Source organism: Cryptomeria japonica, chromosome 7 (genome assembly GCF_030272615.1).
Source record: "Cryptomeria japonica chromosome 7, Sugi_1.0, whole genome shotgun sequence".
In the NCBI taxonomy this organism is placed as follows: Eukaryota; Viridiplantae; Streptophyta; class Pinopsida; order Cupressales; family Cupressaceae; genus Cryptomeria; species Cryptomeria japonica.
The window spans coordinates 457,635,438-457,707,526 of record NC_081411.1 but is presented as its reverse complement, the minus strand read 5'-3'; positions in this window follow the sequence as shown (position 1 = coordinate 457,707,526).

The window sequence follows — 72,089 nt, the reverse complement described above, 5'->3', positions numbered from 1 at the left end:
AGTTTCGAATTACAAAATGCAAAAAGTGCATAAAAGTTGCTCATGACAACTTTTGACAACTTTTGCAAAAGTTGTCAAAATGTCATCTTTTGCCTCCTAATGCCTTGGGTCAAGTTCAACCGCTCCTAAAACATCTTAAAACACTTAAAACCAACACATTTGATCCCCTATTGTCCAAAAGTCCTATTGGCTCATAGAAATGCCAAAATAGGAGTTTGGCTCACAAGATGGGGTTCATTATTACAAACATATAATGCATGATTGAAAACCTATATAAAACATCCTAAATACATTGTTAATGCCTTATCCTCCCTTATTAGAGTCTGACTTGTCATCTTGAAGGATTCAATGAGGTTCTCCTGCACCAGATTCTCACTTTCTCTACACCCCCATTCCCCAGCTCCATCAAATAGATGTTGCAGAACATATGGGGAGAATTAAGGATTTCATTGCAAAAATGAAGCAAGGGATGTTCTTGTTAGGAGACAACATGAGATTATAGGATTTTCTACTTTTGCAATGGTGTAGGATACATCATCAGGAACACTCAGAGATATCATGCATCCCTTGTAAAAATGAAGTTATAAAGTTGATGAGTTCAATTCCTTATGAAGATATTGATTATGATACCATACCTGAAGAAAGTGAAAAGTTGAATTATGAGAGAGCAATTCTTCAAAAGGAAGAAATCAGAATGGAAGCTCCCCACCCAACGTAGTATAGAAAAGAGGTCTTTCTAGTCAAGGCAGGAAAGCAAGAGAATGAGGAGACCCAACTTCCTATGGAGTTTCAAATGGAGCAATCCACCTCCACCACGATTGAAGTACTCCCAAAACATACAAATGAACAACCCAATATACTAGAAGATGTCAAACTAAAGGGGCGGCAACCATTTTCAGAAAACAATCCTTCCCCGTTGATTGTTGAACCCAAGCTAAACAACATAAAGAAATAAAAGGATGAAATTTGGCTTCTAAAGTTTGATGGATCCAGATCCAAACAAGGTAGTGGAGCCAGAGTTGAATTAACTAGCCAAAGGAAAAACCTTTTTAGCCTCCTATCGATTCCATTTTTCTTGCACCAACAATATGATTGAATACGAAGCCCTAGTTAAAGGACTCCTCTTTGATTATAAAAAGGGAGTCAAATTCTTAAAAGTACAAGGAGATTTTTAGTCGGTGGTTAAGAAAATAAGAAGTCAGTATGCATTTCATGATAAAAGGCTAGCAGCATATAGAAACTGAGTATGGGGGCTAATTGAGGATTTTGATGCTTTTGACATCCAACTAGTACCCAGAAAAAGAAATGGAATATCAAACGCATTGGATGTAGCAACAAGTAAATTGGAACTGGTAAGTCAGTCTCCTCTAAAAATATTTTCTAAAGATTTGGTCTCCACACCCATCGTAGCCGACAATATCAAGCATTTCCAAGTCTTTGAGGATGATAGCACATCCTAGCTTTCCTTTCTAATTTTGGTGCTTCCGAGGAGAAGATTATTGATGAAGATGATAGATTAGACACTGTTGATGAAGACTACAATGAAGAAATTGTCAATCTCCCCACAAACGTAATTCCTAAAGGTATGGTCACTTTAGAGTGGTTTTTTTACTCTGATCCTAGGATAAAAGAAAGACTAGCCACAGATTCATATGCTAGAAAATATGAACCACGTAATAGTGGTCAAGAAGGTCAAGAGAAGGTTTATATTGGGAAGATTTTCACTCCCATTAAGAGGGAGAAAATCATAGAAATCCTAAAGAAATACATTGATGTTATAGAATGGGGATGTGAAAACCTGAAAACATTTGACACATCTATTATTATACATTTTATACCTTTGAAACCCAATACAAAACCATTCAGATAGAAATAACGACCTATCAATTTATTGATAGAACCCCTGATTTTGGTTTTACATACACAATAAATTATCCCTTTATTATCCCAATTACTTCTGCCTCCAACAACATGTCGTGGCACATGTGAAGCAATATTTGGGTCAAAAATGACAGAGTCCTTAAAGGGCTTGGTCTTCTCTGATAATGACAATCTTTTTTTTCTTTTGGTACTAGTCATGCTCTACTAGTGATGCCTCTCCCTGAGGTCACCTTGTCAGACCACTTTCCTATCAATTTCAACATTAATTAACAATGGGGCCTGATATGTCTGTGCAAAACCCAATTCTTTCTGAACACATCATTGTTGAGTCATAAGCCTACACTGACCCATATTGAGGGTTTGGAATTTGGAGTGCCATCCTAGTCAGCAATTTGGATAGATTACTTGGTGGAATCATGTTGTCCATCACACTGCTTGATTTTTTTGCATTTATGGGTGTCAACTTGCCATGTTCCATCAATGGCCCCATGAGAATACCACCTCAAATCTTTGTTGTTCCACAAAGGATCTTACCACCAACCCCTTCTCCCACAGTTTGCAAGTGTGGGTGGCACAACTCTTCCATTAGAAATAGATTCTTCATAGTCATACTAGTAGAGGAACTTAAATCAAAGTCAAGCTTCAGTGGATGAATATGGGGGAGTGAGCTTTAAAAGAGTTCTTTTTGGCTCTATGAACTTGACATGCTTCACGAGACATCAAAAGGATTAAAGAAGGCCAGAAAGTTCTCTTAAAGCTACGTATATTCTTCAGTCATTTGTCTACCATTATGATAAAGTTTTCATAGCTCAAGAGGCATCCCCTCAATGAGAAAAGGATCCTTCAATATTTCTTATGGGTACTCCCAATTAAGATTTCTAAGGCTCAACATGCCTTTTGTGAGCAACTTATCACCCTTGATGACCTTCAAGAAGATGTAAATTCCATAAAAGAAGAAAAATCTCCAAGCTTCCATTATGAATTTTATAAAGCCCTTTGACTCTTGGCATATACACACTCCAATGAGACATTGTAGGTGATTAAAGGTTTTGTCATTGATGGCAACCTTACAATCCTATCACACTGGCAAGGCATTCCACCAGCACTAACAAGATCAGACTCTACACCGGCACTCACATCACCGGCACCGGTAGTGAAAGGAAGCATACCAGCACAAAAGCCAACATGATTTTTTTTGTTTATATATTTTGTTTATTATTTGTTAAATCATTGTAAGACGACTTGGCAAGTTGTAAAATGACTCTTATATAAGAGAGATCATTGTAGAACATTTGTAATAAAGTAAGAGGAATGTAATTAGGCGAAATAAGGCAGACCTATTATGTGAATTATAGGTTAAGGGTTTATGTAAGAAGCAGAGCAGAAACCGGTATTGGATCTAGCATTACAGATGCTATCTTGAAGCAGTACAAGACACTGGATTTATATAATCCATTTTGTAAGTCAGCGAGACTTCCTATTTTGTATTTGAGCAGTGAGCTCTAGGTAGTTGGCCTTCCTACATGTGCAGGCCCCTCTTGTAGCAGTAATATTCTCTTATTGGCCAGTAAGTGAATATTGTGGGTCACAAATCCCACCGAGGTTTTTCCCACACCGGGTTTCCTCATTAAATCCTTGTGTTATGGTGTGTTTTTCATGTGGTTGTTTTTATCTCTGTTCATTGCATTACTTTCTGTTTATCGGTACACAGTATTAATATGCTCTACATGTTTTAAGTTAAGAAAATCTATTAACCGGTTAGATATTGATTCACCCCCCACTCTCAGTATCTGTGGGAATCCTAACAATTGGTATCAAAGCTTGGTCCTCTATTTATAGAAGCCTAACAACTTGAGGAAGATCTTGACACCGATAGAGATGGAAAACTTGATGAAGCAACTTAAAGGAGCTCTCTCAAACTATGATGTAGAAAAATTGAAAAATATCAAACTTGAAGATGATCTAAAGGCTACTCAAGATATTATTCAAGCACTTCAAGAAAATCATACTATTTCAAGAAACAAAAGAAGAGAACTTTGTGAAAAGATGCAAAATGAGAATGATGAAAAAGAAACTCTTAATAACATGATAAACAAGCTGAAACAAGAGAACATGACAACAAAGAATGAGATGCAGGATATGACTATGAGATTTTGTAAAGAAATTGAAGATAGAAAGAAGAATCAAGAAGATTTAACCAAAAGACTAAGTGATGCTACAAATGAGAACACAAGACTTAGCTATGAAAATGATTTGTTGAAGACAGATCTGATGCACACTCAGAATGACTCAAATGAACTGATGAGGCAAAAAGAAGTCTTAGAAAGAGAACTAGATACTGTAAATCAACATAAAGAGAAATTCAAGAAAAGCTCATAGGAACTTGGTAACTTGCTGAAGAATCAAAAACCTAAAGGTGACACTTCTGGAATTGGCTTTGAAGTTGGTGAAAGCTCTGGTACTGCAAACACACATGATCATAGCAAACCAGTAAGACAACCTACTACTTATAAATTCAATGGAAAATGCTTTAACTGTAATAAGTATGGTCATAGAGCAAATGAATGTAGATCTAGAAACTATCAGAATACCAATGCACCCACCGGTCAATGTTCAAAATGCAACAAAGTTGGTCATAACTCTGAGAATTGCATAATGAATGTGAGATGTTATGTTTGTGGAAGATTTGGACACTTATCTAATCAATGCAGAACACAAACCAGCATAGGTTATGGAAAGGCTATTCAGAAAAATAATGTGACTTGTTATGCATGTAAAAAAATTGGGCATATTGCTAAATTTTCTAGAAGCAAGTCCTCACCAGCAGACAACAAAGGTCCTAGTTTGAAAGGTAAAGAAAAAGTTGAAGAGGTTAAGAAAGAATTTTCAAAACAAAGGATCAGGAAATCAGAACTGAATGTGGATAGGAATACTCCTCCACTGGTAGAACAGAGTAGCACTCCACCGGCAGGAGTCTCTTCATCAAATTGAAGAAATTTCTTTGAGGGTTTGGCAATCAATGAGACATATGCTATTATTCCATTGGTTGATGGTAAGAAGTTGAAATTACTTCTATACCAGCAGTTATGTTAAGTGATTACTTAACCGGCATGCATTAAATGTGGTAGTTGGCAGATTGACATTATAAATTAATGTTTTTGGCTCCATTTCACTTCACTGAACATTCAAAAAATTGAAGAGCACGAAATTTCCAGAGCTAAAACATTTCAAGCAAAGAGGCAAAGCATTTCAGCGATCAATCCTTCCAAAGCTAGAAAAAGGTATTTATAATCATGGAAACCTCTTCTGTACCTAAATTCATAGCAAACCCTACTGTGGTCGAGGTAATCAAATTCCCTAGGCCCATATTTCAGTTAGTTCCCGAGATAGCTAAAAAGGATGACAATGTAGGTGCTTTTTCCCAAATTCCCAAAGGAGGTGTTTATGCAGAAGACCCTAGAATTTATATCCATTGCCATATAGAAGAATTAGGAGATGAAGAAATCAAGAACATGTACAAATTTGTTATCTGTGATGACTCCGGAAATGTAAAACCTGAACACAAAATTGTTGAAACCCTAGGATTCACTGAGATCCTCTGCATTCTAGAATTCCCCAAGGAAGTGATAAGGATAGTATTGAGCAAGGTACATGGAGAATTCTTTTGGCTAGATTCAATTCATAAAATTACCAAGGAAGCTGTGAAAGTTGTAACAGGGTTACCTTCCAGCGGTAACAGACCAAACAAGACAAAGAAGGTCTCAAATGACCTGGTAATAAACCTAACCAGTGCAACATCCAACAGAAGGTCTCTAAGGGTTAATGATGTGACTGACATAAATGTGAGATTTGTTAGCATGATTTTATGTTACAAAGCAACACATGCAAACCAACTTAACTCAGTTTCTAGTTTATGCATAAAAAGTGCAAATGATATGGTTAAGGATAATGTAAAAAATGATGTATGTGAATGGTTAAAGGATGAATTGATTGACAATTTAGGGAAGATCAAGAAGGATAAGAAAGGAACATTTAGATTTGGTAACTTACTTGTATGCTTAATGCTACACATAACCAAATAGGTGCTCGGTATAGGTATCAAGAACCTTGGATTTGACGTACCGGTAGGGAAACAGTTATCAGACTTGTTCAACAACATGGGTGAAAGCAAACAAAAGAATATTGATGAGTATTTTCAAGAACTAAAGGCCAGAATGAACAAAAGAGTCAGACTATCACAGAAAATTGTAAACAATTAAAAAGATGATATATGTTTTGTGATTAAAAAGGATGAGATCTAGATGGAAGCAGTTATCCCAAGAACAATTTGGGTTACTGAGATGGGCTATGAAACTGATGAGCACATCATTGAAACTTATGCTAAAGCACTTCTGGAAGCACCAAATGAACCTAAGGAAGAAATATTTGGTAGTGCTGAGACCATTGAAAGCCAAATTCAATCTAAGAAGAGACTAAAGAAAGTAGAAGAAACAGTAAGGAGAGGTTCAAAGCAGGCTAAGGCTATAAAAGAAGATGTACTGAAACAAACCAGTATCACTGAAGATGAGTTACAGGCACAACAACCTAAAACTCACCTTTCACCGGTAGCAACTTCTTCAGAGAGTGACATGCCAACTAAATTCAAAAGAGTCGTAAGGAAAAGACAACCTTCACTGGTATCCACACCCTCGCCTAGAAGAACTAGACAAAAACAATAGGCAGTGAGGTCTCCGGTAAAGAAGACAACCCCAAAGAAAAAGCTAACACCTAAGAAGAAATGGACTCAACAGAATATTTCTCCGATTGACAGACTATTGGATGAAATCACAGAAGAAGGAAAACTCAAGAACATAGAAAAATTATATGATACACTATCAGCAGATGAGAAAGAGCAAGTTGAAAATAGTGTTATTTTACACCTGGATATCCATAAGAAGTTTTTGATACAAGTTGTAGATGAAATTCCAGATGAATTATTCAAGAGACTAGAAGCAAGAAGACAATCTGTTGTAGAACTTGACAAGAAAATCAAAATTGAAAAATTACTTGTTGTCTACCGAGTCAACTCTCCAAAAGAAATAGATAATCTAATTGCAAAAGCCAACTGGTCAGTATTCTCTACTGCACACTGGCATATTGCACTAATGGTAGGAAGAGTAAAAGAGGTAACATAAGAAACATAAAATGGAAGGGATATATTCCTTGTGGAGAAAGAAAAGCAGGAAGACTATAGGAACCCCAAGCCTATCAAAGTCTATCAAAAGGACAAAGATAAGGGTAAAGGAAAGGTTAGTGGACCTCCTAGTATCAAAATAAAAGATAACTTATCCCCACCACCTCTTATTACTACACCGGTAACAACAACAGAAGGCCAACCGGTAGATGACAGTATGGATGTATCACAAGAGGATACTAATCCTAATTTAGAGATACTATACACAGTTGATGTTGATACTCAAAAGGTCAACATTGTGGTAGATAAAGACACAACCGATAAGACTGACATGGCTAGTGAGCAACCGGCATCTGACAACATTTATAACACTAAAGAAAAAGTTGAAGATGATAGCACAGGTCAATAGATAGAGAGACAAGCAAAGAAACAGGCTCCAGAACAGGTTCATGTGGAAACAGTGCCACCGGCAACAGGAGAGAAACAAAACCCTTGCTTAAGGAAATGGAAACATAGACTGACCTACCAGAGGTCACTACAAGCATGGTTACTTCCTCCACCAGCAGAATTTGGAATGTTGGTTCATCCTCAGCAGATTATAAATCAACCAATGTAACTGAAGTTCTTTTATATTCTTTGAAGAAAATAACTGATTGTAGTTCACAAGCTTATAAAGCTATAGATGACACAATCCCAATTTTGAGGATGATAGCTCCTAAATGCAACATAGATAATAAGGATTCTTTGAGTCAACTTGACACTTTTTTGAAGTATATTACTGACAACATAGTGACAGTTGAGCAAATAAAGGAACGGGCATTCAAAGACAGGTTGGAAATTGAAAAACAAAAATTCTTTGAGGATCAAATAAAGAAGTGTGCAAGATAATTTGACACACTTCTACTGGAACTCTATAACATATTGAAGGAATTTAAAACTCTGTACAAAGATACGTGCAAGACAAACTTTTTTACAGTGGACATAGATAAGAAAATGAGAAAGGTACAAGAAGAAATAAATAAACTTGCTGACAATTTTGTTAATTCACCTGATACACTATCAGTTTTTGAGCAAAAGACAACAGGTTTTGAGGAAGAGTTACTGAAGCTAGAGAGAGAAAAGGAGAGAATAATAAACAAGGCTAAGAATATGAGACTAAGACTAAGTCCAAGACTAGACTATCTAGCATTCTTGAGGAAGGAAAAATTTGAGGCATTAGTACAAGGACAGAAAACATCGGTAGAGCATATGTAGCAACTCACTAGTACAGTTCAAAGAATAGAGGCAACAATAAAAGATAGTAAGAAGTTTATGGAAAGCATAAATTTGGTTTTGGCGGATCTTTTACAAATTGTAACCACCCAGTTACAAGGTTGAGGAAGAAAACTACAACTCTATTGACACCTTGACAACCTTTTGTCATTGATGCCAAAGGGGGAGTAGTAGTATGAGAAAATAATCAGCAAAAGACTTATCTGCTCAGGGGGAGCTCACATATTTTTGGTAATATTTTTGGTACACAATTTTTGGATTACAAGTTTTGAAAATTTCTCATGAGTATTGCCATCAATACCAAAGGGGGAAATTGTTGGCATATGCACACTCCAATGAGACATTATAGGTGATTAAAGGTTTTGTCATTGATAGCAACCTTACAATCCTATGACACCATCAAGGCATTCCACCAACACTAGCAAGATCAGACTCTACACCAGCACTCACATCACCTGCACCGGCAGTGAAAGGAAGCATACCAGCACAAAAGCCGACAGGATTTTTGTTGTTTATATATTTTGTTTATTATTTGTAAAATCATTGTAAGCCGACTTGGCAAGTTGTAAAATGACTCTTATATAAGAGAGATCATTGTAGAACATTTGTAATAAAGTAAGAGGAATGTAATTAGGTGAAATAAGGTAGACCTATTATGCGAATTATAGGTTAAGGGTTTATGTAAGAAGCAGAGCAGAAACCGGTACTGGATCTAGCATTACAGATGCTATCTTGAAGCAGTACAAGACACTGGATTTATATAATCCATTTTGTAAGTCAATGAGACTTCCTATTTTGTATTTGAGTAGTGAGCTCTAGGTAGTTAGCCTTCCTACATGTGCAGGCCCCTCTTGTAGCAGTAATATTCTCTTATTGGCCAATAAGTGAATATTGTGGGTCACAAATCCCACCGAGGTTTTTCCCACACCGGGTTTCCTCGTTAAATCCTTGTGTTATAGTGTGTTTTTCATGTGGTTGTTTTTATCTTTGTTCATTGCATTACTTTCTGTTTACCGATACATAGTATTAATATGCTCTACATGTTTTAAGTTAAGAAAATCTATTAACCGATTAGATACTGATTCACCCCCCCTCTTAGTATCTGTGGGAATCCTAACATTGATACTATGTGGGTTCTAATTTACATCAAGTTTATCTTGAGGCATTTTACAATCAATCTCGAGGACATCTAATTAACAAGGGCAACATTAAGTTCACACCTAAGTCAGGAGAACAAAAGGATCTTTACAACTAGAGGCCTATCACTTTATTGAATGTCTCCTACAAGATCATTGTGAAGGCTTTAGCTTTGAACATCTGACACATGCTCCCTCAAATTGTTCATTCTAAGCAAACTAGCTTTATCAAATCTCACTACAATGTAGACAACACTATTGATGTCTAGGAAGGCATGGAATGGGCCTATCATTCTCATCAGTAAGCCTTGTTCCTCAATATTTGTTTTTGTTAAAGCTTATGAAAGGATCAAATGGTCCTTTATTTTAGCCATGCTAGGTACCCTTGTCTTTGGTTCTCATTTCATTTAGTCTATTAAAAAAAAATTTGGTGATACGTTTGCTTTAATTACCATAAATGACAAACAATATCAAGCCTTTTGGGCTCCATCATTCCATTCACCAAGGTTACCCTTTGGCTCCCTCTTTGAATGTGTTTGTGGTGAAAGTCTTTGGCTATTTATTGGCCCATTCCATCCCCATTAGTCATGTTCGAGGGATTTCCCTACCTGAGTCATCTCACCAGCTTGTTAATGTTGGCAATTTACACTCAATTAGTTGGTTTCACTATGTTGTCATTGATGACAACATGGTATCTTATTCTGGCTTCATGTTTTGGTTCAGTTGTGTACGAGCAGGCACTTCACAGACACTACACCAGCATCGACACCGACACCAATAGGATAGAAGGATTTCTTTAGTTACCTGGCAATGCAGGCCAACATGGTTTAGAATATGGTTATCAGTATTGGAGGCCAACATCTCTTGGATCCGGCATTGACAATTGTTCTTAATATTTATGCATTCATGTTATCTAGTGCACATGTAATTTGATATTATAATTATCTTTGTAAGCCGACATAAGGCATGATAAGTTGTAAAGGGTATATAGGCCAGTTGGATTAGATTATTTTGTAATAGATATATAAGGATAATAGAGATGGTGATGGATATGTGAATGTGATATATTGTGAAATACAACAGAGAGATTATGTATGTGAGGATATTTATATAACGGTTATTCTGGTAAAGGGTATAGGGTTTCAGACCGGAACAAACAGAGCTTAAACCAGAACTGTATTCTAGCATAGAAGATGCTATCTTAGTAGTTCAACACTTCTCCGGATTGTAGTCTGGATTTATATGTAGTCAGTGAGGCTCCTTTTGTGATTGAGAAGTGTGCTCTAGGCTGTAAGCCTTCCTGTAAGTGCGGGCACCTTATATTTTGTAATATCTCTTCATATGGCCAGTGGATTGATATTGTGGGTCAAAAATCCCACCGTGGTTTTTCCTCTTTGAGGTTTTCCACATATAATTATATGTGTTATGGTTCTCATTTATGTGATTGGATTATTGGTTGCTTTACTTCTTTCAATTATATATGTACCAGTATACCGGTTGGTGTATGCATGTTTTAATAAGGCTAAAATTGATCTTTTCGGTATAACACTAATTCACCACCCCCCCCCCCCCTCTCAGTGTTATTGATCTCCAACAATTGGTATCAGAACCTTGTGCCTCAGAGGAAGTTTAACAACTTGAGGAATATCCTGAATCCGAAATCCATGGATATGACTTTGGAGAAACAACTTGAGATGGTACTTGAAGATTATGATGTTGAAAGGTTGAAGAACTTAAAGCTACAAGATAAATTGAATTCTGCTATGGAATTCATTATTGTCCTATAAGAGAGGTTATCATCTGTTTAGGCTAGGAGGAAGGAACTTTTGCAAAATCAGGATGATGAAGAGAAAGATGCACTTAAGGAACAATGTCATAAATTGAGTCAGGAGAACATGGTTATAAAAAATGAAATCGAAGTTATAACTATGAGAATGTCTAAGGAGATTGAGGACCAAAGAAAAAGGAAGAAAATCTTGTTGTATCCCTGAAGAACAAATTTGAAGAATGTGGTAGGTTGGTTCATGAGAATTATATGTTGAGAACTGATTTAGTACAATCCTAGAGCAATGAACAAGAGCTTGAAAGACAAATAATAATTCTGAGAGAAGATTTAACTACTACAAGTGAGTATAAAGAAAAATTGAAGATTAGCTCAGCACAGCTAGATGAGTTATTGAAGAGACAAAGGTAGATTGGAGATTCCAGTGGACTTGGATTTGAGCAAGGACAGAGTTCCGGTACTCCTAATGAAGATCAAAAACATAAGGCATCGGTAAGGCAATTTAATACTTATAAATTTAATGGTAGATGTTTTGTTTGCAATAGATTTGGTCACATGGCTAGACAATGTAGAAATAGAGAAAATCAAAACCCTCATTCTACTCCTGGTAAATGTTCTAAATGCAATAAATATGGTCATAAGATAGAAGATTGTAGAATGAATGTTAAATGCTATGCATGTGGAAATTTTGGACATAAGACTAATCAGTGCAGGTCAAGCAATTTCACCATTTTTAGCAAAGCAATTCAAAGGAACAATGTTACATATTATACATGTAATGAGGTTGGACATATTGCTAAATTTTGTAGAAGCAGAAATCCACCAATTGGTAATAGAGGATCAAATGAGAAAGAGAAAGAGAAGGTTAGTGAAATCCAGCAAGATCATACTCAGAGATGGGTTAGGAAGACTAAAGAATAATCATCAGATGGAAATGCACCGATTACTTATCTGGCAGAAGAGGTTGCTCTTGCACCGGCACGTAGCTCATATGATAACTAAGGCAGATGCCTTAGGGGTAGGAAAAGTTCATGAAGTTGCTACATATGCTCGGGGAAGAGGTTTTGGAAGATCTTCCAGACATTGGAGATGCTTATCCGGCATGGATATGTTCTATTCGAGATCCAGTATCTTTCACCGATAGTCATTTATGTCAATGGAATATTAGGAGGTCGAATTCACTTCATTATTGATAACCTTGCATTAAGAGCAATTTCAGAGTGATTAAGAGCGACTAAGACAAATCAAAGGCATCTCAGATCAATCAGATTTCTTCTTGAGCGATTTTACTGGTGACTGGAAGAATTTGTTAAGGGTTTTCATCGAAAGCGATCAATAGGTATTTATCTTTAAACATGGAAGAGGGATCATCATCGATTCCTATCTTTGTTGCAAACTCATGTTGGAATCTAATAACACTGAGAGGGGGGGATGAATCAATGTTATACCAGAATGATTAATTTTAACCTTATTAAAACATGCATACACCAACCGGTATACCGGTACATACATAATTGAAAGAAGTAAAGGAACCAATAAGACAATCACATAAATGAGAGCCATAACATGCATATTTTTACGTGGAAAACCTCAAAGAGGAAAAACTATGGTGGGATTTGTGACCCACAATATCAATCACTGGCCATATGAAGATATATTACAAAATGTGAGGGGCATGCACTTGTAGGAAGGCTTATAGCCTAGAGCACACTACTCAATCACAAAAGAAGCCTCACTGACTACATAAAAATATAGACTACAATCCAACGAAGCGTTGAACTGCTAAGATAGAATCTTCTATGCCTGAATACAGTTCTGGTTTAAGCTATGTCTGTTCCGGTATGAAACCCTAAACCCTTTACCGAAATAACCCTTACATAAATATCCTCACATACATAATCTCTCCGATATATTTTGCATCTCCTTCCAATTACATATTCACATCTCCATAATCTCCTATCTCATGTCTCTCTCAAAATGATCTATCAAACTGACCTATATACCCTATACAAATTATCATGCCTTATGGCAGCTTAAAAAGATATATGCAATATCAAATTACATGTCAGCTAGATAACATAAATGCATAAATATCAAAATCAATTGTCGATTCCAGATCCAAGATATGTCGGCCTCCAATACCAATAAACTTTACTAAACCATGTCGGCCTGCATTGCTGGTAACCAAAGAAATCCTTCTATCCTGCTGTTGTCGGTATAGTATTTGTGAAGTGCCTGTCGGCACACAACTAAACAAAAACATGAAGTTGGAACACAATACCATGTTTCCATCAATGACAACATAGTGAAACCAACCAATTGAGTGTCAATTTCCAACAATCTCCCCCTTTGGCATTTATGGCAACACTCATGTAAAAAATGGTCAAGGTTTCATCAGTCGGTTTCATCGTGCCCTGCTCCCCCTAAGCTGAATATTCATTAATGCAAAATACTCCATATTTCCATAACTATAACTCCCATATCTCCATAACTCCCCCTAATGTATACAACTCCTATTCTTTTTCACATCTATATCACTCCCCCTTTGACATCAATTCCATCAAAAATTCTAAAAAGAATGTCAAAGAAAAAGAACTGTACAATGAATATCCCAAAATTTCTTACCAGAGCTTAACAAATTTCAAAATTTATGGATAAGCCTTCTCCATTAGCTCATGATAAGTATCCCAACCTATTTTGAATGTATCGGAAATAGATACAAGTCCACTCAATATATGTGCAAATGACTTTTTCTCATTTACCTCTTCTGGTGTGGGATTTCCCACCATATCCATGCATTCTTTCTTATGTACTTTGAGTGAATCCAACTGGGGACTCACCAAGCCTCTCAAACTTTTGGCTCTTCTTATTATTTTGTCTCTTTCCTTCTTAAGAATAGAAATTTGGATCTCCAAAATCAAAATTTGACCATCAATTGATGTAGTCAATGAAATCAATCCGTCAAAAGAATTAGCTATACTTGCAATTTTCTCCTGAAGTTATTTTATCTTCTTATCCATATTAGTTGTAAGTATATCAGTGTTACAACATACCCTATATATATTTGTACATTGCTTCACAGATTTTTCTATTAGTTTCAGCTTCTCATCAATCTTCGTCTTCTCAGATTCAATTACCTGATCAAATGCAGCTCTCTTAGCCTAAGTAAACCTCTCTAGTGCTTGTCGGTTTGAAATCTATTGTAAGGATTGAAAATCCTTTGAAATATGCTCAGTAATTAATTTAAGCTTTCTGGATGGGCTTGCTTCATTTTCAATCTTGCACTCTGGGACTAGTCTGTGTAGAACAATGATTGATTGATCAATAATCTCTTTATCTGTGGATCCCTCCTTCATTAGTTTTTGTGCTGCCATCATCATGAGTTCAGTAGGACTCATCTCTATTATGTTTTTCTTTTCGACCTGTGAGGTGTCAATTAACAACAATGATGGACCAACTACCGGTTCCTTGCCAGATTCCCCTTTCTTCTCTTCTAAAGATTTATCCCTTATAACTTCCTCACTTGCACCGGTGGCTTCACCACTTGGTATAGTCTATGTAATTGTTGGTTCCTTTGTATGAACTATAGCCTCAACCTATACATTTGTATTTGGAGGACTATTATCCTCAATATTAGTATCTTGTACAATATTAACTTTTTCACTCTCTGTGTTAACCGGTATCTCAATATTTGTCTATACATCTGTATTTACCTAGGGTTCAATTTCCACTATTTTACTATTTTTCAAAACTGAGGGTGAAGTACCCATAATCCCCTTTCCTTTTCCTTCAACTAGGGTATCTACAGTGTCTGTCTTGATTTCCGATGAAGTCAAGAATCCTCTATTCTCTCCAAGAAATTTAACCCATGCTTTTTGAGTCTCCTTTATTATTTCATTTACTCTTCCTAGCATCAAACTAGTTATTCTATGTTTGCTATTAAAAACTTTTCTATCTGCCACCTCAAGTGTCTTTTCCATTTCATCTGGAGCAATAGTAACACAAATAGATAATAACTCTTTAATTTTAATATGTTTATCTTCTTGCATAGCTGACAGTCTTCTAGCATCTAACATATTATACAATTCATCTGGTATTTGATTTTCTATTTCTATTAAGGCTTTCTTATAAATATCCAAGTATAATAAGATTGCTTCCTCTACCTCTCTTTTTTCATCATTCTCGAAGTGTTCATAATAAAATTGAACATTCTTCAACATGCCATCCTTAGTTATTTCATCTACTAATTTTGAATAAGTTTTACATGGTATGATAGCCACATTACCAGATTCAATTGCTAAGCCGATGTCACTCTTCTTCTTCCTATTTGCAGTACCGGATGCAACTAAAGGTTTTGCCTTTGGTGCTTGCTTTTGTGCCAATATTTTGATTGTAACCTTCCTAACCGATTGCTTCTTAGCTTCTACCTTTGTTTCCTGTATTTTCTTCCTAACAACCCTCTTAAATGCCAATAGTGTGTCATCCTTAGATTTTGATTCTGCATTAACAGGCTCAATATGTACTTCGGGATTCTTCCTCTTCCTGCCTTTCTTTGAGACAACATCAATTAATTCTTTAATGTCCTTTGAGACTTTCTCCACAAATTTTCTTGCTTTTCCTTCCCGCTTCTCTCTTTTCTTCTGGTTGAACTTTGTTTCAACCTCATGTGTTTTCTGTTGTGCAATACCACAGGGCTTCTTTGTCTCATCAATTGGTGCATCAATCAGCATTTTTGCATAGGCATCAAGAATTTGTTCATCCACCTCATAGCCCATTTTTTCAATCCAAATCTTAGGGGGCTTAACTGCTTCCATAAGTGTTTCATCCTTGTTTACCATGAAGCATATGTCGGTTGAATATTTTTCTACAATATGCTTAGGTACCCTTACCCTAGACCTCATAGATTTCTTTAATGATTTGAAATATCCCTATACCTTATCATCTCTCTAACTTCCTAAGGCAACAATTGACTATTTCAATTGTCTCCCTATCGAGATGTGAAATGCCCATTGCCTTTTACCAAAACTGGGTGTATCATTCATGAAATATAACATCAAGAAAACTATCAAGTTGCCATACCGAAATGTACCCTTATTTTCACCCTTAATCTTTCCTAGATTTATTAAGAACTCATCTAGCATCCAACCGCATAGATCCAATTCTACATTCTCTCTCATCATTGTGTATGCAACCAAAATGCATGAACTGGAAATAGAATTCAGTCGGTTTGACTGAGTTACCTTATACCCGATGATCATGCTACCGAATTTGATGTCTGTGTTGGTAAGAGTGCTCACTCTCATGGATCTCATGTCAGATGTCACATCGGTGATCATGTTCATGAAATCATTTGAAACCTTCTTGTCTGGATGTTGCCCAACCGATGGTAAACTAGTGATTGCCCGGATGGCTTCCTTGGTGATTTGGTAAGGTCTATTTAACCATATAAATTCCCCATGTACTCTGCTCAAAACATATCTGATTATCTCATCTTCAAATTTTAGAATATTCAAAATGTCGGTAGACCCTAGGTCTTCAATATGCTTGAATGCAGGTTTGATCTTTCCAAATTCTGCCATAAGCTCACTCATATACATGCCCTTAATTTTAAAAGTTCCCAAGTGCTCAATGTGACAGTGAATATATGCCCTAACATCTTCTTCATAGATAACTCCATCCAGAACATGAAAAAATTCTCCAACCGAATCTTCTAGGGTTGCCACATGTGGATAATGCTTGAAAATTGGCCTGGGGTAGTCCTTCACCTCTACTACAGTCAGGTTTGCAACATAAATAGGAATAGATGATGATCCCGCTTCCATGTTTAAAGATAAATACCTTTTGATCACTCTTGGTGAAAACCTCCAACAAATTCTTCCAGACACCGGTGAAATCGCTCAAGAAGAAATCTGATTGCTCTCAATTGCCTTTGATTTCTCTTAGTCACTCTTAATCTCTCTGAATGCAAGGAGATCAACAATGATGTCAATTCAACCTTTTAATGTCCATGACAAACCCTAATATTCCATTGACATAAATCACTACCGGTGAAAGATACTGGATCTCACATAGAACATATCCATGCCAGATAATCATCTCCAATATCTAGAACATCTTCCATAACCTCTTCCCGAGGCATATGTAGCATCTTCATGAGTTTTTCCTACCCCTAAGGAATTTGCCTTAGTTACCGGATGAGCTACATGTCGGTGCAGGAGCAGCCTGTTATGTTGGATAAGTAACCAGTTCATTTCCATCTGATGATTGTTCTTTAGTCTTCCTAACCCATCTCTGAGTATGATCTTGTCAGATCTCACTAACCTTCTATTTTCCTTGCTCATTTGATCCTCCATTACCAACTGGTGGATTTCTTCTTCTACAGAATTTAGCAATATGTCCAATCATATTATATGTATAACATGTTACATTGTTCCTTTGAATTGCTTTGCTAAAACCAGTGAAATTGCTTGACCTGCACTGATTAGCCATATGTCCAAATTTTCCACATGCGTAGCATTTAACATTCATTCTACAATCTTTTGTTTTATGACCATACTTATTGCATTTAGAATATTTATCGGGAGTAGAATCAAGGTTCTGATTTGCTCTGTTTCTACATTGCCTAGCCATGTGACCAATCTATTGCAAACAAAACATCTACCATTGAATTTATAAGCATTAAATTGCCTTACCGGTGCCTTTTGGTTTTGATCTTATTAGCAATACCAGAACACCGTCCTTGCTCAAATCTAAGTCCACTAGAATCTCCAATCTGCCTTTGTCACTTTAATAACTCATCTAGTTGTGTTGAGCTAATCTTGAATTTTTCTTTATACTCACTTGCAGTAGTTAAATCTTCTCTCAGAATTATCATTTGTCTCTCAATCTCTTGTTCATTACTCTGGGATTGTAGTAAATCAGTTCTCAACATATCATTCTCATGAACAAACCTACCACATTCTTCAAATTTGTTCTTCAGGGATACAACAATATTTTCTTCCTTTTTCTTTTTGTCCTCAATCTCCTTAGACATCCTTATAGTTATAACTTGCATTTCATTCTTCATAACCATGTTCTCCTGACTCAATTTCTGACATTGTTCCTTAAGTGCATCTTTCTCTTCATCATCTTGACTTTGCAAAAGTTCCTTCCTCCTAGCATGAATAGATGATAGCCTCTCTTGTAGGACAAGAATGAATTCCTTGGCAGAATTCAACTCATCTTGTAGTTGTAAGTTCTTCAACATTTCAGCATCATAATCTTCAAGTGCCATCTCAAGTTGCTTCTCCAAAGCCATATCCATGGATTTTGGTTTCAGGATCTTCCTCAAGTTGTTAAACTTCCTTTGAGGAACAATGCTCCGATACCAATTGTTGGAATCTAATAACACTGAGAGGGGGGGATGAATCTGTTGGCTGATACTTGCAAGGTACATCAGAATATGGCTTATGGTGCCCTAAGAATGATAACTTTACTTTATGTGCATGTACAGATGTTGATTGGGTTGGAGATGTTGATGACCAGAAAACTACTTCTGATGGAGCTTTCTTTCTTGAAAAGAAGTCGGTTTCATGGATCAGCAAGAAACAGTCATGTACTTCTTTATCTACTGCTGAAGCTGAGTATGTTGTTGTTGCTACTAATTGTACACAAGTTTTATGGATGAAGAAAATTTTGAAGGATATCAAAGTGGATTGTGATGTACCGGTAGTTATTCACTGTGATAACTCTATTGATATTGATATATCAAAGAATTTGGTATTTCATTCTAAGACAAAGCACATATCTATCAAGTATAACTTTTTGAAGGAGGTGGAAGAAAATGAAGTTAAACTAGTTTTTTGTGAACACTAAAGAATAGATTGCAGATATTTTCACTAGACCTTTATCCAATGAATCATTTGAGTACCTGAGAGATAGATTGGGGGTTTCTACCCCTCCGACGGAGACTTGATTGATGCGATTTGGTATCAATCTGGTATGCATTATCAGACACACTATTCATTTCGGCATTGATATGGGATGCTACTGCTCAGGGGGAGTGGTCAGCTTTGAGATTCAAAGGCATGTTTTTTCTCTGATATTTTGGTCAAATTTCTGGCATTGATGTCAAAGGGGGAGAGATAGTGATGTGAAAAATAAATTCATAACTTTACAAAAATATTATTCAAAGGGGGAGAGTCATTGATATACGCAAGATATTGTTGGTTGTCTTCCATAGGGGGAGACTTGTTTGGCATTTCTTGGTACTTAGATGTTTTTCACATCTAGTGTTTTCATCAATGCCAAAGGGGGAGATTGTTGGCCATTTGGTGGAATTGATTATGTGTTGCATTGATGTTTTGTCATTGATGTCAACACTAGCTGTTTGGATGCTTTACCGGCACCCTTCTGGTCCCGGTAGGTTAAGTAGTTTTTGGTTAACTTGGATCCGACATGATCCAGTTGACACCAGTATAATCTGGTGATGGAATTGACTTATTCATAATGCTTATACTCAAATTTGGTCATTTGGTTTGGGTCTGGTGATTGGATGCTATCCTGCTTGCTATGAAGATTGGTTTCTAGTTCCGGTGAGGGTTTCACCGGCAGAGCTTTTGGTGGAGATCTTTGATGCATTGCAGAATTTGTATTGGTGTAGCTTCTGATGGAGTTTCAGTATGTTGTTGGAGATCATTGTTGAAGCGTGTGGACCTATACTTGGTTCCGGTTGATCTAGGTTATGGACCGGCATTAATGAAACGTGTGGATAAGACCTATTGTTGTATTTCTGGGATGTCTTATGTGTTGGATATTATTTGTTTTGGTCTAAGGCCGACATGGTATGTAATTATGTAATTGGTTTATTGTCTGGTGGCTGACTTGATTGTTTATGGTTGAGGGTTTGTATAAATAAGATGTAAGATCTCATTGGAGATCATCATGGTTAATGTAAGAGGTCATGGTCAAGGAAAGTAATGTGCAAATAATATAATATCATTCAGGCAGAGGAGTTGATCAATCATTAAAGATCAAATTAAGTTTATGGAAGAGGATTTAGTCCTCCAATATTGAGCTTAATTGGAACTGTACTCGGGCATAGGGGATGCTATCTTTTGCAATTCGACACTTCTCCGGATTGTAGTCTGGATTTGTATGTAGTCAATGAGGCTCCTTTTGTGATGATCAGTGTGCTCTAGGTTGTTGGACTTCCTGCAAGTGCAATCCCCTTCATTGTAATTCACATTCTTACTGCAGAAGTATTATCTGATTGTGGGTAGGCTTCCTAATGTGGGTTTTTCCCTTTACCGGGTTTTCCACGTACAAATCTTGCTGTTGTGTGGATGGATTTTATTCTGTGATTATTGTTTATGCTTAATTGGATTAACTACTATTCTAGTATTATTGTTTTGAGTTTTGGTATTGTTGTTTTAAATTGCTAATGCTTCTGGTAATCTATGACAACTGATTCACTCCCCCTCTCATTTGTCTTCTGGTTATCTGAACTGTCTAATAGAATCAGTGTTATACTGGAATGATTAATTTTAGCTTTATTAAAACATGCATACATCAACTGGTATACCGGTACATACAGAATTGAAAGAAGTAAAGTAACCAATAAGCCAATCACATAAATTAGAACCATAACATAGATTTATACGTGGAAAACCTCAAAGAGGAAAAACTACGATGGGATTTGTTACCCACAATATCAATCCACTAGCCATATGAAGATATATTACAAAATATAAGGGGCCTACACTTGCAGGAAGGCTTACAGCGTAGAGCACACTCCTCAATCACAAAAGGAGTCTCACTGACTACATAAAAATCCAGACTACAATCCGGAGAAGTGTTGAATTGTTAAGATAAAATCTTCTATGCCTGAATACAGTTCTGGTTTAAGCTTTGTCTGTTCCGGTCTGAAACCCTAAACCCTTTACCGAAATAACCCTTACATAAATATCCTCACATACATAATCTCTCTGATATATTTTGCATCTCCTTCCAACTACATATTCGCATCTCCATAATCTCCTATTGCATGTCTCTCTCAAAATGATCTATCAAACTAACCTATATACCCTATACAAATTATCATGCCTTATGTCAGCTTACAAAGATATATACAATATCAAATTACATGTCGGTCAGATAACATAAATGCATAAATATCAAAATCAATTGTCAATATTGGATCCAAGATATGTCGGCCTCCAATACCGAAAACCTTTACTAAACCATGCCAGTCTGCAATGTCAATAACCAAAGAAATCCTTATGTCCTGTCGGTGCTAGTGTCAGTGTCAGTGTTAGTGTCAGTTTAGTATCTATGAAGTACCTATCGGTACACAAAAGAATAAAAACATGAATCTGGAACACAATACCATGTTGCCATCAATGACAACATAGTGAAACCAACCAATTGAGTGTCAATTGCCAACAACCCGATTGTAGTAGAGCTCAAGGACCGCCCCAAGCCAATTTTCAAGCGGTATCCACATGTGGCTACCTTGGAAGATTTGGTTGGAGCATTTTCCCATGTTCTAGAGGTATTTGTCTATGTTGAAGATGTTAGGTCATACATACACTATCACATAGAGGATTTGGGACCATCTGAAATAAAGGGCATGTACATGAGCGAGCTGATGGGAGAATCTAGAAATATCAAGGCGACATACAAACACGTTGAAGACTTAGGGTTTACCAGCATTCTGGACATCTTGAAATTCAAAGATGAGATAATTAGGTATGTTTTGAGCAGAGTACATGGGGAGTTTATCTGGTTAGATAGACCCTACCAGATCACCAAGGAAGTCATCTAAGCAATCATTTGTTTACCATCGGTTGGGTAGCATCCAGATAACAAGGTTTTGAATGACTTCATGAATAAAATCACCAACGCGACATCTGACAGGAGATCTATGAGAATAAGCACTATTACCAACATGGACATTAGATTTGGTAGCATGATCATTGGGTATAATGTAACTCAGTCAAACCGACTGAATTTTGTTTCTAGTTCCTACATTTTGGTTGCATACAAAATGATGAGATAAAATGTGAAATTGGGTCTATGCAGTTGGATGTTAGATGAGTTATTAATAAACCTAGGAAATATTAAGGGAGAAAAGAAGGGAACTTTTCAGTATGGCAACTTAATAGTCTGCTTAATGTTATTTTTCATGAATGATACACCCAGTTTTGGTAAAAGGCAATGGGCATTTGACATCCCGGTAGGGAGATAATTGAAATAGTCAATTTCTACTTTAGGAAGTTAGAGCGATGATAAGGTATGGGGATATTTCAAATAATTCCAAAAATCTATTAATTTTAGGGTAAGGGTTCCTAAGCATATTGTAGAAAAATATTCAATTGACATATGCTTCATGGTGAAGAAGGATGAAAAAATTATGGAAGCGGTTAAGCCCCGAAAGATTTGGATTGAGGAAATGGGCTATGAAGTGGATGCACAGATCCTTGATGCTTATGCAAAAATGTTGATTGATGCACCTATTGATGAGGCAGAGAAGCCATGTGGTACTACATAATAGGAAACACATGAGGTTGAAAAGAGTTTCGGAAGAAGAGAGAGAAGTAAGAAGGAAAAGAAAGAAAATTTGTTGAGAAGGTCTCATAGGACATCAAAGCATTACTTTATGTTGTCCTGGAGAAAGGCAGGAAGAGGAAGAATCTAGAAATACACATTGAGCCTATTACAGCAGATTCTGAATCTGAGGATGATACACCCTTGGCATTCAAGAGGGTTGTAAGGAAGAAAACAAAAGAAACAAAGGTAGAAGCTAAAAAGAAAATATTTAGGAAAGTTACATTCAAAATACTGGCACAGAAGCAAGCACCAAAAGTAACCACTTCAGCTGCATCTGGTATTGCAAAGAGGAAGAAGAAGAACGACACTAATATAGTTATTCAATCTAGTAATGTTCCACCTAAAACTTGTGCAAAATTAGTAGATGAAATGTGAGGCCTCACCTCGACTCAGTCTGACATTCAGTGGATTTTATATTTAGACTATTATGGATACTTTATTTTGATGCATTTTGAGACTTAGAACTTATATGATTTCAGGATTTGGATAACATTGCTATGATTTGATGATTTACTTACATGCTTTATGAGATAGAACACTACATGATTGTTAGATAGGATGATATTGCAATGATAGATGTTGTTATTAAATTTGCAGGACTTTACTATGATAATAGAACTATGATGTATGGTTTGGTTTATGTGAATTGGGATGAAATTGCTTGATAAAAGATGTATTTAATCTATGCAGATGAAAATTGTATGCAAGTGATGATGTGTATTGTTATTCCTTTGAATTATATTATATGTGGATATTTGAAAGTACTAATGTGTAAATTGAGATGCGCAGGAAATTTACCATGTGACCATGGAAAATTACGGAGAAACCAAACCTAGACTTATGTATGTTCGTAAGCTAGGGGTTGTCTATTTGGAGAGACAACACCCCGTTTGTGTTGTATTTTATTCGTAACAGTATATGCTACATGAGTGTTAAGTGTTATTTAAATTTAATGTGTAAAACCCACAAGAGACGATTTCATGTTTTAATTTGTAAAAGTGTTTTATTTGTGTCACTTGACACATGTGTGGATTTAAATTTAAATGTTTTATTTTTGTCTCTTGGGGGGAAAGTGTTTAATTATAGTTTTTCATAAATAATATAAGGTGTTGTCATAAATACTTTGGGAATATAATCTTTGGAGTGGTCAACATATGTTTGACCCGAAAATAAACTTCAGAGGGGTTTTAAAAGGGTTAAATGAACACCTAGGGGTAGTTTCATAGGGTTTCCTAAAGCCCATAAGGTATACCTAGGGGTTAGGGGTAATTTTAGGCAAGTTTCTACTTTTAAATGATCTTTTTGACGCTTTGAAAATTGGCTTTTTTGAGTTGTGCGAAAATTGAAAATTAGAAGTTTAAATCTAATTGAGATTTTTCCTATTCGAATGAGAGTCTTTTTGCATTATGCTTTTCTTTCCTTTTTTCTTTTTAGAAACTTGTGAGAACTCAGAGAATGAGCTTCTTAAGCAAGATTTTGAGAATTTGAGGGTAATCACCCACTCTCCATTTTTGGAGGCGAGAGAAAGTTTTGAAAAGAAAAAGTATAGTTTTTGGAATAAGAAATTTAACTAAGAGTAGAAGAAGAAGATCTGTGGCTTGGGCAGCTCTTCCTCAAATATTATACTACCATTGGGCAGATTAAGGTTGGTTAGATTATTCTTTAAAATGTCTATTTTCTTGTATGTGTTTGAATGTATGATTGGAGAAGAGATCTGTGTTCTTGAATGACTTGTTTTAGAATTTCATTTGAAAATTTTGCATTATGCTTTGTTGTGTTTTGAGAGTTTTCTCAAGACCTCTTACTCTTGGGAGAGAAGAGGATCTTGTGGGTGGTAGCAGTGACAACCCTCGAGTGAGAGACTCTCGTTTGAGAGAGATCACAAGGGATCTTTGTGTGACCCTTGCTGCATGGCATGTTTGTGCAATGGGGGTCATAAGGAGGGATATAAGGCTAGAATGCCTTTGGGGGCATAAGGAATAAGGGGTTGAGATTCTTGATGTATTTATTGTGCCATGAAGTGGCTACTTGTTTTTCCATACTTGCAGTTCTCCTCAGGGTATTGGTCCACTACCACCCTTTGAAAAGATCATCACCAAAGTGTGGTGCTGTGTAGCCAAGTTGAGAGTGTGCCTGAAAATCTATGTGTGTATTTTTTTGTCTTCTTGGAATTTGCATGTTTGTTACCCGTCTAGGAATTGGTTCTCCAAGCTCGGGGGTGGCTACCAGTTAGCCTAGGCTGGGAGGTGAGCACTCCATGGTCATTTTGTGATTTATTATGCAGGAAAGTCAGGAGAAGAGAATAGGAACAGTGAAAAGATGCAGAAGATTATTGTTGAAGATACTTAAATCCATTTGCAGTTATTTGTTTAAATTTGATAGTAGAAATATACCTCATTCATTGGATGAGAGGCAAGTTGTAATTTTGAGATAGGACATGTGATTTAATATTGTAGTTAAATAAAGAAACATCTTGTAATTTTTGCAGAATATCGATAGAGTTGTAAAAAGCTAGATATGTTTCTATTTCTATTTTGAAAAGTAAAGGGTTGCTTGATTTGCATGCAAAAGCTTCTTTTGTAATATGGAAAAAAAAATCAGTTTTTAATTAACTTACCTTCATTCTACTTGTAGAAAAATATGAATAATATTTATTGTTAATATTTAAATGGTTGTATGCATGTTGTTTTAAAGGCGTATATTGCAGTTTAAATTTCCTATTGTAAGATTTTTTTGTGTTTTTGAATCCTAGAAAATGATAGTTGCAAGAATGAAATTACACAATTAATTTTAGGAATAAAATCTAAAGCATTCCTCCCTTCTAATTCCTTAACTTGAGATTATAAAACTTCAGAATGATAAGATGCTATTGAAAATTTATTGATACCTATGGTTATTTTATTGTAGGAAATAAATCTATATCTATTTACTTGCTGTGATTTTATTTTACATTTATTTACCTTAGATTTTAGCAGAAAATCAATTTATGCCTTTGATATTTCACAGTTTAAAATAAAATCAAAATGTTAATATATATGCATTATTTATCTCTGTATTAGATAAATAAAAATAAATAAAACAATATATAAACTTCTTTCAGTATTTTTTTTTTAACATTCGTAATAACCCACATATATATATATATATATATATTTAAATTTAATTTTTTAAAAAAAAAAAAAAACTTGATAGCGGTGGGTTTCGGCTGGGTCGAGCACACTGTGCAATGCACAGTGGCCGGTGGCCGAGCACACTGTGCATGGCACAGTGGCCGGTGAGCCGAGCGCACTGTGTATTACACAGTGGCCGGCGAGCCGAGCTCACTGTGCAATGCACAGTGGTCGACGGCCGTGCTCACTGTGCGGTGCACAGTGGCCGACGGCCGAGCCCACTGTGCCTTGCACAGTGGAGTCTTCGGCGGTGCCGACCTTCACCTGTTTCGCCCTGTCCTATGTTTGCCAAATCCACCATGGCTGCCCTGCGTGGGTTTGTTGTTAAGCACCAGAAAAAAATATAAACTTAAAAAAAAAGAGAAACCCTAGCTCGGTTAGAGCTAGGGTAGAGAGTGGGTAAATGAGTTTAAGTTAATTTTAAAAAAGGAGTTATAGAAGTAATTTTTATAGTGTATTATAAATTAGGTTTTCATTATAATTATTATTTAGTAGTGGGATATTTAATTAAAATTAGTTAGGGTTTCAATTTAGATAGGCGGGAAAATTTTAAATTCCATTTAATTATTTTTTATTTAGAACTAACTAATTGTGGAGCCTTGGATTAAATAAAAAGGGAAAATTAATTCCTTGAGAATTAAACTTGAATTTTTGAAAGTTAATTATCCTCTTCGGACAATGTCTTTGAGAAATTATTTGACACGATAATCCATTAAATTAAATAATGATTTAAAATGTCTTTTAGACAATATGGAATATTTGGAGATTAATTTTATTATATGCATCTACCATTGAAATGAGTTTATTCAAATAAAATAAATTAAAACATTTAGTTTTCCGCAAATGAATTTTAATTAAGTTTCGATACTTAGTTAGTATCAGAGTTAGTTCGATTTTTGTTATGACCAACATGTTAACACATGTCGTGATAGCGAACTTCGTTAATTAATTAGTATGTTTTAAAAAAAAAAATCATTCTGTTTTTGCCCTAAATTTTGGGCATGACATTTTAGTATCAGAGCAAGGTTTCCACGCTAGGAATCTTACTCCACTTACGTTTCACCTTAGAATATTTAAATTATTTTGTTAAATTGATTTTATCAGACTTTTGAATTTAATTGAATTAATATTATTCTAAAAAGGAATTAATTATCTATTTGGCTTTATTTTCCTCTTAGGATGCCTTCGACGACGCGACAAGCTCGCAAGCGCGGACGGGGTCCTAGACGTGTGCGCATAGCATGCGAAGAGGTAGAGAGGGAGGCATCGGTTCTAGAGGAGAACCCAGGAGCACCTCCCGAACAGCCAAATGAACCTAACCGAGACCTCTTAGCAGCCATTCAGAATCTTATTGGCATAGTTCAGGAAAGGATCCCAGCAGAGAACCCTCAGGTTAGGAGTCATGACTCTGGGAGTCATAGATCTGTTGATAGAGAATGAAGCAAGAGCCCAGCTCCGATGTCTGTAGAGAGTCAGGGTGGTAACGAGCCAGAGTCTGTGCATATGCCAAGACCACCTCCAGCGGTGGAACCAGTTTATTTTGAGAGAGCTCATTGAGATCCAGGGGATCTCATCAGGGAGGTCATGCGCCTCCAACCACCATCCTTCAGAGGTTCTACAGATGGAGTAGAGGCTGAGGCATGGCTTCTGAGTCTTGAGAGGTGCTTTGAGTTGCGTTCTTATAAGAGCAACTTGAAAGCACATGTCGCAGTTCATCTTTTGAGAGGGACAGCCTCCACTTGGTGGAGACAGGAAGAGTACAAATGCGGATTAGTTCCTGATACTCTCACTTGGGAGATATTCACAGAGATGTGTCATGAAAGGTACCTATCAGAACACTTCAACAGCGTCGTATAGATAAATTTCACGATCTCCAACAAAAAGGCTTGTCAGTAACCCAGTATGAGAGTAAATTCTTTGAGTTGTTGTCTTATGTAGATTATCTAAAGGATGAGAAACTTTTTGTAAACCGTTTCATCAGGGGATTAAATGCCGGTATAGCCGGGCCTATTAGGATGTCCACTCCAGAGAGCCTTTGGGTTGCTGTAGAGAAGGCACTGATTGCCGAGGAAATTCAGGTCAGACCACAGGACAATAGGGATCGGTTTCAGAACCGAAATCCCGCACCTCAGACTTATGGATTCCGGAAACCACATTGGAAAGGAAACAACCAAAATTCTCAGGGGTTCTCCAAACCCCCTCCTCCACAACAAAAACCACAGAACTAGAGGTAGAAGCCTCCACAGTATCAGCAAGGCTCCAAGCCCAAATAGTGGTAGACTCAGGGACAGAAATGTGATCAGAGAGCACAGGGGCAGTACACACAGCTGACGGGGACTCAGCAGTCCTCCAAGGGTGGGTACAGCAGATCCAGTAGGACAGGAGGTCAGGCATTCTCTAGGCCTCAGGGTGCCCAGTTTCAAGCACGGGGTGCTTGCTTTACGTGTGGAGCCATGGGGCATATGGCGAGAGATTGCCCTCAGGGACAGGTGGCAGGGAGTCAGCGGATGGCCACTTCAGAGCCGACAGTTGGCGATATGGGCAGGTCCCATAGAGTATTCACAGCGGTCAACAACCGCCAGGCTGAGCATCAGGCCACGGTTATCGAATCTTTAGGTATAATCAAAGGTAACAATGTATCTATTTTGTTTGATTCAGGAGCTACTGACTCCTTTATATCTTCATTGGTTGTGGAGCGTTGCGGGCTAGTGGCAACTAGACAAGGTGTCAGTTGGGAAGTGGAATTAGCTTCAGGAGCTAGAGTGTCAGTGGAATCAGAGGTTAGGGCATGTCAGCTATAGATTGGCAAGACCACCACTTTAGTAGACCTTAGAGTGACTCCACTTGGATCTTATGGAATCGTACTTGGCATGGATTGGCTTTATGCCCACAGAGCCAAGATGGATTGCCGCCTGAAAAGGATCAAGTGTGAGGATGATCATGGTTCACCCATTCAGAGGCCCATGTCTCTTCGTATGATCTCCGCAATGCAGCTTAAGCGGAGCATGCAGAAGGGATGTCAGCTTTTTGCTATCACTATCAATGACAGAGGAGAAGAGGAGGAAAAAGAAACATCGCTCGATGAACATCCTATCCTTAAGGGATATTCAGATGTATTTCCTTCAGAGTTACCGGGAATGCCTCCCCGTAGAGAGATTGATTTTCATATAGACGTAGTACCAGGAGTCGAGCCAGTTTCCAGAGCACCTTATGGGATGACCACAAATGAGCTAAATGAACTGAAAATACAGCTTGAGGAACTCCTTGAGAAGGGTCATATTCGTCCTAGCGTATCACCTTGGGGTGCACCAGTCATCTTCGTTAAGAAGAATGAGGGATCTCTCTGATTGTGTATGGATTATCGACAGCTAAATAAAGTAACCATCAAGAATCGATATCCTTTGCCCAGAATTGATGATTTATTCGACTAGCTTCAGGGTGCCAAAGTCTTTTCCAAAATAGATCTGAAGTCAGGATACCATCAGTTGAGAATAGTGGAAAGTGATATCCACAAGACCGCATTCCGCACTAGATATGGTCACTATGAGTTTACCATAGTCCCCTTTGGACTTACGAATGCCCCAACAGTTTTTATGAGCCTCATGAATGGGGTGTTCTGTACCTTTCTAGAGCATTTTGTTATTGTGTTCCTCGATGATATATTGATATATTCTCGGAATGAGAAGGAGCATGAGGAGCACCTGAAACAGGTATTGCAGTGTTTGCGGGATAACCAGTTGTTTGGCAGCCTATCAAAGTGTGCTTTCTTTTAGTCTGAGGTCAAGTACCCTGGGCACATTATTTCTGGTGATGGGATCTCAGTTGACCCATCAAAGATTGGGGCTATTATGGATTGGCCAGCGCCTACCAGTGTGACAGAGGTCAAGAGTTTCATGGGCTTAGCAGGGTATTACCGACGTTTCGTCAAGGGATTTTCCAGAGTCGCACACCCTATTACTTCTCTTCAGCATAAAGGAAAGAAATTTGAGTGGACAAAGAAGTGCGAGAAGGCCTTTCATGAACTCAAGAAGGCACTTACTAGCACTCCTATCCTTGTTGTACCAGATCCTACAGCTGACTTCATGGTTTGTACAGATGCTTCTCTAGAGGGTTTAGGAGCAGTTCTTATGCAAGATGGTAGGGCCATAGCTTTCGAGTCTAGGAAACTTAAGACTCATGAACTTAATTATCCCACTCACGACCTTGAGCTCGCAGCAGTAGTGCATGCACTTGTGAGGTGGAGACACTTCCTTCTAGGTCATCACTTCGAGTTGCATTCAGATCATCAGAGTCTTCAGTACATCTTCACTCAGCCGAACCTTAATGCACATCAGAGGAGATGGATGGAGTTCTTATGCGAGTATGATTTTGACGTTCACTACATCAAGGGAAAGGAAAATGTAGTTGCAGATGCCTTGAGTAGGAGATGTCACGAGGTTTACACCATATCCATGGGCACAAATTTGAGAGACCGTATACTTCAGCACTTGCCAGAGGATGAATGGTATGCAGAGATTGGTCAGGTGATTCGATCTCAGGTTACTCTAGAAGGGAAATATGCGGATTATTCTTTGGAGTCCGATGGACTGTTACGCCACAGAGGGCGCATTTATGTACCTTCTTCCGGAGGATTGCGAGAGTTCATTGTCACGGAGGCTCATAGAGCTCCTTATGTAGTGCATCCCGGGGTTAAGAATTTGCATGCTGACTTGAGGCAGTTGTATCATTGATCGGGAATGTGGCAGCACATTGCTAAGATAGTAGCTCGATGCCTCGAGTGTCAGAGGGTAAAGGCGGAGCACCGCCATCCAGGTGGGTTGCTTCAGTCTCATGCTATACTAGAGTGGAAGTGGGATACTATATCCATGGATTTCATCATTGGTCTTCCTATGTCTTCTCGTCACCATGATGCTATCTTGGTGACAGTTGACAAGTTGACCAAAGTAGCTCACTTTTCACCAGTCCGTACTACATTCACAACTCCAGTAGTAGCACAGGTGTTCTTGCAAGACATTGTTAGACTTCATGGCGTGCCCCGCAAGATTATTTCTGACAGGGATTCTCTTTTCAGTTCTTCCTTTTGGAAGTCATTACAGGCAGCTATGGGCACTAAGCTCAATTTCAGTACAGCCCATCACCCAGAGACAGATGGTCAGACAGAGAGGGTCAATCAGGTGTTAGAGGATATGCTTCGCATGTACGTAATGGATCATCAGACCCGGTGGGAGGAGTATCTTCCCTTAGTGGAGTTTGCCTATAACAATGGGCATCACACTTCTTTGGGGATGCCACCCTATCAGGCATTATACGGTAGGCCTTGCAGGACGCCCTTGAGTTGGGATCGCATAGAGGATAGAGTTGCTATTGGTCTTGAGATAGTTCGAGATATGGAACAACAGGTGGATTTGATTAGGCAGCGTCTCAGAGAGGCTTAGGATAGACAGAAAAAATATGCTGATGCAAAGAGGATAGATCATAGCTACTTGGTTGGAGACAGAGTTTTCTTGAGAGTGCGACCGCATAAGAGTCCAATCCGTTACGGAAAGGGTTCTAAGCTCGCACCTCGCTTTGTAGGACCTTTTGAGATTCTTGAGAGGATAGGCCTAGTTGCCTACCATTTAGCTTTGCCACCTAGCCTGTCACGCATCCACGATGTGTTTCATGTTTCAGTTTTGAGAAAATATATCTATGATGAGTCTCACATTTTAGATTGGGATGCCTTACAGGCGGAGTCAGATGGGCAACTAGCTTTGGAGCCCATTCGCATTTTGGCACGTCGGACATTGGCCCTTCGAGGTCGAGAGCTGGACTAGGTTAGGATCCAGTGGGATTGTTATGATGAGGTTACGGCTTCATGGGAGGACGCAGCATGTATGAGATCAGAGTACCCCCACCTCTTTGATGAACTCCAGTAGGAAGTTCATGCCTAGAGGGGGTGGATGTGAGGCCTCACCTCGACTCAGTCTGACATTCAGTGGATTTTATATTTAGACTATTATGGATACTTTATTTTGATGCATTTTGAGACTTAGAACTTATATGATTTCAGGATTTGGATAACATTGCTATGATTTGATGATTTACTTACATGCTTTATGAGATAGAACACTACATGGTTGTTAGATAGGATGATATTGCAATGATAGATGTTATTAAATTTGCAGGACTTTACTATGATAATAGAACTATGATGTATGGTTTGGTTTATGTGAATTGGGATGAAATTGCTTATGTGAAATTGCTTAATAAAAGATGTATTTAATCTGTGCAAATGAAAATTGTATGCAAGTGATGATGTGTATTGTTATTCCTTTGAATTATATTATATGTGGATATTTGAAAGTACTAATGTGTAAATTGAGATGCGCAGGAAATTTACCATGTGACCATGGAAAATTATGGAGAAACCAAACCTAGACTTATGTATGTTCGTAAGCCAGGGGTTGTCTATTTGGAGAGACAACACCCCGTTTGCGTTGTATTTTATTCGTAATAGTATATGCTGCATGAGTGTTAAGTGTTATTTAAATTTAATGTGTAAAACCCACAAGAGACGATTTCATGTTTTAATTTGTAAAAGTGTTTTATTTGTGTCACTTGACACATATGTGGATTTAAATTTAAATGTTTTATTTTTGTCTCTTGGGGGGAAGTGTTTAATTATAGTTTTTCGTAAATAATATAAGGTGTTGTCATAAATACTTTGGGAATATAATCTTTGGAGTGGTCAACATATGTTTGACCCAAAAATAAACTTCAGAGGGGTTTAAAATGGGTTAAATGAACACCTAGGGGTAGTTTCATAGGGTTTCCTAAAGCCCATAAGGTATACCTAGGCGTTAGGGGTGATTTTAGGCAAGTTTCTACTTTTAAATGATCTTTTTGACGCTTTAAAAATTGGCTTTTTTGAGTTGTGCGAAAATTGAAAATTAGAAGTTTAAATCTAATTGAGATTTTTTCTATTCGAATGAGAGTCTTTTTGCATTCTGCTTTTCTTTCCTTTTTGGTTTTTAGAAACTTGTGAGAACTCAGAGAATGAGCTTCTTAAGCAAGATTTTGAGAATTTGAGGGTAATCACCCACTCTCCATTTTTGGAGACGAGAGAAAATTTTGAAAAGAAAAAGTATAGTTTTTGGAATAAGAAATTTAACTAAGAGTAGAAGAAGAAGATCTGTGGATTGGGCAGCTCTTCCTCAAATATTATACTACCATTGGGCAGATTAAGGTTGGTTAGATTATTCTTTAAAATGTCTATTTTCTTATATGTGTTTGAATGTATGATTGGAGAAGAGATCTGTGTTCTTGAATGACTTGTTTTAGAATTTCATTTGAAAATTTTGCATTATGCTTTGTTGTGTTTTGGGAGTTTTCTCAAGACCTCTTACTCTTGGGAGAGAAGAGGATCTTGTGGGTGGTAGCAGTGACAACCCTCAAGTGAGAGACTATCGTTTGAGAGCGATCATAAGGGATCTTTGTGTGACCCTTGCTGCATGACATGTTTGTGCAATGGGGGTCATAAGGAGGGATATAAGGCTAGAATGCCTTTGGGGGCATAAGGAATAAGGGGTTGAGATTCTTGATGTATTTATTGTGCCATGAGGTGGCTACTTGTTTTTCCATACTTGCAGTTCTCCTTAGGGTATTGGTCCACTACCACCCTTTGAAAAGATCATCACCAAAGTGTGGTGTTGTGTAGCCAAGTTGGGAGTGTGCCTAAAAATCTATGTGTGTATTTTTTTGTCTTCTTGGAATTTGCATGTTTGTTACCCATCTAGGAATTGGTTCTCCGAGCTCGGGGGTGGCTACCAGTTAGCCTAGGCTGGGAGGTGAGCACTCCATGGTCAGTTTGTGATTTATTATGCAGGAAAGTTAGGAGAAGAGAATAGGAACAGTGAAAAGATGCAGAAGATTATTGTTGAAGATACTTAAATCCATTTGCAGTTATTTGTTTAAATTTGATAGTAGAAATATACCTCATTCGTTGAATGAGAGGCAAGTTGTAATTTTGAGATAGGACATGTGATTTAATATTGTAGTTAAATAAAGAAACATCTTGTAATTTTTGCAGAATATCGATAGAGTTGTAAAAAGCCAGATATGTTTCTATTTCTATTTTGAAAAGTAAAGGGTTGCTTGATTTGCATGCAAAAGCTTCTTTTGTAATATGGAAAAAAAAATCAGTTTTTAATTAACTTACCTTCATTCTACTTGTAGAAAAATATGAATAATATTTATTGTTAATATTTAAATGGTTGTATGCATGTTGTTTTAAAGGCGTATATTGTAGTTTAAATTTCCTATTGTAAGATTTTTTTGTGTTTTTGAATCCTAGAAAATGATAGTTGCAAGAATGAAATTACACAATTAATTTTAGGAATAAAATCTAAAGCATTCCTCCCTTCTAATTCCTTAACTTGAGATTATTAAACTTCAGAATGATAAGATGCTATTGAAAATTTATTGATACCTATGGTTATTTTATTGTAGGAAATAAATCTATATCTATTTACTTGCTGTGATTTTATTTTACATTTATTTACCTTAGATTTTAGCAGAAAATCAATTTATGCCTTTGATATTTCACAGTTTAAAATAAAATCAAAATGTTAATATATATGCATTATTTATCTCTGTATTAGATAAATAAAAATAAATAAAACAATATTTAAACTTCTTTCAGTATTTTTTTTTTAACATTCGTAATAACCCACATATATATATATATATACATATATATATATATAACTATATATATATATATATAAATATATATATATATATAAAAATATATATATATATATAAAAATATATATATATATATATATTTATATTATTATTTTTTTTTTAAATTTAATTTAAAACAAAAAAAAAAACTTGATAGCGGTGGGTTTCGGTCGGGCCGAGCACACTGTGCAATGCACAGTGGCCGGTGGTCGAGTGCACTGTGCATGGCACAGTGGCCGGCGATCCGAGCGCACTGTGTATTACACAGTGGCCGGCGAGCCGAGCTCACTGTGCAATGCACAGTGGCCGGTGGCCGTGCTCACTGTGCGGTGCACAGTGGCCGGCAGCCGAGCCCACTATGCCTTGCACAGTGGAGTCTTCGGCGGCGCCGACCTTCACCTGTTTCGCCCTCTCCTATGTTTGCCAAATCCGCCATGGCTGCCCTGCGTGGGTTTGGTGTTAAGCACCAAAAAAAAATATAAACTTAAAAAAAAAGAGAAACCCTAGCTCAGTTAGAGCTAGGGTAGAGAGGGGGTAAATGAGTTTAAGTTAATTTTAAAAAAGGAGTTATAGAAGTAATTTTTATAGTGTATTATAAATTAGGTTTTCATTATAATTATTATTTAGTAGTGGGATATTTAATTAAAATTAGTTAGGGTTTCAATTTAGATAGGCGGGAAAATTTTAAATTCCATTTAATTATTTTTTATTTAGAACTAACTAATTGTGGAGCCTTGGATTAAATAAAAAGGGAAAATTAATTCCTTGAGAATTAAATTTAAATTTTTGAAAGTTAATTATCCTCTTCGGACAATGTCTTTGAGAAATTATTTGACACGATAATCCATTAAATTAAATAATGATTTAAAATGTCTTTTAGACAATATGGAATTTTTGGAGATCAATTTTATTATATGCATCTACCATTGAAATGAGTTTATTCAAGTAAAATAAATTAAAACATTTAGTTTTCTGCAAATGAATTTTAATTAAGTTTCGATACTTAGTATCAGAGTTAGTTTGATTTTTGTTATGACCAACATGTTAACACATGTCATGATAGCGAACTTCGTTAATTAATTAGTATGTTTTAAAAAAAAAAATCATTCCATTTTTGCCCTAAATTTTGGGCATGACATGAAATAACTAAGGATGGCATGTTAAAGAATGTACAGTTTTACTATGATCATTTAGAGGATGATGAACAAAGAGACGTAGAGGAAGAAATCTTATTATACTTGGATATTTATAAGAAATCCTTAATAGAAATTGAAATTCAAATACCTACAGAATTGTATAATATGTTAGATGCTAGGAGATTGTAAGCTATGCAAGAAGATAAGCATATCAAAATTCAAGAGTTATTATATGTTTGTGTTACTATTGCTCCAGAGGAAATCGAAAGGACACTTGAGGTGGTAGATAGAAAAGTTTTTAATAGAAAAAATAGAATAACTAGTCTGATGCTAGGAAGGGTAAATGATATAATAAAAGAAACTCAAAAAGCATGGGTTAAGTTCTTTGGAGAGAAAAAAGGATTCTTTACTTACCTGAAATCAAAGACAAACACTATAGACACCCCGGTTGAAGGAAAAGGAAAAGGGATTATGGGTACTTCACTCTTAATTTTGAAAAACATTAAGATAATGGAAATCTAGCCCCTGGTCGATACAAATGTATAGACAAATATTGAGATATCGGTTAACACAGAGAGTGAAAAATTTAATGTTGTACAGGATACTAATTTTGAGGATAACAGTCCTCTGGATACAAATGTACAAGTTGAAGTTATAGTTCCTATAAAGGAACTAGCAGTTATAGAGACTGCACCATGTGGCAAAGCCATCGGTGCAAATAGAAAGCTATAAAGGATAAACCATCAGAGGAGAAGAAAGGGGAAACTGACAAAGAACCGGTAGTTGATCCATTATTATTGTCAATTGACACCTCATAGGTTGAAAAGAAAAACATAACCGAGATGAGTCCTACTGAACTCATGATGATGGCAGCACAAAAACTAATGAAGGAGGGATCTACAAATAAATGGATTATTGATCAGTCAATCATTGTTTTACACAAACTAGTCCCGGAATGCAAGATTGAAAATGAAGCGAGCGCATCCGGTAAGCTTAAGATAATTAATGAACATATTTTAAAGGATTTTCAATCCTTACAACATATTTCAAACCGACAAGCATTGGAGAGGTTCACTCAAACTAAGAGAGTTGCATTTGATCAGGTGATTGAATCTGAGAAGAAGAAGATTGATGAAAAGTTGAAACTGATAGAAAATTCTTTGAAGCGGTGTACAAATATTTATAGGGTCTGTTGTAACATTGATATACTTAGAGTTAATGTGGATATGAAGATAAAAGAATTTCAGGATTGGCAATTGACACTCTATTGGTTGGTCTCACTATGTTTCCATTGATGGCAACATGATTTTGGGTTCCGGCTTCATATGGTGTACCGCCAGGCACTTCATAGACCCTACACCAACACCAACACCAGCACCAGCAGGATATAAAAACTCTTTGATCACTGGCAATGAAGGCCGACACATCTTGGATCCGGCATTGGCAACTTATTTTAATGTTTATTCCTTTATGTTATATGGCCAACATGTAATTTGATATTATATATATCCTTGTAAGCCGACATAAGGCATACATTTGTATAGGGTATATAGGGCATATTCATTAGATCATTTTGAATAAGAAGGATATGATAGGAATGTAATGTAATGGACACGGAAATGTAATATGATGCGAAATCATTCTGAGAGACTATGTATGTGAGGAATACATTGTAAGGGTTATTCTAGTATAGAGGTTTAGGGTTTCAACCAGAATAGACAGAGCTTAAACCAAAACTGTATTCTAGCACAAAAGATACTATCCTGGTAGTTCACTATTCGCTGGATTGTTGTCTGGTATGTTGTGTAGTCAATGAGGCTCCTATTGTGATTGATCAGTGTGCTCTAGGCTGTAAGCCTTCCCGCAAGTATAGGCCCAACATATATTATAATATCTCTTCATATGGCCGGTGAGTTGATATTGTGGGTCACAAATCCCACCATGGTTTTTCCTCTTTGAGGTTTTCCATGTATAAATCTGTGTGTTATGATTCTCATTTATGTGTTTGTCTTATTGGTTGCATTACTTCTTTCAATTCTATTTATATCGGTATACCGGTTGGTGAATGAATTTTTTGTTAAGGCTAAAATCTACTATTCTGGTATAATACTGATTCACCCCCCCCCCTCTTAGTCTTATTGGTTTCCAAAAATTGGTATCGGAGCCTTGTGCCTTGGAGGAAGTTAAACAGCTTGAGGAAGATCCTAAAACTAGAATCATTGAATATGGCTTTGGAGAACCAGCTTGAGATGGCACTTGAAGATTATGATGCTGAAAGATTGAAGAACTTAAAGCTACAAGATGAGTTGAAATCTACTAAAAAATGTATTCTTGTCCTACAAGAGAGGCTATCATTTGTTCAACCTAGGAGGAAGGAAATTTTTCAAAATCAAGATGATGAAGAGAAAAATGCACTTAAGGAACAATATCATAAATTGAGTGAGGAGAACATGGTTATGAAGAATGAGATGCAAGCTATGACTATGAGGATGTCTAAGGAGATTGAGGACATAAATAAAAAAGGAAGAAAATCTTGTTGTATCCTTGAAGAACAAATTTGAAGAATGTGGTAGGTTGGTTCATGAAAATGATATGTTGAGAACTGATTTGGTACAATCCCAGAGCAATGAGCAAGAGCTTGGGAAACAAATGATAATACTGAGAGATTATTTAACTGTTGCAAGTGAATACAAAGAAAAATTCAAAATCAGCTCAGCACAGCTTGATGATTTATTGAAGAGACGGAGGCAGATTGGAGATTCTAGTGGACTTGGATTTGAGCAAGGACTGAGTTTTGGTACTGCTAATGAAGATCAAAACCATAAGGCACCGGTAAGGCAATTCAATGCTTATAAATTCAATGGTAGATATTTTGTTTGTAATAGATTTGGACACATAGCTAGGCAATGTAGAAACAGAGCAAATCAAAACCCTGATTCTTCTCCCGGTAAATGTTCTAAATGCAATAATATTGATCATAAGACAAAAGATTGCAGAATGAATGTAAAATGCTATTCTTGTGGAAAATTCGGACATATGGCTAATCAGTGTAGGTCAAACAATTTCACCAGTTTTAGCAAGGCAATTCAAAAGAAGAACGTTACATTTTACGCATGCAATGAAATTGGACATATTGCTAAGTTCTGTAGAAGTAGAAATCCACTGGTTGGCAATGGGGGATCTAATGAAAAAGGAAAAGAGAAGGTTAATGAAATCCAGCAAGATCATACTCAAAGATGGGTTGGGAAGACTAAAGAGCAATCATTAGATGGGAATGTCTCGGTTACCTATCTGGTAGAAGAGGCTTCTCTTGCATCGACTATGAGCTCATCCAGTTACTAAGGCAGATGCCTTAGGGGTAGGCAAAATTCATGAAGATGATGCATATTCCCCTGGAGGAGATTCTATAAGATGTTCCAAATATTGGAAAGGATTATCTGGCATTGATATGTTTAGAGTGAGATCCGATATCTTTCACTGGAAGTCATTTATGTCAATGGAAGATTAGGGTTTTTCTTTCGAAGGATAAAAGGTCGAATACACTTCATTATTATTCACCCAACATTCAGAGTGATTCAGAGCGACTAAGTGCAATCAGAGGCTATTTAGAGGCAATCTGATTTCTTCTTGAGAAATCACACCAGCGTCTAGAAGAATTTGTTGGAGGTTTTCATCGGGAGCGATCTAAAGGTATTTTTCTTGAATCATGAAAGTGGGATCATCTTTTTTTCCTATTTTTGTTGCAAATACAACTATAGTAGAGGTTAAGGACCGCCCCAGAACAATTTTCAAATGGTATCCACATGTGGATACCAAGGAAGATTCGGTTGAATCATTTTCTCACATCTCGGAGGGAGTGGTGTATGTAGAAGATGTTACGGAATACATCCATTGTCATATAGAGGACTTAGCCACTTCAAAGATCAAAGGGATGTATATGAATGAACTCATGGGAGAATCTGGTAAGATCAAATCGGCATATCAACACATTGAAGATCTAGGGTTCACATATCTTCTGGATATCCATGAGTTTGAAGATGAAATGGTTAGATATGTACTAAGAAGAGTACATCTAGAGTGGAACCAGCAGTTGCATAGATTGCACCAAGTGGCGAAGCCACCGATGCAAGTGAGGAGGTAATAAAGGATAAATCATCAAAGAAAACAAGGCAATCCAGTAGGGAAGAAGTTGTTGGCACATCATCATTGATAATTGACACTTCTCTAGTTGAAAAGAAAACCATCATAGAGATGAGTCCCACAGAACTAATGATGATGGTTGCTCAGAAACTAATGAAGGAGGGAACCACAAACAAAGGGATTATAGATCAATCCATAATTGTTTTGCACAGATTAGTCCCAGAGTGTAAGATTGAAAATGAAGCGTGCCCTTCCGGTAAGCTTAAGGTAATAACTGAGCACATATCAAAATACTTTCAATCCTTACAGGAGATCTCTAACCGGCAAGCACTTGAAAAATTAACTTTGGCTAAGAGAGACACTTTTTATCAAATCATTGAGAGAGAGATGAAAAAGATTAAGGAGAAGCTAATTTTGATAGAAAATTATTTGAAACAATGTACTAATATATATAGGGTATGTTGCAATACTAAGATACTTACAACAAATGTAGATAAAAAGATAAAAGAGATACATGAGAAGATTTCTAGTATTGCTAACTCTTTTGATGGACTAATTTCACTAAGAACATCTATTGATGGACAAATTTTGACTTTGGAGAACCAATTTCTGCTCTTGAAAATAAAAGAGATAAGATCATTTGGAGAGCCAAAAGTCTCAGAGGTTTGGTGAGTCCAAGATTGGATTCACTCTATGTACATAAGAAGGAATGCATGGATATGCTAGGAAAGACCACACCGACAGAAGCTAATGAGAAATAATCACTTGCATATTTATTGAGTGAACTTGTATCTATCTCCGACACATTCAAACCCGGCTAGGATACTCATATGGAATTATTGGAGAAAGCTTATCCAGAAATCTTGAAATTGGTCAAGCTCCGGTAAGACATTTTTGGAGGTATTCAATGTACAATACTTATTCTTTGACATTTTTTTTGGGGGGGGGAATTGATTTCAAAGGGGGAGTAGTATAGATGTGAAAAATGATTGCATGTATTAGGGGGAGTTATAGAGTTTTTTTGGAGTTTTTGGAGATATGGAGCATTTTGCATATTCAGCTCAGGGGGAGCAGGGCAGGATGAAACTGACAATTGAAACCATGACCATTTTTCACATGAGTGTTGCCATCAATGCCAAAGGGGGAGATTGTTGGCAATTGACACTCTATTGGTTGGTTTCACTATGTTGTCATCAATGGCAACATGATTTTTGGGTCCAGCTTCATATGGTGTACCAGTAGGCCCTTCACAGACCCTACATTGGCACCGACACGATAGAATATTTCTTTGATCACTGGCAATGAAGGCCAACATGGTATAGTAAAGGTCATCGGTATTGGAGGCTGACACATCTTGGATCCAGCATCGACAACTTGTTTTCATGTTTATTCATTTATGTTATATGGCCGACATGTAATCTGATATTGTATATATTCTTGTAAGCCGACATAAGACATAAATTTGTATAGGGTATATAGGGCATATTGATTAGATCATTTTGAATAAGAAGGATATGATAAGAATGTAATGGACATGGACATGGAAATGTAATATGATGTGAAATCATTCTGGGAGACTATGTATGTGAGGAATCTATTGTAAGGTTTATTCTGGTACAGAGGTTTAGGGTTTCAACCGGAACAAACAAAGCTTAAACCGGAACTGTATTCTGGCATAAAACATGTTATCCTAGTAGTTCATTATTCTCTGGATTGTTGTCTGGTATGCTATGTAGTCAGTGAGGCTCCTATTGTGATTGAGCAGTGTGCTCTAGGTTGTAAGCCTTCCTACAAGTGCAGGCACATCATATATTGTAATATCTTTTCATATGGCCAGTGAATTGATATTGTGGGTCACAAATCCCACCGTGTTTTTTTCTCTTTTAGGTTTTCTACGTATAAATTTGTGTGTTATGATTCTCATTTATGTGTTTGGCTTATTGGTTGCATTACTTCTTTCAATTATATTTATATTGGTATACCGGTTGGTGAATGAATGTTTTGTTAAGGATAAAATCTACTCTTCCAGTATAACACTGATTCACCCCCCCCCCCTCTCGGTCCTCCCTCTTAGTTTTATTGGTTTCCAACAAAAATTGCAAATATAGCTAATTATTTTGATGGATTGACTTCATTGACTACATCCATTGATGGCCAAATTTTGATTTTGGAAGCCCATATTTTTGTTCTTGAGAAGGAAAGAGAAAATTATAAGAAGGGCCAGAAGTCTGAGAGGCTTCGTGAGTCCTCGGTTGGATTCACTCAGTGTACATAAGAAAGAATGCATGGATATGTTGGGAAAGCCCACACCGGTAGAGATAAATGAGAAGGAGTCATTTGCACATATTAAGTTGACTTGTATCTATTTCTGGCACTTTCAAAACTGGTTGGGATACTTATCTTGAGCTACTGGAGAAGGCTTATCCAGAATCTTTGAAATTGGTTAAGCTCCGGTAAGATATTTTTGGATATTCCTTGTACAATTTTTTTTTGGATCTTTGACATTATTTTCAGAATTTTTGATGGCATTGATGTCAAAGGGGGAGTGATATAGATGTGAAAAAGAATAGAAGGTTTTGTATACATTACAGGGAGATATGGACCTATGGAGATATGGAGATGTGAAGCATTTTGCATTAATGAATATTCAGCTCAGGGGGAGCCCATAGGATGAAACCTTGACCATTTTTCACATGAGTGTTGCCATCAATGCCAAAGGGGGAGATTGTTGGCATTTGACACTCAATTGATTGGTTTCACTATGTTGTCATTGATGGCGACATGGTATCTTATTTCGGCTTCATGTTTTGGTTTAGTTGTGTATTGGAAAGCACTTCACAAACACTACCTAACATTGTCACCGACACTGACAGGACAAAAGGATTTCTTTGGTTACCTGGCAATACAGGCCGACATGGTTTAGAATATGGTTATCAGTATTGGAGGTTGACATCTCTTGGATCTTGTATCAACAATTCTTCTTAATATTTATACATTCATGTTATCTAGCCGACATGTAATTTGATATTGTAATTATCTTTGTAAGCCGACATAAGGCATGATAAGTTGTAAAGGGTATATAGGCCAGTTGGATTAGATCATTTTGTAATAGATATATAAGAATAACAGAGATGGTGATGGATATGGGAATGTGATATAATGTGAAATAAATTAGAGAGATTATGTATGTAAGGATATTTATGTAAGGGTTATTTCGGTAAGGGGTATAGGGTTTCAGACCGAAATAGACAGAGCTTAAACCGAAACTGTATTCTGGCATAGAAGATGCTATCTTAGCAGTTGAACACTTCTCTGGATTATAGTCTAGATTTATATGTAGTAAATGAGACTCCTTTTGTGATTGAGCAGTGTTCTCTAGGCTGTAAGCCTTTCTGCAAGTGCAGGCCCCTTATATTTTGTAATATCTCTTCATGTGGCCAGTGGATTGATATTGTGGGTCACAAATCCCACAATGGTTTTTCCTCTGAGGTTTTCCACATATAATTTTGTGTGTTATGGTTCTCATTGATATGATTGGCTTATTGGTTGCTTTACTTCTTTCAATTCTGTATGTACCGGTATACTGGTTGGTGTATGCATGTTTTAATAAGGCTAAAATTGATCCTTTCAGTATAACACTGATTCACCCCCCCCTCTTAGTGTTATTGATCCCCAACAGTAAATGGTCATTTTGCAAATGACTCTTTTTTTACTCTTGTTGAAGATTAGCATAAAGGAGGCTCTTCAATGCCTTCAAACTTTATCTTTAGCCTTTGGTTCTACTATTCAATGGCATAAAACCCAATGTTATAATTAATATTTTCTCCTAGTTCCATCTCAAATTTTGCAGTATGGGTGGAAGTGGATAGGCTATGGTGAAATCTTTCAATATTTGGGCATTCCTTTTACCTTCCAAGATTTGTTGATGGATTTTTGGAATGTGGTCCTTGTTGAGATCAAGAAAAAACTCTCTTACTAAATTACTAAGCCTCTCTCTCTTGCTGTAAAATTTTAGTTGTGCTCTAAAATTCTTGAGGTCACTAATGTTTATTACCCTTCTTGTTGGGCTTCTTCTAAAGCCTCTTATTTAAAGCTAGAAAGCTCTTGCAATATTTTTTGTGGGTGTCTTTTGAAGACCACAAGGGTATTCATAGAGTTACTTGGGAGTTTTTTTGCCTCCCTCGTGACTCCAATGACCTTAGGCTCCTCTCTATTCAGTAACAAAGGATGGCTCTTTATGCCAAGTGGATTATTCATTCAATTTCTTGCAGTGAAGCCTAAAATATTCTTCTCAGGTACTACATTTCTTCTATTTTTCCTATCAACCGACTAGCTTGCAAGGGGATTGGATTTCAAACCCTTCTAGTTATGAAGGAGGCTATTCACATTGAGGGCACATTTGTGGTCAAAAGTATTTGGCATGCCTGGGAAGTCATCAAGCCTTTGCTTTGGTGGGTCATCTCTGGCTTTAGAGGTTGTATTTATTTAAACCAACATAACATTTGGTGGTCTCTAATTATTAAAATTTAGGGGTTGCATTTGGCTTTGTTGCCATGGGTTTATGCCTTGTGCTTTCATAAACATTACATTCACACCCTCCGAGACTTATTTTATAGGGCTTCGATGAGTCTTTGCTTGTGGGAGGATTTGAAAACTTAGTTCCAAATCTCTTAGCTAGATCAAGAGAATTGTGACATCATGATGTCTTCTCTGGCTTTGAATATGTTACACAAGATTGGCATCACTTTGTGAAACCTTGGTAGAAATATTAGTGTTGATCTCTGGACATAGCCTTTTGTAATTATAAGTTGCATTTGGGTTACCATAGACTCTCTCATCTTTCCATAGTGCCCCACTTTGAATTTTTTATGGTATCTGCAATCGCTGCTTTCTGTTTGGTAGAGACGATTTCACAACATTTAGTCTGTTGTTATTGATCCTAAGCTCGCTCGCTTTGCCTAGTGTATCATTTTCCAAGGCTTGCCTCTTGGATCTCACCTTCAACACATGGATGTTATTGACCCTCATCCTTTTTGTCGGTAGCCAAAATCTTTCAAGCATATCTTCTAGTTCTATTAATGTGCCTACCATTAGGATAACCGGTGGACAACTGAGAGGGGGGGTGAATCAGTTGTCATTAAAATAATGAAACTTTAAGCACACAAAACCTTCTACTAGAATGCATAAACCAAATACTAGAATAGCAGATATATCAATTAATCACAAACATAAATCACAGAACAATTACCATCCATCCACAACACATAACACTGAGATTTGTACGTGGAAAACTCGGTAAAGGGAAAAACCATGGTGAGAAGCCTACCCATAGTCAGATAATACTTCTGCAGTAAGTATGTGATTACAATAAGAGGGGCCTACACATGCAAGTAGGCCAACAACCTACAACACACTGCTCATCACAAAGGATCCTCACTTACTACAAAAGCAATACACACTACAATCCGAATAGATGAATGAACTGCAAGAATAACATCTCATATGCCTGAGTACAGTTCCAGTTAAGCTCAATACTACTAGAGGTCTTAAACCTCTTACACAAACCCATCACCTATGATTGACCAAAACCACTGCATATAATTACAACTTTATTCGCACGCAGATAATCCCATAACCCTTTTTAACCATGATCTACAAAAGAGATCTTACATCATATATATACCAACCCGGGACCTAAACAATTAGGTCAGCCACCAAGAAGATAATCCAATAAATCTGTTACATAAACCCACAAACCAATGATAAACCAAGTCGGCCTAAGACCAAAACAACATAAACCAATCAATAAATCCAACCGGTAACGCATCAGGAGCATCAACCAACATGTTATATAAACCATTCCATAACCTAGCAGAATAAGACCAGACCTAAAATAGGTTGCCATAAGCCAAACGAAACACCACCGATCAACTGGAACATGAACATGATAACCATCAACATCCTGATAACCTTCTAGAAGCTGCACCAACACTAGTTATCGGATTCATCTAAATATCTTCAACAAATCTCTGTCGGTAAAACCCTTACCAGTAACCAAAAGGCTTACTAGAACAAATGATAGCTTCTAAATCATCAAATCCTGAACCAACTGAATGAGATACGCATCAAGAACACATGAATAACCAATTCCAATAGCTAGAGCATACCAGAGAATACCAGAGACAAATCTCCAGATCATCATCAAAGTCTAACCACTCTACTAGAACATGGTAGACAGGAAAACAACTAGTGTTGACATCAATGACAAACATCAATGCAACACATAATCAATTTTTTCAAAGTGCCAACAATCCCCCCCTTTGGCATTGTTGGCAACACTAGATGTGAAAAACATCCAAGTGCCAAGAAATGCCAAACAAGTCTCCCCCAATGGAAGACATCCAACAATCTCTCCAAAATGATATGACAATGAAGTTCTGAACCAGTAGATCAAACTCCCCATGTGAAAGATATCTCAGTTAAGCTCTAATCTTTGCCTAATGCCTGATCATTTTGTTAAGCTCTATTTTTCACATATATATCTCTCCCCCTTTGACATCAATGCCATAAATATGACATAAACATCAAAGAAAAATCATAAAAACCTCTTAACCACACAGCTAACTACTTCCCTTGACTAGTAGCACCAACACATCAATCTGGAATGAATAATAGCTCTGATAAATTCATACTAGACTGATGTCAATCAGTATCACTTAAGACACTATCGGAGGGGCAGAAACCCCCAATTTGTCTATGAAGAATTTAAATGATTCCTTAGGCAAAGGTTTAGTGAAGATATATGTAATCTGCTCTTTAGTGTTCACATAAACTAGTTTGACTTCATTTGCTTCCACCTTCTCCTTCTAAAAATTATACTTGATAGAAATGTTCTTAGTCTTATAATAACATACCGGATTCTTTGATATGTCAATAGCGGTAGAGTTATCACAGTGAATAACTACCGGTTCATCACAATCTACCCTTATATCCTTCAACATTTTCTTCATCCACAAAATTTTTGTATAGTTAGTAGCAATGACAACATACTCAGCTTCAGCAGTAGATAAAGAAGTACATGATTATTTCTTGTTGATCCATGAAACAAGTTTATTTCCAAGAAATAAAGCTCCACCGGATGTGCTCTTCCGGTCATCAACATCTTCGGCCCAATCTACATCTGTATATGCACATAGTGTAAAGTCATCATCTTTAGGATACCACAAACCATACTCAGTTGTTCCTTGCAAATACCTGAAAATCTTTTTCACTACACTCTCATGATTCTCTCTAGAATCACTCTGATATCTTGATACAATACAAATTGTATTCATTATATCCTTTCTAGTCTGATTCAAATATAAAAAACCTCCAATCATAGATTTATACCTTGTAGGATTTATTGGACCTGATGCATCTTTCTTTGTCAATTTCTCACTTGTAACCATAGGAGTGTTGGTATTATGGATGTGTTGCATTGGTTTTGTCATTGATGTCAACACTTGAGAACACTTGGAGATCTTTGGTTATGCTCACCGGCATGTTCAGTGACTTATGCACAGTAACTGGTATCTGGTTCACCGATAGGTTATATTGTTCACCGACACTGAGGATGATTTGTTATCATCTGGAGATTACTTGATCATGTTAAAGACATTGTTTGGACACTTGGTTTTGGTGATTCGGTTATTGGTACAATCGAGTTTGCATATTTGTTGTTACCAGCAAATAGGTCTAGGTTATGAATTGGCAAGCATTATCTATTCTAGATCAGCACAACACGTTATGGAGATGATTTGTTATTGACGTAAATGCATTGAGCCGATCATTTGTAATTGATTGAATTGTAATATCTTAGTAAGCCAACCTACACATTTGGTCTTAGGTTTTGGTATATATGTAAGATCTCATTTGTGAGATTAAGAAGTAGAGGAGTGTGAAAAAGGATTGTAATAAGGTATATGCAAATATAAGCAGAGCTATACATGCAGACATCATTTGAAAATTCAAGGAGGCTTTTGGAGAAGACAATCAGAGCTTAACCGGTACTAAATCTAGCATATGAAGATACTATTTTGAGCAGTACATTATCATTGGATTTAACCATCCAATTGTAGTCAGTGTGACTCCCATTTTGTGATTGAGCAGTGAGCTCTAGGTAGTTGGCCTTTCTGCATGTGCAGACCCCAATTGTACACACATACTATCTGCAGTAGCATCATCTGATTGTGGGTAAGGTTTCCCACCGTGGTTTTTCCCCTTACAGGGTTTCCATGTACAAATAACTGTGTTATGTGTTGTGTATGTTATTTGTCTTTCTGTTTCATGCATTAAACTTTACCGGTACTATTATTAACTGCTAAACTGTCTACCGGAATTAAAGTTTGGTTTACCGGTATTATGCACTAAGTTTGGTTAAGTTAGTTTTGGTTTGAAATTAATAGACAACTGATTCACCCCCCCCCCCCCCTCTCAGTTGCCTCCGAGACCTAACAAGGAGTACCAACTGGTTTAGAATTTTTCATACCAAATTTCTTCAACAACTCTCTAGAATACTTAGTTTGACAGATCAAAATACTTTTATCAGTTTGAGTAATTTGCAAACCTAAGAAAAATTTCATCTCCCCAATCATAGACATCTCAAATTTATTCTTCATATTATCAGAGAATTCCATACATAACTTATCCTCACCTTCAAAAATGATATCATCAACAAAGACTTCAACAATCAATATGTCATCATTAGTGATCTTATAATATAAGTTACTATTAGCATTACCTTTAGTGAAACCAAGCTTCAAAAGATATTTGTCCAATCTAGAATACCAAGCTCTAGGGGCTTGTTTCAATCCATATAAAGCTTTCCTTAACCTACAAACCATGTTTTTGTCATTTAAAAGTGAAAATCCATCAGGTTTCTCAATATAAACTTCCTCTTCAAGATCTCCATTCAAAAATGCACACTTAACATCCATCTTATAAACCTTGTATTTCTTATGTGCAGCATAAGCAATAAAAAATCTCACAGTTTCAATCCTAGCTACCAGAGCAAAAGTCTCATCATAATCAATTCCTTCCTTCTGAGAATATCCTTTCTATACCAATCTAGCCTTATTCCTCACAACTTGTCCATCCTCATTCAATTTATTCCTAAAGACCCATTTAGTTCCAGTAACATTCTTATTTTTATGTCGGGGAAGTAAAGTCCATGTGTTGTTCTTTTCTATCTAATCTAATTCCTCTTCCATAGCTTTCATCCAACATTCATCTTTACAACTTCAATAACTAATATCGGTTCAACTTGAGAAATTAAACATACCTCTTCAGCTGCCAACCTTCTTCTTGTCATTACTCCTTTGTGTTAGACAGTTCAAATAACCGGAGGACAACTAAGAGGGGGGTGAATCAATTGTCACCAGATTACCGGAACCTTAAGAATTTAAAACTTATATTACCAAAATGCATAAGATCAATACCGAAATACATAAACCAATTACCGAAATAGCAGATATAACAATTAAGCACAACCAATAATTAGAGAATATTTACCATCCACATGATACCAAGATTTGTACGTGGCAATCCTGGTAAAGGGAAAAACCACGGTGGGAAGCCTACCCACAGTCAGATAATACTTGTGCAGTAAGTATGTGATTAAAAATTGAGGGGCCTTCACTTGCAAGAAGGCCAACAGCCTAGATCACACTACTCATTACAAAAGAGTCTCACTGACTACATAATAAATCCAGACTACAATCCGAAAGGAAGAATGAACTACAATAATAGCATCTCCTATGCTTAAGTACAGTTTTGGTTAAGCTCAATACTGGAGGTCTTAAACCTCTTTCATAAACCCAACTCAATCAACCATGATCGACCAAATCCTCTGCATGAATGATTATTACATTATTCGATTACATACCATGATCTACAATGAGATCATACACATATATATCCAAACCCTAGACCTTAAACAATTAGGTCAGCCACCCAAACAATAAAACCTATTACATAATTATAAAACATGTCAGCTTGAGGCTAAACAAATATCATCCATCCCATAAGTCATCCTGGAAACACATCGAGAAGTCCCAACAACATGTTACATTAAGCCGGTCCATAACCTAGATAGCACCAGACCCAATTTAGGTCCACATACGCTAAAGCAATGATCCTAATCGGTCAAGGCTCAAACATGATCACCATCAGCATCCTGAATCCCTACTAGAAGCTGCACCAACACCACTTATGCATAATATCAAAAGATCTTCAACAAATCTCTACCGGTGAAACCCTCACCAGATCAATAAACTATGCTTACCAGCATAAAAGATAACATCCGATCACCAAATCAATACCAACTGACTGAACATATATCCAAGTAGCATGAATAGCATATATAAGCCAATTTCATAAGCCAAAGCATACCGAAGTATGCCGGATCAACATTATCTTACCAACCATAAACCAATCATCCTACCAAGACCAACCAAATACCAATAAACAACCAAAGCAACTAGTGTTGACATCAATGATAAAACATCAATGCAACACATAATCAATTCCTTCAAATTTCCAACAATCTCCCCCTTTGGCATTGATGACAACACTAAATGTGAAAAACATCCAAGTGCCAATAAATGTCAAACAAATCTCCCACACAAGAATATAGCAGTGAAGTTTTGATTTATACTCTCCATGTAGATGATATCACAGTTAAGTTCAGTAAATTTCTACCCCTAATGTATATAACTCCTTAAGTTTTTCATATGAATATCTCTCCCCGTTTGACATCAATGCCAAAGATCTGACATAAATATCAAAGCAAAATCATAAACCATTGAATCACAAGACTAACTACTCCCCCTAAGTAGTAGCATCACCACATCAATCTGGAATGAATAATAGCTTTGATGATGCATACCAGAATGATGCCAAATAGTATCAATCAGTTTTCTACCGGAGGGGCAGAAACCCCTCATCTATCTCTAAGGTACTCAAATGATTCTTTAGACAAAGGTTTAGTGAAGATGTTTGTAATATACTCTTTAATGTTCACATAAACCAATCTAACTTCATTTTCTTCCACCTTTTCCTTCAAAAATTTATACTTGATAGATATGCACTTTGTCTTGGAGTGAAATACCAGATTCTTTGATATGATTATAGCAGCAGAGTTATCACAGTGAATAACTACCGGTTCATTGTAATGCACTTTTATGTCCTTTAACATTTGCTTCATCCATAGAACTTGTGTACAGTTAGTAGCAGCAACAACATACTCAGCTTCAGTAGTAGATAAGGAAGTACATGATTGTTTCTTGGTGATCCATGAAACAAGTTTTTTTCCAAGAAAAAAAGCTCCACCGGAAGTACTCTTCTAGTCATCAACATCACCTACCTAGTCTACATCTCTATATGCATATAAAGTAAAGTCATTATCTTTAGGATGCCCAAAACATAATCAGATGTTCCTTGTAAGTACCTAAAAATCCTTTTCACCGCACTCTCATGATTTTCTCTAGGGTCACTTTGATATCTTGATGCAATGCAAACTGCATTCATTATATTTGGTCTAGTCTAAGTCAAATATAGCAAACCTCCAATCATAGAATTGTATCTTGTAGGATTTACCAGTGTTGATTCATCTTTCTTTGTCAATTTCTCACTTGTAACCATAGGAGTACTAACTATGTGAGCTTGAATTTCATCCTTAGAATGTTACCTGTAATAAGTTAGTTTCACAAAATACAATGGAAATGCATACACGAAATCCAAAATCCACCAATGAAACTACATGAAATACATACTAAAATAAAACATTATTTTACCTTCATGGCTTATGTCTCATTGTGTCCTAACTCCACTATTCCTAGTTGTAGATGGTGTGCTCTCAGACAATGCACTGTTGGCTTCCAAGATGGCATATGAAGAATGGACCGATAACTTGTAGTTAACTGATAGTATGATATGCAAAGCTACATGATTATGCTAAAATGATAATGCTATATGATTATATTGCTAAAATGATATTTGCTATTTGCTAATTGCTTCAAAAACTCATGGATGCATATGATTGATTGAAAACTATTTTGAAGACTAACTCTCTCAACTGAAGCTCTTGATTCTATAGACTTTGAGAGGATAAGATGATGTGGCTCAATTCAACGGTCATGATCAGATCTATAGATTTGAATGGCTATGAGCAAAGGTGAAGGTTGAGAGAAAGGGGGAAGGAGAAGACAAGTGTCACTCATCTCACCTTGACTAGGTTGCTGACTGAGAGAATCCAAGGATGGTTGGAGGAAATTCAGGCATGAGAGGACAAGTGGACTCAAATCCTTCCTAAGATGTAGGGGTTGTTGGAGAGAATATAGGAAATGGTTATGAAATATGTGTACGTACACAATTTTCATTAAGTTTGGAAGTCAGAGATAAATGATGAATTAATATTAAGAAATATTAATTTCCTTAGCCACATGTTTGATGAGCTGGCAAAGGGAAGATGAAGTGGAGATGGAAGAATGAGTTGAAAAAGGGATTAAATAATTTAGAAATTATTTAATATTTGAGACTATAGGATAGGAGAATAACTATTAAATATTAGATATTTAATTGTTTGGAGGAGATAATTAAATATTAAATATTTAATTAACTTGGTTAAAAGAAATAATTAAATATTAGATATTTAATTAATAAGAGGAATAAAATAGATGAATTAATTGATAAAATATTAATTAATAGAAAGACATGAAAATGAATTAAATAAATTAATATTTCCAAATTAACTATTTAATAGAAGATGTAAAGTGGAAAAATCGAACCCTAGTTGTTCTCTCCTCCCCAACTCCAAGGAGAGAGAAGGGAGAGTCACTAGGGTTGATGGTTTTCACTTGGGAAAGACTTTACATTCAAAAGAGGGGTTGAAACCCACAAGATCCAATCCCACGCAATGCAAGATTGGATTCTAAATGAGTTTCAAGGGTTAAGACATCAAGGATACCCTCTTTTGTAAAGAAATGTAGATAGAAAGATTGAACTAGGAATGCATGCAGAAGCAAGAAAGATTCACTTATAAATAGAGATAGGGATATGATATGAAGCTGCGGACCTGGAATTAGCAGTAAAATGTCGAGACGGCGTTGTCCTGCAAATTTGAGCAAAAGTTGACGGGACGATGGCGCCCGGCGTGCACACGGTCCTCCGAAAAATCCGCAAAACGAAGGGGGATCTGTTCGTCTCTGTACAAGGATTCCAGATCTTCAATTTTAGCCGCGTACCTGCAACCTACACACAAAAAAGCAAAGATGATTGGGGGGTTAGGGATTAGGGGTTTGCCCTTAGGTCAAACCCCGGTTTTGGAATTAACCAAGAAATGAGAAATGCTGTAAATGTAAATGACTGTAATGTAAAACAAGTACTAATACCTTGTTGTAAGGATGTTTGTATCCTTATATGCGAAGGTATAGATGTTGTTGTATGTTGTATGTTGTATGTTGTAGTATGTGATCTCCTCTTCAATGGTTGAATCCTTGTCTTGAATGCAACACTTAGCCTTGAATGGAGACTTAGAATGATCAATTGCTTGAAGGAATGCTTGAATGCTTGAATGCTTGAATGCTTGAATGTTTGAATATTGTTTTCGCGTCTTGTACACATATGTCCTCCTCCCTCTTTGAGAGAGGAAATGTAGTTTATATACTTGCCAATTAGGGTTAAAAGACTGATTTTCCTGACCTTAGGCCGACCAGGAAATGTTATTTTCCAATTTGCAAACAAAAAGGCCCGAAATCCCATAGGAGACCGGGCCCAAAATAGGGCCAGGGACCAGGGCGCTGGGCGCCATGGTCCTGGGGGACCAGGGTGCTAGGCGCCCTAGTCCTGAAGGACCAACGCACTGGGCACTCTGGTCCCACCTCCTGGTACAGTAGGGTGCAAGGAGGGATCAAGCAGGGTGCTGGAAAAATGCAGTTTTTGGTGTCGTGAGCAAGTTTCGGGGTCTCCATTCAGGTTCAGTGTTGCGTCGCCATCATGAAGACCCAAATGCGGTCGAAATTGCAAGCGTCACAATTTTAGGATGCTACATTTAGCCCCCACTTTAGCGGGAGTATAAGTGTACGCTCATACTTCCGGTAAAGTACAGGGAAACAATATTGAAAAAATTTCACCACGTCAAGGAGGCAAGATACACCAAGCCCCCAGTGGACTAAGGATCTTATGACTTCGATTGACAAAGTAAAAGGGAAGATCACGAGGGAGAACCATGACTGTCAGTAGTAAGGTTCCCTCACTATGAGTCATGCAAGAAAGATATCAAAAAATTTCAAGGCAAAGCTAAATTTGCCAAGAAATTTTCAAGTATCTTGAAAAGATATGGACGGGATGTATGCCCCCCTACGTTAAAGCGATCGCACATGCCTCACCGGGGGTGATTGCTTTAAGGTAGTGATACATATAAGAAATGAGAAAGGAGCACGTTATCACAAGGATTTATCCCCCAAGTGTGAGATAAGCCCAAGGATAATGGACACAAAACACAAAGCACAAGGTGACTTCACTTTCCTCGGGGTCAGTATGTTGTATGATAATTCATGTATATCATATGTATGTATGCATAATTGTTCTTCATTCCCCAATCAAGGAAGGTCACCTAGAAGAAGGGAACACATGTGTCTTTTGAGTCAACATGAGAGAGACCAAAAGAGATCTCAATGTTTTGCATCATCCTCAAGTAGACAACACTAAGGACAACAAATAGAAGAATGAGAATAACATATAGAAGAAGTAACAAAAGATCAAGAGAGGAGGAGAGAATCTGCTATGCTAATGAACTAGTCTAGCATGTCCTCTACCCCCCGATCTTGCTGATCAATATTTCAGGAAGGTAGGAAACACGCTAGAGGAGGAACATCCAACACAGCAGATGGAGCTATCACAAGATCCAAACAAGAGCTATGTTCATGTTCCAAGCCACGTTGTTCTTGTCTAGGAGCTAGGATAAGTGCTTTAGAAAATTCATTAGATAAATGGTTATCAATATCAACAAGTTCATATTCACTATCAGAATGAACAGGAGTAACATTTGCATCATGAATAAAATTTTCATCTATATCATCATCAAGATTTATGAAAATAGGATCTTTAACTCGCACAGGATCAAGACCATCATGCATCTTATGTTTAGGAGATTTTGGCTCAATCGTCGGCTGAGGAGAAAATGGAATAATGCTTGTTGAAGGTGTTTTTGGGGATTGCAAAGTTTGAGAAGCGGCTGCTTGAGCTCTAAGACGACGCTTTCATCGGCATTCACATGCAGAACGATTTCATCTAGTCTTAGTAGGGAGTTGTGAAGATTGAGGAGGAGGAATATTCTCATCCTTACCACTTGGGTGTTTAGGTTGTGGTCTCTTAGGTTGAATAATAGGAGAAGAGGAAGGTCTCTTCTCTCCATAAGAGGAAGGAGGAGGAACTGCTCCATATAAGGGAGGAATATTTGGTTTAGGAAGGAGACCAAGTCCATCATGACGAGGAGGTATAGGTTTACTTTTAGGAAGTTTATTAGATATAGACATAGTCACATCCATAGGGATGGGTTGGGAATCTTCTTGAGGAAAGACATTAGTTTTATCTTTCAAAGGAAGAACTTCCTTCTCAAGAATGATAGGAATGTCAAGTTTGGGTGTCCTAGGTTCACTTAGAGATAGGATCATGTCTTTTTTTCACTTTTGATAAGATTTGAAAAGATGATCACTTCGCGGAGGAAGAGATTGGAATTGTTTAGGCCAAAAGTAATCAATAGGAACACTAGAAGTTCTTTCAGCTAGTTTAAAGAGACTATGATTGATAGTAACAACTTCACCATTATGGGGAAATTTCAAGCACTTATGAATAGGAGAAGCAATAGCTTTCATGGAAGATAGCCAAGGATAGCCAAGCTTCACACGAAATTATTCGGAAGATGGAATAATAGCAAAGTCCACCTCAAGGGATTTGTTATGGACCTCAATGGGTAATGTAATAGAACCAATTGTAGGAGAAGAAAATGCATCAAATAGTTTCACAACCACATTTGTTTCATCATAGATCACTTGATTCAATTGCAAAGTAAAAAGAAATTCTTCAGTAATGATATTAACCATACAAGAAGGATCAATAAGCACTCCACGACAAGGTGTATTTTTGACTTTTGCAACTATATATAAAGGACCATCAGGTGCCCTGATAGTTTCACTAGAATCAAATGTGATGGAAGGTTCTTTAGGGATTTTCTGCTGCTCTACAAAGTTAATCACATTCGGAGTCATAGACACAAGATCATCAGGTGAGACAGAGGAATCAGTAGTATCAATCGCATTAGAGGTATGAGAAGGCAATGGATCAGTGAAAATCTAAAGATTTTGGTTAGGAGGAGCTACAGATGTATTGCCTTTATCATTCACTCCAGAAACAGAGATAGTATTATTATCAATCAAATCTTGAATTTTACCCTTTAAAGCAAAACATTTTTCAGTATCATGCCCAGGATGACGATGAAATTGACAAAAAGATTTGTTATCAAAATAGGGTGAATTAATCTTTGCAGGATCTATTTGCCTTATAGGAGGAAGAGTAAGCACATTTTGTTCCAATAACTTATTCATAATACTATGCAATGATTCATTCAAAGGAGTGAACTTTCTTTCTTTCTTGAAAAACTTAGAAATAGGAGACACACCTGATGCTGCATTCACATTGTTGTTGATGATGTTTTCATTGAATTTAATTGACTCTCTGTTCGGTTTAAACTTCCCAAATGGTTGTTGACTACTATCACCCTTATCACTCGGAGCCATAGGATGTGATTGTTCCATTTGACTCACAGTCAGTTGATAATTGTGAAGAGTTGCGCACAACTGTTGGAAAGAAGTAAACTCAGAAAACAGGAGTTTTTCTCTAATATCTTTTTGTAAATTAGAAATAAAGATTCTTTGAATATCATTGTCAGGTACTGGAAAAGAAATCTGAGCATATAAATGCTTATATCTACCAATGAAATCAGTCACTTTTTCTTTAACACCTTGTTTACAATGCATTAAATCAATCAAAGTAACTTTAGGGCTTATATTGTTTTGAAATTGTTGAATGAAAGCATTTGCAAGTTGTTCAAAAGAAGTAATAGAATAGGAAGGCAATGAGCAATACCATTGTAGGGCTTTGTCTCTTAATGTTCTAGTAAACAGTTTTGCAAGCAACCTTTGGTCATAAGCAAAATCAGTACATATTGTTTGAAAGGTCTTAACATGTGTTAGAGGATCACCCTTACCATTATAAAGCTCCAAATGCGGAATTTCAACATGTTTAGGGGGAATATCTCGAACAATGTCAAGAGAAAGTGGGCTCACAACATCAAATGTGGGCACACTAAACTTAGATTGATTCATAGAGGCAATTTGTTGCTGTAAAGAAGAGACAGTTTGTGCAAGATTGTTAATGGTCGCTTCAGTCGAAGAGTTCATATTAGACGTGTTAGATTGTGATGGAGGTGTTATGTTATTGAAAGAAGGTAGAGAGTAAGGTGGTGGGACACTATGATAGTTAGTCATAGGAGATGATTGGACAAGAGGAACACTACAAGGAGGAATGGAATGGTTAAACGAATTGCCCCCTTGCGTCATGTTCATTTGTGGAGATATAAGAGGAACACTCACTGAAGGAATGAATGAAGAAGTTGGATTGAATGAAGGAAGAGGGTTGATTGAAGAAGAAGGATTTCCCCCATGATTAGTGATCATAGGAGGAATGTCTTGTATTGAAGTAGTCATTATGTTTGATGTAAAAGTAGGTATACTAGCAATAGGAGTCGTCAAAGGAATAGAATGATTGTCTTGAGTAGGAGGTTGTGTATAACCTAAGGTTTCGGCACAACTTTTCATAGGCATCACATTTGAATCCACAATGTGTGCAATACCACGCAAAATATCAATTCCATTCTTATCACTTTGAAGCATACATTTTAGACCCTCAATTAAAGGAAGAGCTTGACTATCAGGGTATTCTTGAGACATCCACTGTCAAAAATTGTCAAATTGGTTATCCAATTTTGAAAGTTGTTCTACAGAAACCTCATGGAGAGCTTCTTCATCATTAAGAGGATTAGAGGAATTACCCATGTCCTCGTTAAAAAGACCATTCAAATTAGGTTCCATCTCCTCAGTAATTAAACCTTGGAAGGACTTAATTCTAAGGCTTCGTCTAACGGGAATAGTGTAAGTAGGGCTTACTGTTGTAAAACTCATGCACTAAAGAAAGAGAGAAGATTTTGAATTTTAGAGGTAGCAAATTTCAGTAAAACTAGCCAATCTTCTAGATTTAAGCTGTTAAATACAATCAGGACAATCTCCCGAAATTTCGGAAAAAATGTCCGGGACCGTGGCGCTCGGAGTGCACACGGTCCTCGCAACTTTTTTCGAAATTTGCAGGGATGAAAGTTATGATGATTTTACAGCTAACCTGAAAAAATTGAGTGATTTTACGATCTATAGATAGGCCAAATTAAAGTTGCAATCTCAAAATTGAACCCTACCAAGATTGTCGAAAAATGCAAAATTTGAATTTTGAAAAAGAGAGGGAAACTGAAATTTTGAATTTTATGATTTTAGAGGGAATACCAAAAGCAATACAAGTTTTGAAATTTGAAAGTTGACTCAATTTCACGCAAAATTCAATTTTGAAAGTAGAAATCAAAGTTGTAATTAAGCACTTAATTTCAAAAGTCACAAATTGCAAAAATTTGAATAAATCACTGAAATTTCGAATGAATGATAACACACTTTTCAGATTTAGGACTGTAAGGAACACAATTTTGACACAAATTTCAATTTCAACAATTTTTGAATGATTAGAAGCCTCAATCCAAGCAATCGCTAGACCAACTTTGACTATAATTTTGAAGGTGTTAAAATTGATAAAATCAGCCAAAATTCTGGATTTTAGCAGAAAAATACAGTAAGATCGAGCTCCCGAAATTTCAGAAAAAATGTTGGGGACGATGGCGCTCAGGGTGCGCACGGTCCTCGCAACTTTTTTCCCAATTTTCAAGGATGAAAGATATTGTGATTTTATTGCGGAATCCAAAGTTACAGCTGATTTGGAGATGTTTTGATCAGTGAAATTATCAGTCAAAGGTTGAATCAAGATGGTTTTAAAAATTAGGGTTTTGACACTTAACCACTTAATTTTCAAAATTAAAGCACAAATATGAATTGATAATTTGTAATAGAAGGGCAGATCTGAAACAAGCATTAACATTTAAACATTTCACAAGTTTAATTACTTAAAAAGAAAATTTAGGGTTTTTATGCAATTAACCTCTAAAATTTTACAAAAGATCAAACATGGAAATGTAATCAAGGAATCCAATTTTCAGATCTAACTATGAATAATCAGAAAGGATGTTCACGTTGGGTTCACCAAAATGTAAAGCAGAAAAATCAAACCCTAGTTGTTCTCTCCTCCCCAACTCCAAGGAGAGAGAAGGGAGAGTCACTAGGGTTGATGGTTTTCACTTGGGAAAGACTTTACATTCAAAAGAGGGGTTGAAACCCACAAGATCCAATCCCACGCAATGCAAGATTGGATTCTAAATGAGTTTCAAGGGTTAAGACATCAAGGATACCCTCTTTTGTAAAGAAATGTAGATAGAAAGATTGAACTAGGAATGCATGCAGAAGCAAGAAAGATTCACTTATAAATAGAGATAGGGATATGATATGAAGCTGCGGACCTGGAATTAGCAGTAAAATGTCGAGACGGTGTTGTCCTGCAAATTTGAGCAAAAGTTGACAGGACAATGGCGCCCGGCGTGCACACGGTCCTCCGAAAAATCCGCGAAACGAAGGGGGATCTGTTCGTCTCTGCACAAGGATTCCAGATCTTCAATTTCAGCCACGTACCTGCAACCTACACACAAAAAAGCGAAAATGATTGGGGGGTTAGGGATTAGGGGTTTGCCCTTAGGTTAAACCCCGGTTTTGGAATTAACCAAGAAATGAGAAATGCTGTAAATGTAAATGACTGTAATGTAAAACAAGTACTAATACCTTGTTGTAAGGATGTTTGTATCCTTATATGCGAAGGTATAGATGTTGTTGTATGTTGTATGTTGTATGTTGTTTTATGTGATCTCCTCTTCAATGGTTGAATCCTTGTCTTGAATGCAACACTTAGCCTTGAATGGAGACTTAGAATGATCAATTGCTTGAAGGAATGCTTGAATGCTTGAATGCTTGAATGCTTGAATACTGTTTTCGCGTCTTGTACACATATGTCCTCCTCCCTCTTTGAGAGAGGAAATGTAGTTTATATACTTGCCAATTAGGGTTAAAAGACTGATTTTCCCGACCTTAGGCCGACCAGGAAATGTTATTATCCAATTTGCAAACAAAAAGGCCCGAAGTCCCATAGGAGATCGGGCCCAAAATAGGGCCAGGGACCAGGGCACTAGGCGCCATGGTCCTAGGGGACCAGGGTGCTGGGCACCCTAGTCCTGAAGGACCAGGGCACTGGGCGCTCTGGTCCCACCTCCCGGGACAGCAAGGTGCAAGGAGGGATCAAGCAGGGTGCTGGAAAAATGCAGTTTTTGGTGTCGTGAGCAAGTTTCGGGGTCTCCATTCAGGTTCAGTGTTGCGTCGCCATCGTGAAGACCCAAATGCGGTCGAAATTGCAAGTGTCGCAATTTTAGGACGCTACAGAAGAATAATTATTAAATAAATATTAAATATTTATTTAATTGCTCATAGCCAATTTTAGGTGTATACATTTTGCCCCTCTTTGAAATAATGTGAAAACAACATTGTTTCAAAGATTAAATCAAGTCTTGATAATGTGTCTGATGGAGATTGAAAATCCTGATTGTGTGCCCCCTCAGGATATATATCATGAAATTGTCAAAAATTCTGGTTTGAACGATTGATCTCATGATAAAAATTTAGTCAATTAAATTCATTTGAAAAAAACAAATTAAATTGCCCCATTGAAATTAATTACTCTTCAAAATAGTAAATATAAAATTAACCAAGGCTAATTTTAACTTCATTGTTATCCTTGTCAACTTTTTATTTGAAAATATTCTTGCTGAGGTGGCAAAATGGTGATTCCGGTGGAGAACCATCGTTTTGAGCGAGTTCGGCGATATCAGTGGCCTGTCCAGTATGGGTATCTGGTATGTATCTTATCTTGAACCTTGTTTTCAAGTTTGAATTCAAAATTTCATGTTTTTAAGCGCTTTTTTGGATTTTTTGAATTTTTTTCAATTTTTTCGACATTATTTTAGCGCTTTTGCAGTTTGTTTTAGCGCATATGCAACTAGGTTTAGTGCAAATGCTTAGATTAGCACATATGCTCGGTATGTTAGCGCTTATGTTCAAGATGTTAGTGCATATGCATAGGGTAGCGCAGATGCATTGTTTGTTAGCGCATATGCCTAGAAAGGTAGCGCTTTTGCATGGATTAGCATTTATGCCTATAGTTTTAGTGCTTTTGTTAAAAAGTATAGTGCATATGCACTAAGTTAGCACATTTGCATTTAGTTTTAGTGCATTTGTTTTAGTTTGGCGCAAATGCTCAATAGGATAGTGCTTTTACTTAAATTGATATTTATGATAAGTGCAAAAGCTAAAAATCACTTTGATAAGTAGATTTAACATTTGTAATACACATTGATGATGAAAATTGAGACTTGATTGAGTGATTGCATTCCTGATAGATGAATAGATAGGTTGATTGATTGATTTGATTGCTTTGATTGCTGGATTGATTAGCTTGATTGATAGATAGCTTTGATTAGCTTGACTGATAGATAGCGTTGATTAGCTTGATTGATAGATAGCATTGATTAGCTTGATTGATCGATTGAGGAACTCTAAGAAACCGATTTAGTTTCTGATGTAAGAGCTTAGCAGAGTTTTTTAGTAAACTCAGTGTTTGATAAAAAACCATGATTGATAGGTTTTAATATGTTTTGACAGCGTAAGTTGCTTCAACTTGATTTGATAGATAGATTTGATGATTCAATTTGATTTGATAGATAGATTTGATGATTCAATTTGATTTGATTGATAGATTTGATGATTCAGCTTGATTTGATTGATAGATTTGATGATTCAGTTTGATTTGATTAATTTCTCTTGACAAAATAGGAGAAACTTGATGTTCTCCAGTGTCGGGAGAAATTACCTGCAGTGCATCATTTAGTTCCAGAGTTGATCTAGGCTGAGATTAGACACATAGATGCCTGTGGTTTACGCCATTTGTTATATATACCTGAGATTACGTATAACAAAGGTTTGTTGACAGCATTGGCCGAGAGATGGCACAGCAAGTATAACACTTTCCACCTACCGACGGGTGAGATTAGTGTGACTCTAGAGGATGTCTATAGGATTCTTCATATCCCAGTGACTGGCGAGCTTGTGTAGTATGATTATTAGGATCGGGTTGGGACAGAGGCTTGTAGAGTTGTGTTTGCTAATGAGAGCATTGGTAGAGGAGAGATCCGATGGGTTGATATGGTGATGTATTATGAGGCTCTTCCTGTTATTCTTGCTGGTTTGATTGGAGGATTTATATGTCCTGATAGGAGATCACGAGGTTTTTTGGTTGGTTGGGGTGAGATTCTCTTGAGTATGATGCAGCATCGTACTCAATATGCTTGGGGTGTTTGCATGTTGGCACATTTATATCATGATCTTCATCAGGTAGTGTATGATGAGAGTGCGAGTTTATCTACTGGATGCACTTTATTAAAGATCTGGTGCTGGGAGCACATTGCTATTACTCGACCTATCCATCATAGAGTTCATAGAGAGAGATAGCCATATGTATATTTCTATGTAGTATCCTTACTCACCATAAGCTGGGTGAGATGGAGTATTGGTGTTGGGTGCTTGATTCATTAGACAACATCACTTGGAGACCATATCTTGATTGTGAGCCCTGGATGGATGGCGCACAGACATTACCATGTATTATGTAGAGTAGATATCTCATTGGTCAAACACCTTTTATTGTTGAGCAACAGTTGATTGGTCAGATTTTGAGATAGTTTGTTATCATCCAGCCTATGCCTACTGGTGTGACGATATATGGTCGATGGTATAGAGATAGACGAGATTGGGGACCTTTGTTGTCATTTGAGATTGCTTGTGCATAGTTTGTTGCTACTTCGAGAGTGGCTTATGATATGAGATTACACATTCTTGATCCTGGGGTTATTGCAGAGTATGCTCAGTATATACTAGCTCATCCATTCCCTCGCATTACTGATCCAGCAAATCCTCCTCCTAGTTCAGGAGATGATGATGATGATTCAGATGATCTAGTTTCTAGGAGACGCAAATGGAGATGAGAGCTTAGAGTTGCTCATGAGGCTGGGGGAGGTGGAGATGATGGTGGGGATGGAGGTGGTGGTAGGAGACCTAGACAGAGGGGAGGTCGATTGAGAGTCCAGGGAGGACCATTTGGGCTGGTTGGCAAGATTGAGAGACCACCTCCTATGGGTGGGAGAGATGTTGGACGGATTGGGAGAGAGCATGGCAGGACTGGTATGAGATCACCGAGAGGGTTGCCATTGACAGGAGGAAAGGTGATTGGATTGGATGGGGGTTGTGGGAGAGGCATTGATTTTGGACAGATTCAGCAAGATCCCAGGGTTATTGCAGCTCATGGTGGAGATGATGAGGATCCTAAGGATCATGTTCCCCTAATTAGATGATGGATTTGGAGAGTTACTCAGACCAAGATTCCAGCAGTTGGATAGGTTGGTGGTGAGGGGATTGGGATTCATGCACCACAGCAGGATGTACCAAAGCAGGTTGCACCAGTGCATGATATGCCAGATGTGGTTATACCAGAGCATGATGTGCCAGGGCAGGATACTATTGACAGTCTGAGAGCATAGATTGATCAACTTCGAGCATAGATACAGACTCTTATTACTGAGCAGGATAGTGTTGTTAGGAGACAACAGGATACTCAGGGTCTTCTAGATCATATTCAACAGGTTGGATTAGGTACTCTCTCGGCGGATACTATTAGAGCACTATTTTGGGCCGAGAAGGAGACTTCCTACTGGCGACGACGATATGAGGAGGCAGTTGCAGAGAGCTAGAGAGTAGGTAGTTATCATACCATCGTGCTGATGGATACTAGCAGTGGTGGGGTCATGGGACCTCCTCAGAGGAGTGGTGAGTATGGGAGATAGGCATCTGGAGGATCCTCTTGCCCACAGCCATAGAGACAGACAGAGTCAGGTGGTAGTGGTACAGGACAGCCTTGACTTGATGAGACATTTGTATTATTTATCTGATATCATTGTATACTTGGACTTTTATTGTTTTATGATGATCTATATGCAGACATGAACTCTATATGATGATGATGATTTATATGCATGTTACTCTATGTGATGATGTGTTATGCTATGATGATCTATATGCTTTGATTATATGGATGCAGTGATTATATGTTTTTGTTTTGATTTTCGATGATCTTGGATGCAAATGAAAATGATTTCTATCTTAAATGATGCAAATTAACTGATCTATATGGAATGCAAATGAATGATTGATTTGCTTTTGATTATGCGAATGCAAATGATCTATATGAAATATTTTTGTGTTTTTATGTAATGTTTATGATGATCATGAATCTAAGTGCAAAGATGTAACTAAATGATCGTTATAAAAATGATAATGCAAATAATAATGATGATACACTATATGATAAATGAAATGGACTCAATTAAATGCAAACTAATGCAATGATAAAATGCAACTAAATGAAATGGATGATGATTAAAATGCACCTATAATGATTAAATGCAAATTATTTTTGTTTGTCCAAGTATACTCAATCTTTATTTATGACTATTGATCTGTTAATGAAATGATATGCTTATAATGCAACTTGACAATGAATGCTTATAATGCAAACGAATAATGAGCTAATGAAATGGTCTAACTAAAAATTGTACTACCATTCTTCATATGTGATCTTGTAACAGTGCTTGATTTCATCATTGAGATTTTAAATGTTGCAAGAAAATACAAGCAACTTGACATAATGATTCAAGATGACCTAAGTATTCCTTACATGGATTTTGATATAGCAAGTTAATACAAGCAACTTGATATAATGGATCAAGTTGACCTGAGTATTGCTTGCAGAACAGACAAGGATTATCCCCTTTCATGCATGACTTGGAACGTCCTCCTTGATCTTTTGTCGATCATATCCTAAGACAAGTTCATACCATAGTAAGAGATAAACCACAGATAGCAATCAAAGAAAGTAATCATGCCCCATCATAGCTTCTCTAGTCATGGACATCCTTGAGTTGCATAGAGTACATGATTAGCAATAAAATCAAGATATAAACATTGAATCTTGCATGTCATTCACATGTTCTAATGGTCATTAACTGATATAATCATCTTGATGAATGATCTTTGATAATCCTTTGTTACTTGTTAGTTGACTCTTCAATTTCTGATTTGCATGATTCTGTTGTTATGAAATGCCTTGATTTTTGTTGCTTTGTTGCTTGTTATTTGTTTCAAAACACTAGATGTTTTTGTATTTTCTAAGTTTTTCGAATGTTTTTGGATTTTAAAGATTCAAAAGATCACCTTAGCAAAAGGAATTAGGATTTTGCCCCCAGTGGAAACAAAAATTATTATGGATATATAAATTGATCAAGATCCAAACCATGGCAGGATACAAATGCAGATTGATTGATGCTGATAAAATCTAAGATAGTGACTATGACAAGTATGTCAAAGATTGGTTAACTGTTGGTAAGCTACATATTTCTTGCTAAATGGTTCAGAGAAATGGATGCGAAAGACGGAATGGATAGATGCAATAGGATGGAGTGGATAGGTGAGCAAAGCGATCTCATAGATGGAGGAACTCGTGTTTTTAGATAGCGCTTGTTTACCAAGTTTTCACCATCTAAATTTATTGCATTTTTTTGGATTTTATATGTTTTTTATTGATTTTTTTTCAGGACTTTATATGCTTTTTATTGATTTTTCAGGACTTTATATCTCAAGAATAGAATTTCTTGAGATGGATAGAATTGATAGGTTCATCAAACCAATCACCTTTAGGGGTAGATAACTTGTATGCTCCGGATTGATATGTTGCTACTATGACAAAAGGTCCTAGCCAATTTGGTTCAAATTTTCCCTTCTTTTCTTGGTCTTGCTGATTTCTTGGATTCTCCCTTAGAACTATATCTCCAATCTGGAAAATACGCGGCTTGAATTTGTGGTTATAGCTTCTTGCCATTTTTTGTTGGTATACTTTCAAATGTTCTGTTGCATTTTGGCGACGTTCCTGAATCAGTTCTAGTTCTTGGAGTCGAGAGACTCGTTGTTGTTCCTCTGGTATAAGACTGTCCAAGGATACACGTAGAGAAGTTATCTCTACTTCTTTAGGTAATATAGCTTCTGATCCATAGACCAAACAATATGGAGTTGCCCCTATTGGAGTGTGGATGCTAGTTCGGTACGCCCAAAGAGCAGGATTTAGCTGAATGTGCCAGTCTTTTCTAGCTTCATTTACTGTTTTCTTCAATATTTTCAAGATAGTTTTGTTTGATGCCTCAGCTTGACCATTACCTTGTGGATAATATGGAGTAGAGAACCTATGTTGGATATGAAACTGTTCACATAGTTCTTTCACATCTTGATTTTTGAATGGTCTTCCATTATCAGTGATAATGGTCATAGGAATGTCATAGCAACATATTATGTAATTCAAGATGAATGATGACATTTGTTTTCCTATCACTGTTGTTAAAGGTACTGCTTCAATCCACTTAGTAAAATATTCAGTAGCTATCAGAATGAACTTATGTCCATTAGAAGATGAGGGATTGATTTTTCCTACCAAATCGAGGCCCCATTGTGAAAATGGCCATGATCCTGTCATAGGATATAACTCTTGTGCTGGTGCATGGATTAGATTTCCATGGATCTGACACTGTTTACATTTTCTAGCATAGGTGAATGAATCTCTTTTCATAGTAGGCCAAAAGCTACCCATACGAATAAGTTTCTTAGCCAATGTTAAACCACTTGAGTGTGTATCGCAAATACCTGCATGAATGTCATTAAGAACTCTCTCAGATTCGTCTTTTTCAAGACATCTCAATAATGTACCATCTAGACCATGCCTATATAGGATATCAGAAATAATGGTATAGTGAGAGGACTGACAGATAAATTTTCTTCACTGATTACGAGATAATTCTAGAGGAAGGATATGATCTTCCAAATATTGGTAGGTTTGACCATATAAGGATTCACTGGTTCTTGATACATGGAAAATTCAATAGGTATGCTAGGATTGGATGGTAGGGGTTAAGATATCTTCCATGAGAAATTTGTACTGCTATTGATTCTCTTTATTTTGCAAGAGAGATGCTATTGTAGCCATCACATCTGCTACTTTATTCTCATTTTTGGGAATCTAGGTGAATGTGATTTCTTTAAAGTGTCTTTTCAATTCCTCTATCAACTGTTTGTATGGCATAAGCTTATCATCCTTTGTTTGATATTCATCATTTATTTTATTTATGACAAGTTGTGAATCACCATAGACATGTAGTTCTTTGACATTCCATTCAATGGTCATTTTAAGCCCTATAGCCAATGCTTCATACTCTGCAGTATTATTGGTGCATGGAAATTGCAGTCTATACAATTTCAGAATTGTGTGTCCTTGAGGTGTGATGAAAAAGATTCTTGTGCCTGATCCATATTGGGTAGAAGAACCATCAAAGTACAATTCCCAAAAGTTTGTACTTACTGTCAAGATATCTGCATCAAGAAATTTGATGTGCAAAGGCATGCTATTGTGTAGAGGTGCATCAGCCAATTGATCAGTGATGACTTGTCCCTTGATAGCTTTCTGGTCAACATATTCTATCTCAAATTCTCTCAGTATCATAACCCATTTGGCTAGTCTCCCAGTTAATGTTGACTTGCTCAATAAATATTTGAGAGGATCTATCTTTGCTATTAGTTTTACAGAATGAATCAACATATAATGTCATAGCTTCTGGGTTGCAAATACAACTGCTAGACATATCTTTTCAATTGAGGAATAATTTAACTCGTAGCCAACAAGCGTTCTGTTGATATAATAAACTGCTCTTTCTTTTCCTTCATCATCATGTTGAGCTAGGAGAGCACCTAATGATACATTTGTTGCTGAGACATAGAGTAACAATGGTTTCCCCTTGGTTGGTGATATCAGTATTGGAGGACTCATAAGATATTCTTTTATTTGCAAGAAAGCTTCTTCACATTTTGTATCCCATTTGAATGGAACATTTTTATGTAGAAGATGGGTAAATGGAAGACATTTATCGGCCAATTGAGAAACAAATCTCCTGATTGATTGCAACCTTCCTTGTAAAGATTGCAATTGACTTATGTTCTTGGGTGACTCCATCTCCATGATAGCTTTAACTTTTCTAAGATCTACTTCGATGCCATGAGCTGATATAATGTATCCAAGGAGTTTTCTAGAGGTTACTCCAAATGCACATTACTTTGGATTTAATCTCAATTGATATCTTTCCAGCCTGTCAAAAATCTTGCTTAAAATGTTCAAATATTCTTTTCTTGTGTGAGATTTTGCAATTATGTCATCGACATAATCTTCCATGAATGTATGCATCATGTATGAAAAATTGTCGTCATAGCCCTTTGATAAGTCGCTCCTGCATTCTTAAGCCCAAATGGCATAATATTCCAGTAGTACGTTCCCCATGCACAGGTGAAAGTTGTCTTCTCTTGATCTTCAGATGCAATTCTTATTTGATTATATCCTGAGAAGCCATCCATTAATGAAAACATCTCATGGCCTACTGATAAGTCCACTATGATATCAATGTTTGGTAATGGGAAATCATCGTTTGGACATGCTTTATTTAGATCTCTGAAATCTGTGCAGACTCTTATGCTCTTATCTGGTTTTGATACTAGTACGATACTTGAGACCCATTCTGGATAAGCAATTGGTCTTATGAAACCCACTTGTAATAGTTTCTTGAGCTTGGTTTTGACAAGGAGAGCAATATGCGGATGCATCTTTCTTAGCTTCTGCTTGACAGGTTTTGCTTTTAAATCCACATTGAGATGATGCATGATAAGGTCTGGGTTAAGTCCTGGCATATCTGCATAAGACCAAGCAAAATTTATTTATCTTTGCTTAAAAAATTCCATGTACTCTTTCCTCTCTCTTTCTAATAATGAGGCAGTGAAATGAAGTATTTTAGGATCTTTTGATGTATCAATGTTTACTACTTCTGTTGGTTCTATCAAGATAGCAAATCTCTCTTGAAAATATGTAGGAAAAATGTCAAACTTTACATCTTTTGGTGCCTCTAGGAGGTTTTCACCATCAGATACGCCCTTTGTTTTCTCTTTTGATTGATCTAATCTTTCCATGAAATGGTTTTCAACAATAGGTCTCTTTCCTTGTTTTATTTTGCTTTTGTGACTGAAAAGTTTGGCATTCTCCTGATTATGAGAAACATCACTTGATTCTGCAATGGAAGATATCTTAGGATGGATGGGTTCAACAATGTTAAGGTATACGGCTAAGTCATGATCATTGGAAAAGATAGTTAGTTCGGGGTTGTCTAAATTATCCCAATCAATTAGTTCAGGATGCAAAAGGGGTAAATCATAATCACTGTCATCATTAGGTGTTTCAATGTTCATGACATAATGATCATAGCTTGGCGTAGAATAGGTATTGTCACAGATTAAATGTTTTTGAGAATTGTCTTTCTCAAGCATTTCTGAATTAGTCTTAACAAGATTAATATTAGTATTTGGTAGTTCACACTCAAGTGGTCCTTCAACTGATGTTTGTCCCTTAAACGAATGGATTATATCACGTACACATCTTTGATACTGCAAATTCCTTCTTGATTGACCTCATTTGCATTTTGGAGTTGACATATTTGTGCATATGATGAAGTAGATTCTTTTAATAGATTTTGTCTCCTTTCAAACTCAACTTCTTCTAGACTAATAGTTAGTCCAACTTGACTATCCCTTAGCTCTTCCATGGTTCTTCCATATCTGATCCATGTTTGCACTTCCTGTGGCATTGCTTCTCTGTCTTTGTCATTTCCTTTCCTTTTTGCATTCACCTCTTTTCTCTGGATTCTAAATTTTTCTTGCCTTCTTTCTAACTTCATCTTTTGTTCTGCTATAGACAAGTCTTCTTTCATGATAGCTACTTGATCTTCATTATGTTCTTTACTTGATGTAGTGGATAAAACATCTAGACTCCATTCATACTCATTGGAGTTTTTTTCTGAATCCTGATCCAAGATTACTCCACTATACCATACTGGAATGTCGTATGGTGCAAAGAGTTCTTTGATTTCTGCCATCTCTATTTTTACTACTTCTGGAATATCTTGTAAAGATTTTGCCTTTGATTGTATTTTCAGAACTTGTTGACAAGATTTTTCTTCACCTTGGATGATGATCTCCTCCTCTTTCTTTTCATGTTCTTCTTGCTTCTTTTGTTTATTGGTTACTGTTTCGGCTGCTTGATGTAGCTTTTCTTGCCAATTTTCTTCTTTAGAAACTGATTTCTTTCTCCATTTTTGTTGTTGATGATTATGTTGCTTTTGATTAGACTTCAGATATCTTAGCCCGGATTTATCTTCTGTGGATTGTGAGTGTGGACAAATAGGTTTTGAAATACCTTGATGTTGCTTACCAATTGGTCATTTTCCTTCATATCCCATCTTTTGTTGATTTCATATCCTTTGCCATATTATTTTATGGGAATGTTGACTTCTGTTGTTGTTGCTATAGTTTTATCTTCATCTTTGTATAACCAACCAAGAATGTCTTTGTCTTCATTTTCCTCTTCAAGAGTTCCAGCACTAACAAAGGTTCCTTTAAACATATGTTTTGATTTTCCTGATGCCTTTGATTAAATATCTGTAGGTTTCCCATATGACTTAGGGGAAAGTGGAAAATTTTGCAAAGAATACTTCCCCATTCCTTCATCATTTAACTTGAGCTTTTCTTCAAAAGTTTCCCATAACTTTGCTTGAATTTCCTTAGTAGGATATATTGATTCTCTTTTATGTGGAACTCTTGTATCTTGTGTTGGCTTCAAATTATTGTAATATTGACTGGAATCTGCAATTATAGTGATTTATTTTCCTTCATGAGGAAATTTTACACATTGATGATATGTAGAAGGAACTACTTGCATCTTGTGAATCCATGGTCTTCCCAGAGGAATATTGTAGGAGAGGTTCAAATCTAAAACTTGACACAATTTATCCTTTTCCATAGGTTCTATTTTTACTGGTAGCACAACAGTCCCTTTAGAAGAGCGTTCTGCTTCATCATAAGCCTTGATGGTTATTTTCTTTTTTGGGTCTACTGCATTCTCTAAATATCCCAAAGCTTTTATCAAACTTAATGCACAAATGTTTAATCCAGCTCCTCCATCTATGAGCACACGTTTGACATGAGTTTTATTTATGGAGACTTCAACATGTAAGGGAGCATTATGAGGATGTTGCAAGGATGCGTCATCATTTTCAGAAAATGATAAGCAATGAGGAGCTATGAGGTTTCCTACCATATTTTGGAACTGATCTATATCCAAATCTTTTGAAACTGTTGTTTCCACTAAAGCTTTCTCCAAAATGACCTTATGCATAGGTGAAATCTTGAGAAGTTCCAGAATTGATATTTGAGCGGGTATTCGTTGTAATTGCTCTACTAAATTGTATTGTTGTGGATTAGGTGTTGGAACTTTTGCTACACCTAGAAAGGTAACCTTTGCTTTGCTTCTCATGATAACATTGATTGGTTCTGAAGATGAATTTTCATTAACAATAATCACATTCACTACATCATCATACATATAAGTGTAATTCACCTTGGTTTTTCCTTTGTCATTTTTTAATTGGGACGATTCGCCTTTGTCATAATTTGGGAGTGGAGTCTTGGAAGCCAAGTGTGATTCATTCGTTTTATGACTATC